The sequence below is a fragment of the Nelumbo lutea genome, chromosome 5 (assembly GCF_056320005.1).
Source record: "Nelumbo lutea isolate HS-2025 chromosome 5, American lotus-T2T, whole genome shotgun sequence".
In the NCBI taxonomy this organism is placed as follows: Eukaryota; Viridiplantae; Streptophyta; class Magnoliopsida; order Proteales; family Nelumbonaceae; genus Nelumbo; species Nelumbo lutea.
The window spans coordinates 9,815,444-9,887,331 of record NC_142688.1 but is presented as its reverse complement, the minus strand read 5'-3'; the positions used below and the strand labels follow the sequence as shown (position 1 = coordinate 9,887,331).

Sequence of the window (71,888 nt, the reverse complement as noted above, 5' to 3'; positions counted from 1 at the left end):
TGGAAAAGAGAATCTAAGTCTTGTATTAATTCTTGTGAAAACTGAGTCTTGACGACCATGTCGTCTACATAGCACTCTATCTTCGTACCAATCAGGGGCCGAAATAGCCTATTTACAAGTCTTTGGAAAGTCGTTCCGGCATTTTTTAGTCCAAAGGGCATGACTTTGTAGCAATACAGGCCGAACTCAGTTATGAAGCTGGTTTTTTCCTCATCGGATGGGTCCATCCTAACTTGGTTGTAGCCCGAATAGGCGTCCAGGAAACTTAGCAACTCGTTTCCCGAGGTCGCGTCCTCTAGGCGGTCAATTCTGGGGAGGGGGAAGCAATCTTTCGGGCAAGCTCGGTTCAGGTCGGTATATTCGACGCACATGCGCCACTTGCCACTTGCCTTTTTACCAACATTGGGTTGGCCACCCAGCTCGGGTAGTGGACTTCCCTTATGAAGTTTGTTGTGAGGAGCTTCTCGACCTCCTCGTCGACCGCTCTCCAGCGTTCTGGGGCTAAGTTGCGTTTCTTCTGTCTAACGGGTCTGACTACAGGGTCAGTATTAAGTTTGTGAGTTATCAGTCCGGGGCTAATGCCGGGCATGTCGGCCGCGGACCAGGCAAAAATATCTAAATTTTGAAGTAAAAAACTCACCAGTTCGGCTCGTAGGGGGTCTTCGGTGGAAGCTCCGATGCTTAGTGTGCGAGCTGGGTCCGTAGCTGAAGTCGGGATTGCGACTGTTTCCTCCGTGGGCGAAGCTCGCTCCTCACCTTGCTCCGCCGGCCGCTCCAGTTCGAGGTCGTCGGCTGCCTTGGTTTTTCCCTTCAGGGCGGCAACGTAGCACTTGCGGGACTCGAGCTGGTCGCCCCGCACTACCCCTATACCGAAGTCCGTAGGGAACTTCATGGCCAAATAGTAGGTGGAGACCGCCGCCCGTAGGATATGCGTGATCGGCCGCCCTATTATGGCATTGTATGGGGAGGGGGTCGCGACTACTAGGAAATCATGGTTGAGTCTGACCGCACAAGGCCATGTGCCGACTTCCACAGGGACAGTTACTTTTCCGAGGGGCCTGACTTCCTCTCCTCTGAAACCCACCAGGGGAGTGTTTGCGGGCTTCAGCTCGCTCCTCTATAACTGTAGCTGGTCAAATGCTGATTTGAAGAGGATGTCCGCTGAGCTGCCCAAATCTACGAGTACGCGCCTGACTTCGAAGTCGCTGATCCTTAGTTTAATGATAAGCGCGTCATCATGGGGGTAGTGGACTCCTCGCGCGTCGTTCTCCGTGAAAAAGATTGGTTCTTCGGTCTTTGGTCTCTTTGGGGGGTTCCGTTCTTCGAGGGCCGCTTCGCGAACTGAAGTCCGGGCTGCTGCCGAGGTACACCCCGCTACCACCGAACCTCCCACTATTACATGGATGGCTCCCCAAACTGGCCTCTCTTCCGGAGGCTGCTTCTGCAACGGTTCGGCAGGTCTGTTGCTAGACTCGGGGGCATCCTTTTCGTGCTCCCCTTGCCGACATGCTTTATTGTTATTATTGTTGTGTTGTACATAGTTTCTCAAGTATCCGCGACGGATGAGCCCCTCTATCTCGTCCCGGAGGTTATTACACTGTTCGGTGCTATGACCATGGTCTCCATGGAAACTACAATACAAAATCTTATTTCTCTCGTTCGGATTTCCCTTTAGGCGAGGTGGCCACTTAACGTACGAAGCGTCTTTGATCATCATTAAGATCTCTGTCCGCCTCGTGTTTAACGGCGTGTAGTCCGTCCGAACTGCTAGGGGGCCCGGAATGACTGGTTCGGCTTCGGCTCCCGGGTCGGGTTTTTTCTATTCACCGGGTTGGAGAGCTCGCCTTCTCTCTTTCTTTTCTCATTCCCGCCTTCGGTTCGTTGGTTGATTTCTTCCTCTGTCCACATGAACTTATCCGCGAGTTTGAGGAATTCGGCCACGGTTGCGGGTTGGTTGGCCACCATGTGCCATTTGAATTCTTTGTGCGTCACCCCTCTTTTGGCCGCCGCGAGCTGCACTGTGGGGTCCAACCGCGGTATCTGCAAGCATGCTTCGTTGAATCGCTTGATGTAGCCCCGAATAGATTCTCCTTCTCTTTGGACTACTCCGAAGATGCTTTCCTCCGTTCTGGGGCACCGTCGGCTGGTGACGAAGTGTGTGGTGAAGACTTGCACGAACTGGGGCTAGCACTTTATCGACCCAGGGGCCAGGTTCCTGTACCAAGTGCGGGCTACCCCCCTGAGGGTGGTGGTAAAGGCCACGCACATGCACGATTCGCTGGCCCTGGCGAGGTGCATTTGCGATTGAAAGGCGTCAACGTGGTCGTTGGGGTCGAAGGACCTGTCGTACTTGTCCAGAAGTGGGAGCTTGAAGTCTCTGGGTAAGGGGACCGCCAAGAGTTCCGATGCGAGGGGGGAAGGAACGGAGAGAGCCGGGGCAGCCCCTACCTTGTCCGAGCTCATGTCTTTGCCTCTGAATTCCGACAAGGCACGGGTGGTGGTTCGACAACTTTGCCGGCGCCTTCGCCGTTAGCGGGCCTTGTACTGGCGTTGCTGGCCTCCGTGTTACCGAGCTCGATGGGTCCGAAATACTGGTAGTCTGCCGCCAGGGCGCTGAATCAGTTTTCAGTGAGCGGGAGCTCGGGCTCGGAGCGCCGGGGTGCCGACCTCGCGGGCGAGGTTCCTGACCCGCCCGCAGGTTGCGAGGCGGGGATGACATTTTTCTCTCTTCGGCCTGGGGACGAGGCCTGGCTGTTGGGGTGGTTCTAGGGCCGGGAGGCCTTCACCTGGTGGGGGCGCCCATCCTGCGGGGAGGCCTTGACCGGCCTCGGAGCGGGGTGGCGAGGCGGAAGTAGTGGTTGGTTCACTGGCAGTTGGGGGAACTGCTGTTGATAGTGATACTGGGAGATGTTGTGCAGTACTTGGTGCTGGTGAACCTGGTGCTGTTGGAACTATTGCATTTGGGCTTGCATTGCCCGCATGCACTGCATCAGGTCCTCCAACCGGTTTTGGCTAGCTGCCAGGGGGACGGCAGTCGGTTCAGTGAAGGTTGTCTCAATGGGGAGAGTAAAGGGGATGCTTGTGGTAGGAGGGTTTACGGGTGCCACTGCTTGTGGCACGTTCAGGCTGGGGATCCCATCCGTCGAAAGGGGGATGGTGAACTGTCCAACTCACACTACGGGGACTTGAAGTTGCTCCCCGGTGGCGTTTGTCTCCGTGCCACGTCCGGTGTTGCTGGAGGAGGCCATGAGTGTTGGGTTTTTTTTTTTTTGAAGAAAAGGGGGTTATCGAAGTTTGGAGGGAGGCTTTTTGAAGCGTTTCCCACAGACGGCGCCAATTGATGGAGCGCGATCCGGCCAGTCTTAGCTGTCCGCTGCCTTGCTTCCGAACGGGGTAGCCGGGAACCTGAAACGGAGGAGATGGGGAAACTCCGGGGGAAACCCGGTGTAGAGGCTCCGAAGCTCAAGTTAGAATCCTTCAAAAGCAAGGTAATACCAGATAGCGCAAAGTTTGCATACCTCCGTTGTCGGGGGACAGGGGGCTCTTATAGTCACTTCGTGCACTCGCCCCAGGGCCCTTGTCAGGTCAAGCATGATTACCCTTGTGCTTGTCAATTCGGCCGTCATCCTTTCTGCTGAGACAAAACCATCACTGCCTAACCGTCATCTAACTAGAGATGGCGGTGGCAGGTGGCCGTTTAGGGTGCTGCCGCCAAACGTCAGATCCCAAGTCAGTCAGGCGCGGCGCCCTTGGGCACGAACTTCCTTAGTGTCAGGCGTGGTACGACTTGTTTGGTTTTGGTGCCAAGTGATGCGAAGTGCTGAGCGAGGCGGTCTTGAGCTCGGAGGTATCTATAGGGCAGGTCAGTTCGGCGAAGTGTATCTCGAGCTGTTACAAGGTGGGTCAGTTCGGCGAAGTGTATCCCGAGCTGTTACAAGGTGGGTCAGTTCGGCGAAGTGTATCCCGAGCTGTTACAAGGTGGGTCAATTCGGCGAAGTGTATCCCGAGCTGTTACAAGGTGGATCAGTTCGGCGAAGTGTATCCCGAGCTGTTACAAGGTGGATCAGTTCGACGAAGTGTATCCCGAGCTGTTACAAGGTGGGTCAGTTTAGGCCCCCGGTAGAGAGCTCAGTCCGCTAGTGTCCCCTTGTTCCCACGCCATGTGTCACGTAATAGAGAGGTCGGGCCAAATCTTCCTTCATCAAGGTCCAAGGAGATTATAATAAAGCAAACTTGGGGTTGGAAATATCATACATTCTCAATAGAATGACATGTTGGGAGAAAACACCTTGGAGTAGAATCTTCAACGTGTCATAGGAAGACAAAGGGATTTATACTCATGTCTAAGGGAGGATAGGAAGATGGAATATTTACCTGCATGCCAAAATTTAGCATTGCAATGGTGAAATTGATTAATTTTTGTAGTTTTTTATTAAATTTGTACAAATTTATTGAGTTTGAAATTGATTCAAATATTCAGGTTTGTTTTCAACAGAAGGGAACGACGAAACAAAATTTGTGTAGCTGACCATATAGTTAAGATAAGGCTTTGAATGATGATGATGAAATTGAATCAGATTTGGATGAGATTAATCACCAAGACAACCTTAACAGCTGTACATCTTTGGCCACTGTTACAGATGAAAACACAACAATCAAGAGATGTTTGTCAGATGTATTTACAATAGTGAAGAGCCAAATAATATATAGAGTACAAATCCTATTTTGTATTATTTTGTGATGTATGGACTTTGTTAAGGGATAGTTAGATAATAGAAATATATAAGAATATTTGAATATATAACTTTTTTATATTTTAACTTTTTAATAAACAATCCAATCGAACTCAATCCAAATTGGTCGGTTTTCTAGTATTTTCCGATCAGCTTTATTTTAGCAATTTTCCGACCCGACCAAGTTAAGTCAATTTTGGTTAGGTCATTTGTAAACCGACTAAAACTGAACCAACCCAACCATAAATATATACTAATACTTTGTATTTTAAATTTAATTTTTTAATACATGAAAGTGGGAAAATTCTCATATTTCTCAGCCCAAAATATTTTTATATTATAAATTTATTTTTTAATTTCTTTTTAATAATATCACTATAATTATTTAAATTTAAATTTTTTTAATTTTATATCCTTTGAACAAACAAACCAAACTGAAAATAAACCCAAATCGATACAACCCAAGTTGGCAGGTTTTTACTAATGGTCAATCAGTCTCAGGTGACAAACTCCAAACTTGACCAAGTCAATTTGGTTGGCAAAACAACTTGCAATTGTACTGAACCAATACTTGAACACTCTAAATTTCAGCTAAATTAATAGTCTAATCTCTAATAAATAGCAATAGTTTAATCTCCAATAATGATTAAAAATTTATAGCAAAAGTACACAATCATTGAAAATAAGATGCTATTTGGATAGACTTCTACTTTTTATACTTTTAAAAATATCGAAGTATAAAGTACATAAAATATTCTTATTCTGGTATTTTTTTCTCTAAAAACCGTTTGAGTAAAAATTTGAAAAGTATGATTTTTCAAAACAAAAGTACCATTTTCTGTTTGACAAAAGCACATTTATTTTTACTTATAGTGATGATTTTTGGAGGTTTCGGGGCCTGAGACCGGTGATGACAGTTTGATTCTAGCAATAGCAAGTAGAGGTAAGGTCAACAATTTATTGAAGGGTGGTCACGCATGACCACCCGTTCACACGAAAACGAAAGCACAATTTCGCCAAAAGCATGAAGTTCAAAAGTATGAAAACAAAATGTATAAAGTACATAATACAAAAAAACTATGTCATTTTTTTTTTTTGTACTTTTATACATTCAAAAGTATGAAAGTGCTTTATATAAGCCTATCCAAGTAGGGCCTAAATTTATAATGAAAGTAGTCAGTAAATAGTGTAATCTCAAAAAATAGTTTAATCTTTAATAAATATTAATATATAAATTACAAAATATATATAATTACTAAAAATAAATTTATAACAAAAATACAATAAATTAAATTTCAAAAGTTAAATAGTAGCTTTTTAATATCCAATAATTATTGATAATTTTCTATTAAATAACAAAGAAAAAATAGATTTATAAAAAATTATTGAAAACATATTTAAAAAAAAATACAATAAATAATTACTAAGAATAAAATAAATATAAATTTTAGTATATATAAATATATAATGAATACACATTATTAATATTTTGAAAGTTATTTTCTATAATTATTAATTTATACAGGTGAAATTAGTTATTTAAAATATTATTTAGTTATTTAAAAAATATTTTATTTCAATTTTTAAAATATTAATTATTTATTGAATTTAATAATCCATAAAATTATAATTAGTACTATTATTACATAATTTGTTATTAATTTTATAAAATATTTAATTATTATTAATATGAATATTATGAAATCTATTATAATTATTTTTCTTATTTTAAGAAATTTCTTAAATTTATTACATAATTTCGTTACTTTAGCTATTTAATATTTAATCACATTAAATATTTTGTTATAAAATATTTAAATAATATGTAAATTATTTAAAATTTTTCATTATTTGAATTTTATTTATTTTAATGTTATTACATAATATTAAATATTTTAAATGATTATTTAGATATTTTTAATGTTTTGTTATTTAAGATGTTTAGTTATTGAAATATTTAAATCATGTTTTATTTTTTAATGTTAAATTTTTAATATTATTTGAATAACATTTAAATTGAATAATTCATAAAATTATAATTTATATTGTTACTACATAATTTCATGATGAATATTTTATATTGAGTCTATTATAATTAACTTTTGTATTTTGAATAAATATTTTAAATTTAGAGTATAATTTTGCTATAATACTTAAATAATTCTGAACATTTTTTAATTGAAACTTTCTTTGGATAGATATAGATAAAAAGTGGAGGAGAGAATAAATAAGAATTAGAGATAGTTTAAGAGAGAATCTCTCTACTAAATTAGAGATAATTTAATAGAAAAATTGGAGTTAGAGATAATTTAGGAGATAAATATGAATTAGAGACAATTTAAGAGAAAGTGGTGCCACTTGGATAAACATTAGAAAACCAAATCCCTCTTTCTTTATGGTTGTTAGAAATAATTAAGCCTATGTGATTTTCTTATTGGTTTAATGGGTAATGTGTGGAATTAAAAAAATAAAAAATTCAAAAAAAAAAAACAAGAAATTAGGAAGGGGGATTTGGAGCAAGGAGAGGCATATATATCCTAGTGGGGACCTGCGCAATGCATGGGTTTTGTTAAGCGAAGCTAAACAATAGAAATACATAAGATTATATAATTGTTTTATATTTAAACTTTTTAATAATCAATCAAATCAAACTTGGCCTGTGTTGGTTTGATTTTCTACTATTTCCAATCAGCTTTGGTTCAGCAATTTTCCAACCCAACCAAGTTAGGTCAGTTTTTGTTTGGTCATTTGTAAACCGACCAAAATTGAATCAACCCAATCATATATATATATATATTAAATAAACTTTTTAATACAGGAAAGTGGGAAATTTCCCATATTTCTTAATCTAAAATATTTCATATCATAAATTTGGTTTTTTAGTTTATTTTTTAATTATGTCATTGTAATTTATTAAATTTAAATTTAATTTTTAAGTTTAAATCATTTGAACAAACAAAACAAACCGAAAATAGATCCAAATCAATACAAACCAAGTTGGCAGTTATCACTAATGGTTAGTCGGTTTTCGAGTGACAAACTCCCAACCTAACCAAGTCGATTTGGTTGGTGAAATAGCCTGCAATTGAACTGAACCAATCATTAAGCACTCCTAATTTCAGCTAAATTAATAGTATAGTCCCTAATAAATAACAATAACTTAATATCCAATAATTATTGAAAAATTATACAAAAAATATTCAATTATTGAAAACAAATTTATAATTAAAACACAATAGATTTCTAATAAAAATAAAATAAATTAAATTTATAAAAAAAGACAATAAATTAAATTTCAAAAGTTAAATAATAGTTGTTTAGTCTCCAATAATTATTGATAATTTTCTATTAAATAAAAAAAGATTTATAAATAATTATTGAAAAAATATTAAAAAAATGCAATAAGTAATTCCTGGAAATACAATAAATATTAATTTTAGTGTATATATATAAATATATAACGAATATACATTATTATTGTGAAGTTATTACTATTAAATATTAATTTTTTAAAGTTATTTTTCTATAATTATTAATTGATATAAGTGAAATTATTTATTTAAATAATATTATTATTTAGATTTTTAAAATGTGAACTATTTATTGAATTTAATAATCTGTAAATTTATATTTTGTACTATTATTACATAATTCGTTATTAATTTTGTAAAATACTAAATTATTATTAATATTAATATTATGAAATCTTTTATAATTATTTTTCTACTTCTAATATTTTTTTTAATTTATTACATAATTTTTTTATTTTAACTATTTAAAATTTAGTCATGTTAAATTTTTAAATAATATGTAAAATATTTAAAAGTTTTCATTATTTGAATTTTATTTTTTTAAAGTTATTACGTAATATTAAATATTTTATTATATAATTATTTAGCTACTTTTAATGTTCAGTTATTTAAGATATTTAGTTATTGAAATAATTGAAATATATATTTTTTTGAATGTTAAATTTTTATTATTTGAATAACATTTAAATTGAATAATTCATAAAATTATAATTTATATTTTTACTACATAATTTTACTACACACACACACACACACACACACACACACACACACACATATATATATATATATATATACACACACACACATATATATATATATATATATATTATTTTATGGGTTTTCAATACTTTGAACCTTGATTACTTTCAGTTTCACCTTTTTCATATGTGCATTTCACTTAATAAATAACAAGGTTTTAAAAAGAAACATAAAAATGAACTGCTTTGGCCAGTGTTTTCTGGGTTAGCAATTTGATCATTTGTCCTGACTAGATCAACCCATCACTTTTAAAAAAATTAAAATATAAATGACCAAAAAATCTTTCATCAGATTGAATGGTTTAGCAATTTAATTGACTGGATCATTAATTTATTGACCAAGTCAACACTCCCAGGTCCAATGGTTTAACAGCCCGAATCAACAACGATCGATTTTAAACGTGCTTAATAATAACAATTCGGGCTGTTAAAATATTCCAAATTCAAGTATTGGATTGGTTTATATTGTAGATTTCCTACTACAAGTGAGTGGAGAGGGTCAAAAACAGACTCGATTTGGTCCACATCCATTCTAGTTCATTCCTGCCTGACCTTGCCACCCATCAAATCATATATAGCTCATAATCTACATTTTTTCTTGTTGTTTTAGTTTCTGTAATTAATATAAATATTTTATATAATAGATAATAGATAGTGTAATAAGTGATTATTAGGTTATGTAAGGGTGTTAGTCAATCACTAAATCTAACCCCCAGTTAGGGGTGTCAATGGACCGGTTTTGGATTAGAGTTATCCAAAACCAAAATCAATTTTGTGCGAATTGGATGGACTAACAAAACATTGAATTGGATCAATTCAGACTTAATGGTCCAAAGTATTTATTGGATTGGATTGGACCTGGTCCATTCGTAATGAATTTATATTGGATTGGGTTGAATTGAGCCAATATCTAATCCATTGATAGAAGATAAGAATATAGGCGTCAATGGACCAGGTTTGATTTAGATTTGATGTAAATTAAAACAAATTTGAACATATTGGATGGTCCAGACAATGAATTTGACCGGTCCAAATGATCCAAAATATTCATTGGATTGGATTGGACCTGGTCCATTTGTAATGGGCACACATTTGACTAGATTGGATTGGACCAAATCCAGTCTAATTGACACCCCTACCTCCAACATTTCTTGGTCTTTTAGGGCTTTTGGGCCTGGCCAAAATCAAATAGTGTCATGGTATGAAATACCAAAAAAATCTAGGGGTTTTTACTGTTCAATCCACCCTAAAAAATCTTAGCTCCACATACAATTGGGGTAGGTGCTGGCTTGGAATTGATGCCAATTCATGGGTAGGGCTGGCAATCTTGATCCTAACCCATTTGACCCACCCAATCTATTGGTGGGTCAATATGGGTCAACTAACCCATTAGGGTCAATGGAAAAGGGTCAGGGTGGGTTGGGTCAAGGGTACCTATTAGGGTTAGGATGGGTTGGGTCGCACGGGTCAAGATGGGGTAGGTCAAAGTCAACTCTATCTATACTCGCCAAATCTCCAATATTATAAGTTGCAATGATTTGAATTCATGCCTCCTACTGTAGAGACATCTCATTAGACTTCCAAACCACCATGTCACATTACATTTTGAGATTAAACGTGAAATAAAATAGATTTTATTAACTTTCGTGTTCACATGCAATTTTATACAAAAGCAATTTTATGAAAAGGACATTTATGAAAGCATTTTCACAAAAGTACTTTTATACGAAAGCACTTTTATGAAAGTACTTTTATACGAAAACACTTTTATAAAAATACTTTTATAAAAGCACTTTTATATGAAAGTACTTTTTCGAAAAACACTTTTATGAAAGCACAAAAGCACTTTTGTAAAAGTGCTTTTATGAAAGCACTTTTACACGAAAGCATTTTTATTAAAGTACTTTTACGAAAAATACTTTTAAAAAAGCATAAAATGACTTTTATAAAAGTACTTTTACACAAAAGCACTTTTATAGATGTACTTTTGTATAAGTATTTTCATAAAAGTACTTTTGCGAAAGAACTTTTATAAAATTTTTGCATTTCTACAATTTTTTTGCTATTTTTTGTTGTTTATGTATTTTCTAGTATTTTCCTGCATTTTTTGTGCTTTTCTACATATTTTTTTTGCATATTTTCTTATTTTTCTCTACAAAATTTCTGAAATTTCTATAATTTTTTAGTTTTTTGTATTTTTCATATTTTTTGTATTTTTCTACAATTTTTTGGTACTTTTTTGCATTTTCTACATTTATCTACAATTTTTGCATTCTCGGGTATGCAGGTTGACATGACTCATTTTTGTCATGTCTCAATCTTAAGAGATTATTCTTTTAAAGTTTATTACTTTGGATATATGGGCCAGTCCAACCTATTTTTGTATTTATAAGTGAGGGTAGATAGGTTAGTATGGGTGAGGTAATTAAGGGTCAATATGGATGAATCAAGTGGGTTAATATGGGTGGATCAGGGTGAGTTAGGGTTAGGGTGGGTTGTAACCCTTTTAATAAGGACTAATGATGCATCATGGTGGGTTGATGGGTCAATATGGGTGGGTTGGTATTCAACCGTTACCCAACCCACCCATTTGCCACCCCTACTCACGAGCAAGTATGGGTATTATAGATGAATGCATTTATAATTTTGAATTGTTATAGGTCCTCACTTGAATTTAGAATTCTGAGGTGAAGTACAATCAACTTATCCCAAAAATTCTAATGGTATGGGCATTAAAAAATCTACTAAAGGCTATGTTTTTTTTTTTTTTTTTTTTTTTTTTTATGTTAAATGAGGAGGAATTACACAAGGTGGGAGATATCAATTGAAAATCTATGCTTGTTTACAATGCAATTTTATATATATTAGGACAAGTGCATGAGAGTGTAAACGAAAAAATTGCAAATTTAGTTGATTTTTGCCTCGGGGGATGTACCTTATTTTATTCTGGTTTTATTTTAACTTGTCTGCAATATAAATAAACAAAAAAAAATGTATATAAAATCTGTAGTAAAATTAAACCAAAGAATTGGACACTTCATTTGCACCAGTGATACAAACAAACAAAGACTTAGCCTTGACAAGGAAAATACCACGACAAGTCACATTTAGCCCATACGAACAAATGACAAAAAATGATACTTAGCAAAATACAAGCAGAGGGCTCAAGGATATATTTGAAAAGCTCGAGTGGGGTTCACTCACGTGCGCTTTGCTTATTCTTACTGCCAATTTAGTTCAGGAATTCGGATACATTTTTTTGGTGAACCCACAAGGCCACAACACTTGTGATATTGTGCACTATACAACATTTGTATCGCATCTATTGCAGTGGGTCAATTTGCTAACAACTCCCATATTTCATCCGCCCAAAGGTTGTTGATCCGAATCAGGTGGTCAGGATCGTTCAAGCATCCTATGCTGTGGGCCCATTGAAAAAAGTTTGAAAAATGAAAACAAACCGTGCTATCTATCTCCTGGGAGCGTCACTGGTGATGGGGATTGAACCTTGAAAATAATTTTGGAAGGCGTCAGCCAACATCTCCCCAAGCGTTAATTGAGCAGGTGTTGTGAGGTGCAAGTTATCTACTTCAAGTGGCAGTCCCTTGGCGTCAACGCACCTAACGTTTGGTAGGTCGGTTCCCAGCTGAGCTTCCCTTACCGTCTCTACGAACGGCCCTTGTCCTGATGCCAGAGCCATCTACACATACACCAAAAACTTTTAGATGGGTTGTGGGTCTTGACCCTAGGGGTGATCATGGGACAGGCCCAGGCCGGACCTTGCACCTGTGACACGCCCACTAGCCTGGGCCCGGCTCGGGTTCTGGGCTTTCCAGGCAGAAGGGTTGAAATAGAAAGCCCAAGATCCTTGGTCCCACTTCTCCACTCCACAGCTTTAGGTCTTCAGCTGTGCTTTCCCTTTTATACGTTCAGATTCAAATAACTACCACCGCTAGAGCCAAAAGAATTCTCGGGAAAAAAAGAAACAAATGTTGATTGGATGTATTGTAGCCACACTGGAAAAGATACCCAAATGTTAGTACTGGTCTGATGGGGCCCAAAATGGCATAAGGTTGGTTAAAGTTAGGTGATGGACCATGTGGACGTTTGGATTGTAATATATTAATTTATATAAAGATAAAATGCTATCCAATGTCATATATATTAGGTATCCAACTGAAAATTACTCTATGGACTACGGATCGGCCTGGGTTGTTGTACTCATCTCAACCAATCCCCGACTCCTGAGACATTTGATCCAAGCCCAATGTAATTGTAATCCCAATCCATTGTGCCAATATCGCAACCCGTTGACTTCCTCCGCATGTCAAAACTGTTGGATTTGGACTTCTAATGTAAAGAGATGAGCGGAGGGTTTGAACTTTGAAGCCTCCATAGCAGCAGCCCGCAGCCAGCAGGAATGAGGTGTAGCTTCTTAATGTAGCAACAGATGGAACATTCTACTAGTCTAGAACAGGTTTTCCCAAATGCTCAAATCAAATGAGAGGCACATGCACCAACCAATTACTAGCTCATTCTATATAATAGCAACGTGGGATCATACCCATTTGTCTCAGATCAAACACTCGAGTCAACAGTCGAGAGAAAGAAAAAATATAATAAAAGTCGGCAGATAGATAGAGAATTAGAGATACCTGGATTATTGGGATCATAGGAGAGTTGAGATCAGAGCGTAGGCTTTGAATGAATTTCTCTAAGTTCTCCTTGTACGATTGGGCGTCGGATTTAGACAGGGTGTCGCTCTCACCCTGGTACCAGAGGATTGCTCGAATGGCTCCACCCTCATTGAGAGATGCCATAGCCCTCTTCACCAACTGATTGTACAGGTGAGTCCCCCGTGCCCACTCGAGGATATTCGTCCCTCCCACTGCGCAAGGCACCAAACCCACCACCCCAATGCTTGAATCCTTGTCCCTTATCACGTTTGCAAACGCCAAACCGGGTCCGACTCCGCACGTCTTATTCACATCGATGTCGGCGTGAAGAGGCTCCGCAGCTTCCTCCCATCTGAGCTTTGCACTGAACCGGAGAATCGACGGTTTTGGTTTGATTTCGGGAGGGATTAATCTGTCCCATTTCTCATCAACGACGCCTCCTCTGCCGGCCATGTTACTCTGCCCGGCAAGAAGGAAGATGTCCTTGTATAAAAACCCAGATCCATGAACCACTTGCGCCGGTTTCAATAACCAGGCATAAGCCAAGAGGATGAAAAGTATCAATGAGAGCATACCTTGCGTTCAATTCACGGCGTTGTATGTTCGTAGTTGAGAATCCTCCTCCCTCCCTCCCTCTCTCTCTCTATGTTTGGGGACGAGACGATCGAAGTCGTTTTCCTTATTGGCCAATAAATAATAATAATAATAATAATATAGAAAAGAGTCGAAGAGAATCCCAAGAGAGAAAGCCGGATAGGTGGATTCGGGAATTAGAGGATCGCTTTTCGCATAAACCAAGAAGCCATGGCTTAAGAAACAAGTCTGATCCGTGACAGATCTGAAGTGGACTAGGAGGTCTATTGTGTCTGAATTCACATTTTCTTCCTTTTTTTTTCAGAAGGGGTCTACACCGGATTATGCCTGTAAAGAGGTGCTTTTCGGTCTTCCATACAAAATCTGCCGCATGAGACTTCTCTCTTTCTTTCACTGTTTTCCACGTTTTCTTTATTTGGTTTCTTACTTTCCTCCATCTTCTTCCTGTCAAACAATTTCGATCCCTTCAATATGGAGTTCAGCGTCCGTCATGGGGAGATATTCCCAGTGGAAGGTTATAATGGCGTTGGAACGGTGTGGGCACGGGCTTGTCCTGTGGGAAGTCTTATCTCTTCTATATGCTACACAGATAGATAACGTGGCTTGCAATGAATGGAGGGCCAAAAATGTTCCTTTCTCGGTGCATATCATCAAATTTTCCTTATACTCATTTGGTAAAGATTACAAATACAAATATGTAGAGTGTAAATTCTTATATTTTATATGTATTTATATTCTTTTCAAACTAAGCCTTAAACTTAATTGGGAAAGAGAATAACTACAAATAAATAGAGTTTAAAGTTAAAACCTTGTATTTTGTATCCTTTGGGAGGTAAAATTTTCAATTAATATCCTGTATTTTGGGTTTAGTGTCAATTTAATTTTCAAACTTTAAAACGTGCTATTAATAATCCATCAGGTATCTATATCAAGTGATATTATATGCGATTTACAATGTCAAAACTATCTTTTAGAAAAACATAGTTCATCATCTTCTATCCTGAGACTAAAACAGTGCTCTATGATTCAAATCAGTTTTTGAAGAGAAACTGCTTGAGAGAGAGAAAGAGAGAGAGAGCAACAATCTACTAAAATAAACTCCTCACAACACAAGTCTTCACAAATTAACAACTTGAAAAAGAGATCAAATCAATCCCCCACAACACATTCCTGCCATGTATTAAGAACATCTCCTAATGATAATATAAAAAATAATGATATCATCATTAAAAGATATTCCCAATACAAGGCCAAGATGTTCTATGTTGTGGGAGGCTGGTTTGAACTCCTTGAAGAAACGAGTTTATTAGTTCAGCATGAACTTCAATTAATAGAGTTTTTGTGAGATAAACAAAAATCCTTGACGGGAGGAGGAATTCTCTCGATGAACTCTACCGACAATGGTTGCTCATCTTCAAAGCCGCATTACAACATAACTATGTGAGGGGTTCAATGCCTGGTCCGCTCCTAATAAATACAACATGATGTCCATCATACAACTTCTCGACATACCCACCGTCTTAAAACAATAAGCTCGAGTTAGGGTCTAACCTTCCCTTCCACGTCACTTGCTATCCGAACCCAGGCTAACAAATACAACATGATGTCCATCATACAACTTCTCGACATACCCACCGTCTTAAAATAATAAGCTCGAGTTAGGGTCTAACCTTCCCTTCCACGTCACTTGCTATCCGAACCCAGGCACAGTCCATGCCAAGGACCAAGAGCAGAAGCATGGCAACCTTCCCTTCCACGTCACTTCCAAAGCCGTTGCATTCCCCCTTGTATTGAAAACATTTCTGAACGATGACATCATCATTTTTTATATTATCATAGAAAGATGTTTCCCGGGATGTGCCATAGGATGTTGTGAGGGGCAATTTATTTATTTATTTTGGGATGGTAGGTAAAACTCTTGTTAGAGGCTAATTCTCAATCTCTTCAGAGCATCTTCATGCTCATTGAAAATTTCAAGATTATCCTTTCACACAATCTATAATCAACCAACCCATAAAGTCAAGATATGCACTTACCTGTTCTTTTGCTTGGACTTGGTCCACTTCCCATGATTTTTTAAGTTCTATCCTATACTCTTAGGGATGTCAATGGACTCTGGAAATTTGATGTCTGATTCAACTCCAAATTCGATTATTTTGGATTTAGATGTAAGAATTTGCATTCAGTTAATAATCGAATTGGATGCAAATTTAGGGGGCATTCTTATTTTTAGATTTTGAGAAGGGGAAAAGTTGGTTAATAGGATTTTGGTTCTTATTGACCACAAAAGCCTATATTCTTTATTCAAATTTTTGTAGGGATCAAAGAAAGTTTATTTTTCAATGTATCACTTACCCCCATCTCCTAGGTGGACAAATAACTTTCCCATCTGGATGAAAAATTGCAAACACTTGAATAGGACAAAAATGCCCCTTTTAATAATGGATTTTTATGGCTAAAATGGTCATTGCCCTATTTACTTAGAAAATAAAAAAACATGGGTAAATGCACATACCCGGATAGATTCAAATTAGTGCATTTACCTAGGTAAGTAATTTAACGAAAAGCGAACAGAACCTTAATCCCATTCAATCCAAATAAAATCCAAGTCCCTACAAAAATTATTATTATTATTATTATTATTATTATTATTATTATTATTATATAAAATTTATAATTGATAAGTTTAGCATTTTATATTTATATACATATTATAAATATAAGTTAAAAATAATTAGGATTTTTTAAAATTTTTTTAATTGTATAGTCATTTTTAACAAGATGGTTTTGAATACAGATTTAAAGGTTTTATGATTGAATGCGGATGAAGATACAGCTAGATCTTTATGGACTCGATGTAACTGTGTTTTGATTATTGTTGAATGCATTGCCCTTAAGGTTATAGTAATAATTTTAAAACGAAAAAAAAGTTAAATGTTGGTCACTTTTCTATTTAAATCACATAAGCTAGCCAAAAATTTATACGCTTTAATTTAATCCTTATGAACAACTTATAGCTAGGGGTGAGCATTATTCGGTTAAAACAGAAAAATCAAACCAAAAACTTCAGTTTCAGTTTGTTCAGTTTTTGAGTAGGTCGATTTCGATTTTTAGAATTACAAATTTGGTTAACCGAATAAATCAGACTTTAATATTTATATATTAATATAATTAAATTTGCTTTCATAATATATTATATAGATATATTATTAAAATTTGGTTTCAAACAAAATAACCAAAATTTTTTTGTTTTGGTTATTTCGGTTTGAAAATTTGGTTTATTCGATTCGATTTTTAACCGAATAAACCCAAATGCTTACCCCTACTTATACCTTGATTACCATCTCATCCGTAGATTTTAAAATGTTTAATACATAAGAATGATATTGCCAAAGTATACATTTGCTCTTATGAATTATGATACTATTAGCAAACCTTAGCAAACAATGCCTTTTTCTCTCTTTTGCATAATAAGTTGGTGTTTTGCATTGATGCTGTTGCTTCAGAAAACGGCTCCACGTCTACACCACATCAGAAAAAAATAGTGCATCGAGAAATGCAGCCTTGTTTGGAACCGTTGTTCCAGAAAATATCCACGCCTTGAAATTCAGGAAATAGTTTGAAAAAACGTTGAATTTGATATTTTCTCATTTTCGTAATGCCAATGGTACCATGGCGTGCCATGCCAAACACAACCTCATATGCATTTAAACTTGTTCCGTGAAGTATTTAGCCAAGAAATATTTGTTATCACTTCATTCTGAGCTTAAATATGCGGTTTTGGCTCCGATTCTCACAAATTGTTGCCTTTTTCCAAATAATACGTTTGTAACATCTGCCACCTTCACACAATGAAACTCTGCGTTCATACCCTGATTCTTGTTTTGTCGTTGGGTTTGAAAATTTGAAGGGATTCGGGTAATTACAACTTTTTTGCCAGAAAATTACATTAATACCTTGTACACACCATCAACAAATAAATTGAGATCTCTTGCCAATAAAACATATTCCAACCCTTTAATAATATGATCTGACACATCGTAAGGTAAGATTGGGACTCATCATAAAAGTGGGATCCATCATGTCATGCAGTGTCAGATTGTGTTGGTATAGGATATTTGAATGTATTTCATTGGCAAGTGATCCAGATTCAACAAACTTACCTCTCACCTTTTTTTGGCGTAAAAGAAAATCACCTCTACAATCTACTGCATGGTTTTTAAAATCGATCCGGTGATCGAATTGGTCAGGAGTCCAGTTATCGGTTCAAATGGTTCGATTATTTGACTCGAATAGTCGGTCAATTCTAACAAAAAAAATTAAAAAATCTTGAAAAATGACCAAAATCATTCAAATGGTTCAAATGGTTAACTGACCGATTCAGCGATTTGCTTACTAAAATCAATAGTTTTGAAGAAAAAACGATTTAAAAAAAAAACGAAACTAATCAGGTGACCGGTCCAACCGTGTGATTCGATTTTAAAAAATATAGTCTAATGAGAGCTGTAAATGATAACGATAATAATTGACCATCAAATACAATGGAGATAGGATTAACTGAGAGCAATAGCTGTTGAGTGAGCTGTGAAACGGAAAATAACACTCCACACGAGTTATAAATATATGAGGCTCACAATCATTTAACCTCTTATTGTGAGCCTATTGTAAAATTGTTGTGGGGAGTGATCATTGATTTAACGGCCTGATACAAGACTATCTCATTCAGTTAATCCCAATTGAATATGAGATTGAATTAACTGAATGCAACGGCTTTGGAATCAATGATATAATTTGGATCAGTTGATCCGGTGGATGAATTAGGGTTTCATATATTTTAGGGTAAATTTCTTAAACTATCATTATAAATTTAGTGAACTGATTAAATGTTGAAAATTGATTAATTCTATTTTTACTGTTTTTAACAATTTACTAATACTTTCCTTATTGTCAAAAGGATTAAAAAAAAACTATTTTGCTCATCATTCTTTTCTAAATTTTCAAAATAAAAATTTTGACACATTTCTCAGCTTTCAGAGGCTCAACTCCACTGCCCTCTCTCAACCTGTATTCTCTGATCTCTCTCTCCCCTCTTGATCTCCACTCTCCCCTCTCTCAACCTGTACTCTCTCTCTCTCTCGCTCCCTACCTCCGCGCTCTCCCCAGTTCTACCGCCCAAGCTACCTCTGAGCGCATTCAGAGGTAGTGGATGAAATTTTGATTCCATCCATACTCCCCTCTCACTCTCTCTTCTTTCTCCCTCATCTCTCCCATGAATAGAGGAATCGATGAACCAGGTCCAAAACCCAAAATGTTGATTGTGGGTTTGAACAGAGGTTGACTTCAACGTTTTAGGACCAATTGTAAGTTGCAGACGAACAATGCCCGTCATTGTTCTGTTCGGAACCGCTGTAAGTCAATTTCCAAACTGTCGGTTTCTAACCTTGCAAATCATGACCTGGCTCCCAACTCTCTTCGATCCAAAAGAAGAACCCATTAATACGTAAGCAGCGCATCTCTGTCACCGTCTCTGTCACCGACTCCAAATCTAACTCCGACCCCATCTCCATCTCATCATCATCTTAGATTCCGTGTCCATCTCGGACTCCGGTTCCGTGTCTGTCTTCGTCTCCGACACCTACGCTATCTTTGTCTCATTTGAAATAGTGCCTTAAGAGGTGTTCTCTGAAACAATAGTTTCTAGTTCAAGAAGAAGAGAGGTTTCAACGGCTTCTTTCTGTTAATTTTAAGTTTTTAATATCGTGAGCTTGGGTTGCAATGGCTTCTTCACCGATTTTGAATGATTACAGCTCGGGTTTTGCGTTGTCTGCTTAAAACATTAGAAAAAATGAACACTTCAGTTCAGAATTAGCGTCTCCAATCACTCCTTTTCTATGAATTAGCGTCTCCAAATTTCTGCTCCGCAGGAAAATTCACGAGCAAGGGTTGTGGTTGTGAAATTGTGATGTGGCGTCGGAGGAAAATTCACAGCCCAACAAATCCGCTTCTGAAAAGTCTGTCATTGCTTACAAAAAAAAAAATGAAAAATGAAAATCCATGATATGATCAGAAGTTCTGATGCACAAGAGCAAATAGAACAGACTTTAGACGAGCCCAGTTGTTGCTTCTACAATCTGCAAACAGAGAAGACAATTTCTTTTTCTTCTTCCACTTGTTGCTTCTGCAATGTTGAAAAGTAAAAAAGGTGGGCCAGTGGGTGGCCCACCGAGCTGAGCTCACCAATTCACAGCCCAGTTGTTTCTTTCTTCCAGTTGTTGCTTAATTATGAAGAAAATTTTTAAAAATCCCATTATACCCGTAAGCTCAAGTATAAATAGGGGTTCCTTCTTATGTTAGTTCAAAATATACTTTATTTCATTTTAGTGTATGCAATGTGTTGAGAAGCGTATTGTGTTTGGGTGTACTGAGTATCGGGTACGAGTGTAATTTCGGTGATGTCATCTTTGTATTTTCTTCTGTTTATAGTAAGAAAAAAGCTCCGAACTGCTGTTTGTGGATGTAGGCATTTTGGTCGAACCATATAAATCTGGTATTCTCTCTTTCTTTTTCTTTCTCTATTGCTATCTGCTTTTTATTTTCTTTTTGTGCACGTACAGATTACATTATTTCCGTTGTGCAATTCCAACAATTGGTATTAGAGTCACACGGTTCTATTTCGGAATTCTGTCGAAATCTGTATTTGCTGTTCTAGTATTGCACGTGTTGAATATGGCGAGTTCGAGCTCTACCCGGTTCGACATACCGAAATTCGACGGATCCAACTATGCAATTTGGAAGCTGAAGATGCATACTATGTTGGTGAAAGAAGATTGCGCAATTGCCATAGAAGGAAAAGAGAAGAAGCCTGCTAATATGAAAGACGAAGATTTTGAGAAGAAAAACCAGATAGCCATGCCTGATATTCTTCTTGCTTTAGAAGATTCGGTTTTATTCAACGTGTTCGAGGAAACCACTGCCAAAGGTTTATGGGACAAGTTGCAGAATCTCTACGAGGGGAAATCAATGTCCAATAAAATCTCTCCGACGATAACTTTACAATCTGAGGATGAAGGACAGAGCCTCTTTGCAAGTACACTTGAATGAGTTCAACACTCTAATAAGCAAATTAGCAACTGTAGAGGTACGTATTGATGACGAAGAAAATATTGCTCTTTTGCTTTGTTCTATGCCAGACTCTTGGGATAGTTTGATAATGAATTTGAGCAATACTAAAGATCTGTCATTAGAATCTATTATTTCTATGTTGCTTACAGAAGAATCTCGTAGAAAAGTTGGTGAGAATTCTTCAAGTGATGCAATGATGGTACGAGGTAGATCGAATGAGATAAACGACTCTATAAAAAATCAAACGAGATCCAAGTCGAGAGGCAACAAGAAATGACTCAAGTGTTGGAATTGTGGTAAGAAGGGGCACCTTCGAAAAGATTGTTGGCAACCCAAAGCAGAGCAAAATTGGCCCAACTCTAGCAAAAATCCGGTTTCAAATAATTCCCAAGGAAACATCGCAAAAGGAAGTGATTCATTAGAAGATGGGGAAGTACTGTCTATTGATTATTGTGAAAATTTAAAGCATAACTAGATATTAGATTCTTGTGCTTCTTTCCATATGACGCCATGCAGAGATTGGTTCTATACATACCAATCATGCAATGGTGGGACTATTTACATGGGCGATAATAGCACATGCAACATAGTGGGAATTGGAGACATTAGAATTACTATGTTTGACGACATCACTCGTACAATCTCTAGTATACGGTATGTTCTTAAACTGTGAAAGAATCTCCTATCACTGGGAAAGTTTGATGAAGACAATTACAAGTTTTTTTGAGAAAATGGCCAATTGAAGATCAGTAAAGGAGCTATGGTAATTGCAAAAGGCAAATTACAAGAGAAGTTATACCACTTGATCGGGGATACCATGGTCGGCGATGCCATCGTTGCAAATGTTGTGACCGATTCTGTCATGATTTGGCACAGAAGTTTGGGTCATATGAGCAAACAAGGACTTAAGGTAATTCTTGATCAAAATCTACTTCCTGGTTTAAAATCTACTGATTTGAATTTTTGTGAAAATTGTTTATTTGGAAAACACCATATAGCTAGTTTTCACAAGTCTAAAGCTAGGAGTAGAGAGGTATTAGATCTAATACACTCTGATACGTGGGAAGCTACTACGGAATCTCTTGAAGGTTCATTATACTTTGTCTCTTTTATTAATGAGACAATGGGAATTAAGTGTCTTTTATACTATCTCTTTTATTAATTCAAAAGGGGAAAAGAATTAAGTGTCTAAGAACCGACAATGGGAAAGAATATACCTCAAAAGAATTTGAAGGATTTTGCAATGAGCATGGCATTCTGAGACAGTATACGGTTCCACGAACTCCACAACAAAACGGACTTGCTAAACGGATGAATCGTACACTTATGGATCGAGCTAGAAGCATGTTGAGTGCAGCTAGGCTGGAGCAGTACTTTTGGGCAGAAATAGTCAATACGGCATGTTACCTAGTAAATCGCTCTCCCACTACGGCACTTGATTGCAAAATTCTATAAGAGGTATGGTTAGGAAACCCTGTTGATTATTCTTTCCTACGTACATTTGGTTGTGATGCTTATGTTTGGATTCCTAAGGAGAAAAGGACCAAACTAGACGCAATGTCTAAAAAGTGTATTTTTCTTGGCTATCCAGAAGGTACAAAGGAATACAGATTATGAAATCCTACTGCCCACAAGATAGTTGTTAGCTGAGATGTTGTTTTCAATGAAGATTCGATGCAAAAAGAATCAAGCTCTAAGACAACAGAGAAAGTTGAAGTAGAATCTTTTCAAAAGATTCAAAAGCAACAAATTGATACAACTGTTGATGTACCTGAAGAGCACATTGAAAATTTTGAAGAAGAGACTCACGATGATCAAGGTCGATCAATGAGAGCTACAAAACCTTCTGTCTGGCTTCAGGATTATGTAACAACTTATGCTTGCATTACAGAAGAGCATGAGCCTTGTTCATACCAGGAAGCATGGAAATGTCCAAATACTCGTCATTGACAAATATCAATGGAGGAAGAAATGAAAGCTTTGAAGAAAAATAAAACTTGGGACTTAGTCAAACTACCTAAGAATCGAAAGGGCATTGGTTGTAGATGGGTGTACAAACTCAAAAAGGATACTAGCGGGAATATCGAAAGATACAAAGCTCGATTAGTTGTAAAAGGATATGCTCAGAGATCAAGTATCGACTTCAACGAAATATTTTCTCCTGTTGTTCGGCTAAGTACTATTCGTATTCTATTGAGTATGGTTGCAGTACTTGACTTGGAGCTGGAGCAGTTAGATGTTAAAATTGCATTCTTGCATGGTAATCTTGAAGAAGAGATTTATATGACTCCACCTGAAGGTTTTGTCGAGAACGACAAAGGATCTGGTTTGTCAACTGACCAAATCACTTTACGGTCTAAAACATGCGCCAAGGTGTTGGTATAAGCAATTTGATTCCTTCATTGTGAGCTTGGGCTTTAGCAAATGCGAAGCATATCATTGTGCCTACACATACTTTGGTAATGATCACTTCATCATTTTGTTGTTATATGTTGATGACATGCTAGTTGCAGGTACTGATAAAGGAAGTATCTCAACACTAAAAGCTCGTTTAGCTAGGGAGTTTGACATGAAGGATCTAGGGGTGGTTAATCAGATTCTTGGGATGACGGTATATAGGGACAGAAAGAACAAAAAAGTCTGGATAACTCAAAAGAGTTATGTTCAAAGGGTATTGCGGCGCTTCAACATGCAAGATTCCAAACCAGTCAGTATCCCATTTTCTGTTGGTTGCAAGTTGTCTTCGGAACAATCACCTAGCATTGAAACTGAGAAGACATAGATGTCCCACATACCATATTCATCAGCAGTAGGGAGATTTATGTTTTCCATGGTATGCACCAGACCAGACATTGCACAAGCAGTGGGAGCAGTCAGTAAGTTTATGGCAAATCCAAGAAGAGATCATTGGATTGTGGTGAAGAGAGTCCTTTGGTATTTGAAGGGTACTTCTGAAATCTCTATTTGTTATAGTGGCCAAAGCTTAAAACTAGTTGGTTATGTGGATGCAAACTATGCAGGAGATCGCGATAATAGAAAATCAACTACTGATTATGTGTTTTTTTTAGCTAATGGTGTAGTGAGCTGGGTATCAAAATTACAATCTATAGTAGCCTTATCTACAACAAAAACAAAATATATGTCAGCTATACAAGCATGCAAAGAAAATATTTGGCTAAAGAGGTTGTTTGATGAATTCAACATCAAGAAAGAAGTGGTGATTGTTCATTGTGATAGTCAAAGCGCATTACACTTAGCAAGAAATCCAGTCTTTCATGCACGGACTAAACACATTGATGTACAGTACCACTTTGTTCGTGAGATAGTTAAAGATGGACATATCTCGTTACAAAAGATCCACACTAACAATAACGTTGCTGATATATTGACAAAGCCGATGATGAGAGAGAAGTTCATCTGGTGCAGAACTTTTCTGGGACTTGAAGCCACATAGCAAGAAATGATCGACAACTATTCTCGAACATGTTTTTTCACTATGAAAATTGTCTTCAAGTGGGAGAATGTTAAAAAGTAAAAAAGGTGGGCTAGTCGATGGCTCACCGAATTTACAATCGATAGCCCACCAAGCTGAACCCACCATATTGAACGGTGGCACACCATTTTATTGTTTGCTTAATTATGAAGAAAATTTTTAAAAACCCCATTATACCCTAAGCTCAAGTATAAATAGGGGTCCCTCCTATGTTAGTTCAAAACATATTCTATTTTATTTCAATGTATAGTGTATACAATGTGTCTAGAGGAATATTGTGTTTGGGTGTATTGAATATCGGGTACGGTTGTGATTTTGATGAAGTCATATTTGTATTTTCTCATGCTCCGAGGTGCTGCCCGTGGATGTAGGCATTCTGGCCGAAACACATAAATCTGATGTTCTATCTTTTTTTTTTTTTTTCTTTCTCTATTATTATCTGTTTTTTAATTTCTTTCCGCGAACGTACAGATTACATTATTTCCGATGTACAATTCCAACACGTATCTATCTCCCAAATGTCAACTTCACGGGCGGAGCAGAAAGAGAGAGTCGGAACCGCTGCAAGGCTTCGTTGCCACCGCCGCTCTGTTCGGAACCGCTGCTCACGAATGTCCGTCGACTCCACCGCCGCCCCTCGTCCACCTCTGCTCACGAATGTCCGTCAGGGTCTGACGCCACGCCATCGGAACTGCTTGAAATACTATGCCGACCTCGCCTCAAAGCTCGCTGATGATTGTCGAGACCGTTTTGATTTCCGAAACACCACATTGTCAGTTTGTTGCTTCACTAAATGTGAAACTTGTAAACAGGTATGGTGAGGCTTCGTCCGCAAGATTCGACCAGGAAGGAGAGAGAGAGGGGGGAAGAGATGGGAGAGCAGAACAACATCCGTTATTGTTCTATTCGGAACCGCTGCAAGGCTTCGTTGTCACCGCCGCTCTGTTCGGAACTGCTGCTCACGAATGTCCGTCAAGATCTGACGCCACGCCATCGTAACCGCTTGAAATACCATGCCGACCTCACCTCGAAGCTCACCGATGATCACCGAGACCATTTTGGTTTCCGGCACATTGGCAGTTTGTTGCTTCACTGAATGTGAAACTTGTATCTGTGGGGGTTTCAGTTTTTATTTTTTTTCGTGATGGCAAGATATAGACTGTCATTGATTTTTCGGGAAGGAAGCTTCTTGCACGAGAATGTCGCCGACTTGTAGATTATAGGCGATTTGAATGGTTATAAGAAGGGTAAATTAGATATTTTTGAAAATAATAACAGTCGCGTGATGCATATTTGAATGATTTATGAAAGTATTAAAACAGTAGAAGTAGAATTAATCAATTTTAAAATAAAGATATAATTAGTCAATTAACTAAATTACAAGTTTAAAAAATTTATCCTATATTTTATTACCAATATAAACATTATAATTGATTTCAGAATGAACAGAGATTGTCCTCAGCTAGTAATTGCTCCTAATAATAATAATGTCCAATACCAGCCATCAACTAATCCTATTTAAATGTAAAACGCATTATTGCTTTGATATTGAGAAACCATATGGAAGACCCAAATCATATGAAAGATACGTTTCAAACGGCTGTGATATACGTGACGTGAGTAAAGATTAAGCCCACATTGCAAATTATACAGCTAAATTGGCTAATTAATGTCCACACAAGACACATAAGAAACTAACAACAACTTGCATCCTTCGTGGAAGGAGGGATTGACACAAAGGCCTCACTGGCCAAATTCTTCAAGTGAAGTAGTGGACCCCAATGCCATTGTCCTTTGTCCATTCTTGCATAAAGAGTAAAGACGACGACGACTACTACTACCACTCCAGAATCAATAATCTGTAGTTATTTGGAAATCTTCAGTGAACCAGTAAAACCCCAAAAGCCTAATGTGAAAGGTCTAACTCTAATGATCTAATCTAATCAGCAGTAGTGCTGGGTGCGAAGTGGGTGAGATAAGTATCAGCCAACATGTTTCCCAGCAGGACCTGGGCCTCCGTCGTTAGGTGGAGATTATCTTCCTTCAGCGTCAATCCCTTCGCATCAACGCAGTAAACATTGGGTAGTTTGATTCCCAGTTGCGCTTCTCTTACCTTCTCTATGAATCGACCGTCTCCAGATGCAATCGCTACCTGCATAATGATTCACTCTGTTCATCCAAGGGCATCCCGGACTAATATACATTCACACATAACATACCGAGTCGCTACTGGTTTTTTTTTAACTTAAATGGATCGATTCAAAATTTCGAGCCAGCATCTTAATGCAGTGGGATTCGAGTACCGAATCGAATAGTTGACTCAGATCAAAGTGTTCCGAGTCACGAGTTAGAGGTAGGTGACTGTGAGACTAAAAGATATCGAGTTACGAACCTGGATGACCGGAAGCGACGGGGATTGGAGATCGGCACGAACATCGAGGATGAATTTCTCCATGTTGGATTTGTAAGAATCGGCATCGTGTTGGGAGGAGGTATCGCTCTCCCCTTGGTACCAAAGCAGAGCCTTCAGCTGGCCGCCCCCTTTGACGGACTCTCTGGCCCTTCTCACCATGTTATCGTAGAGGTGCTTCCCTCTCTCCCACTCCTTTATCGCCGTTCCTCCCACCGCACACGGTACCAGACCCACCACTCCTACCCTCGAATTACGCGCCCGGATGCCATTGGCGAAGGACATCCCAGGTCCGACCCCGCACGTCTTCTTGGCGTCAATATCGGAGTGAAGGGGCTCATGGGCCTCCTCCCAATGCAGCTTGGCGTTGAATCGGAGGAGACAAGGATCAGGGCGGCACTCAGGTGGAACAATCCCGTCCCATTTCTTTCCTTGGGTTACGCCTCCTCGTCCAGCCATATTGCTCTGACCGGATAAGATAAAAATTTGTTTGTTGCCACCGGAGACTACATTCTGCTTCGAGCTACTGCTTCCCATCTTCTCCCCCAAACTGTGTTTAGTCTGGTTCGATGAATTCTCAAAGTAACGGGAGGGAGTGAACGAGTTGGAAACCGAGGGATTGAAGACAAAAGCCTACATCGAAAATGTGCCTCTCTATTTTGGGAAAATGTAAGACCAGTACTATTTATTTTGAGGCTAGTCTCACTTTCATCCCTCAACTTCAAAACGTACAAATTTATTACCTAAACTCCAAAGCATGCCAGTTTAATCCCTGCCTTTAGCACTCCGTCAGATATCTCCATCATATTTGTGATATGTACAACTTAGAGTTTTTTGAAATATCAAAATTATCCTTCAACACTATTATTTCTTTCTCAACAATCAAGATTGAACCAAAGCAATATATCGGTTTTTGACTAATTGCTTTTCTTTACTAGCTTCTAAAAGATTTGTGCATTTGATGGTTGATAAAGAAAATTAGATGACAGGTAAAGGCCATTTGTATCCTTTCACATGTCACTTAATGGTTTATATTAAATTGCCACATTTTAGGACTTTATGTATTTGATTGGCACATTTTGAAGTTTGGAGGCCAAAGAGACTAGGCCCAAAATACAGGGTACTAATCTATAATTTTCTCTTTTTTTATTGGATAAATTGGTTTAATAATTGTAATTACGTCTTCTGAATTTTCTAACACAGTTGCAAGTAAATTCCTCTGATAGAATCTTAGCAGGGTCACGATAATGTCCAAAATACCCATACAGTTTATGTCTGACTAAAATGTTTCATTTTCCATTTTTTTTCTTCAAGTTAATAGCTACTTCAAACTAGGGCTGTTCATAAGAAGGCCCAACCTGACCAAACCGACCAAACTAGACTGACCCAACCCGAGTCTACTGGGTTTTCATCAGTACGGGTCGCTTTCGGGTTGTGCAAATTCTTAAACCGGTGATTCGGGTCGGTTTCGGTTTTCACACAAAAAAACCGAAACCGACCCGAACTGAACTGACTTAGTTCCTAGTTCAAACATGAAGTTCTAAAGCCCATTAGGCCACCTAGTTTTTGAATGGTTGCAAGAAACTTTGGATTAGTGAATAGTGATTAATGAACAACTTTTGTGATTAACTTATCATTTAAATTTTATCATAGGAGATGGCTGAAATGATGTTCAATCTATGACTGTTTTTAAAATTAGCAAGATTTTATCACAGGGATGAACTTAGAACCGAAACCGACCCAACCCAACTCAAACCGACTAGGTCGGTTTTTCTTAACACTGGGTCGGTTTCGGTTTCTATGTCAGATAACCCGATCAAGTCGGGTCGGTTAGAAAAACCACAGTAAACCGACCCAACCCGACCCATGAACAGCCCTACTTCAAACCCTTTTAATCTACTTTTCCAATTAATTCATTTTCCAAATTTTCTCTTCATATCAATTGTTCATATATTAAACCACAACTTTAGTTTTAGAGAGTGTTTGGGACCAATGCATTCCACAAGCATTTTCATTCTGCTGGCATGGATTTAGTGCCATAGCAAGAAAAAAACGGAATTAGAAAAATAACAGCTTTTTGATCATCTGCTTCTAAAAAAACGTTTTTGCAATGATAGATTGGGGATTCGGGAAAAGAGAGGTTTTTTGAAACATCAAATTGAAGTTTCTTAAATTGCCTTGGTGGTCTTTAATCGCTAAGGGGATCCCGCATATTGAAATTTGAAAAAGTTGACTCTTTTTGCAATGTCATATAGTTGCCATTATAAATAAATTATAATAATAACCCAAATCACTTCAAACGCCTCGTCATCCTACATCCCATTTTTTTGTATTTTTAGAAAAATCATATGAAACAGAACGCTTGTGAAATAGGGTTCACTTGTGAAAAGGAACGGTTATGAAATGCTTCAGTGTCAAGCATTCCCTTAAACTCCTTTTTTGTTCATAAAGTTTGTTATGTTTTACTCTCTTTTTTTTTCTGAAAGAAGTCTCAATAATAAATACGTGGGTATTTTGGACTTTTTCACGAAAATTTTTTAGAGGACTCTGGATATCTACTTTTGTCAAAGAAGTTCAGGATTAGTTGTAAAAACAAACTTAAAAGGAAGGTCACAAAATTCATAAGAGGTTTAAGGAATTTATTTCACTTTCTACTAATTCCTTTGAAGCATTGTCCCCGGACCAGCGCCAGCAATTTATTTCAGCTCAGTTTGGAAGAGGTACAAATGCAAATATGTAGAGTATAAAACTTATATTTTGTATTATTTAGTATAGATTTGCACTGTATATATTTGCATTTATACTCTTTTCAAACTGAGCCTTCATTTCCTAAACCATCGGGACACCAACCAGCACCAGCAGATTTGGTCTTTGAGGAAGGGGTAGTGCATTCAAGGCTGGTCCGAAAGACATTGCCCATTTAACCTGCAAATCTTTGGTTTTTTGTTCTCACGAGTCACGTCAACCATGCATATAACACAGGACAGGAGAGGGTTAAAACCTCGGGCCTCCATTAGGAGGGATGCAGATTGCCTAGTGACCATCTCAGGCTTAGCAACCGGGATCATCAACTGTGTTGAAGATTTAAGGCTTCATTTGGTTTGTGGGAAGATTTTGGTGGAATGGGATGGGATGGGAAAGTGTAAAAATTTACACTTCCATTGTTTGGTTTTATATATGGGAAAAGCATTGTTCATCATCTCCTACCATTGGACTGTGCCGCCAAAGACAGTAGTTCGAACTAACCGATAACAACAGACCATTCAAATTAAAGAGAAACCTATTTTTCCTATTTGGAAGAAGAAGAAAAAGGAGGAAGGGGAGTGACTATTCATCATCTCCTACCTTTGGACTAACAGGAAGCAGCAGACCAAACCCCCATCTCTCTCCATTTCTAAATGTTACTCGCATATTCCTCTCCTTCTCCCTCCATCCTCTTCTCCATTCGTTAGTCCTATGTTGAACATCTCTTTCGACGGCAAGGGAAGAAGTACACCAGAGTACCAGAGCCATTGGTGAAATCTCATCGAACTAGCTCCTGCTTTTGGGTTCAAACGGGGAAGGGGAGGTAGAAAATTGTCGATGGCTTTTGTGCGACCCCTCCAGCTCCTACTTCTTGGTTTGAACGTCTGTCACCGAACCAGCTCCTACTTTTGGGTTCGAATGGGGAAGGGGAGGTAGCAGATCACCGATGGTTTTGGTGCAACCCCTCCAACTCCTGCTTCTAGGTTCGAACATCTCTATCGCTGAACCAGCTCCTACTTCTAGGTTCAAACGGGGAAGGAGAGGTAGCATATTGCCAAAGGTTTTGGTGTGACCCCTCCAGCTCCTACTTTTGGGTTCAAACGTCTCTACCACCGAACTAGCTCCTGCTTCTGTATTCTCCACACAAGCCATTCCTCACTCCCTTGTGTTTCTCAAATTTTTCCACCGGGGTCACACGATTTTGGTGTAACCCCAAATCCACGACTTTCGGATTTGACATCCCACATTTTTCTCATCTCATCCCTCTCTTTCCCTCAAAACAAATGAGAAAAAAAAAAGGAATATTTTTAAAATATTCCCTTTTTCTCATCCCCATCCCACAAACCAAACGGAGCCTAAGCATTGGTCTGAGCATAATATTATTGATATACACTATAATTGCATGTTTAACATTTCAAAGGAGAAATTAGACCTAGCAAAAAGCTGAACCAACCAGCGAACCTGATCCAACTTAATCCAAAAAACAGGGTTAGGGTTTCATATTTAGCTATCCAAATTTGAGAATGATACAACCCAATTCAACTTGGAAAAAACTGGGTTGGGTAATGGGTCAACTTGCTAACCCAAATTGTCAAGTCTAATTGAGATTATTTATGCATTGTTAGAAGTTTACATTCTTTAATTTTTACTATTTAATCTTTACTCTTTATTGTTTATTCTTTGAATTGTTAAATATTCAAGTTTTTCAATATATTTTTGGAATTTGAAGATTAATTCTTTCAATTTTGGCATTTTCATGTATTTTTTCTTAAAATTTCATTTTTTTTTCAAATAACTTGAATTGACCCATGAGCCAACTCTGACCCAAACATTTAAAGTTAGGGTTTTAAAAACCCAACCCAAAATTCAACCCTAAGTGTCTTAACCCAACCCAATTGCCAGGTCTAAGAGCAATTCATAATTATACTTGGTTTCAGGTTTCAAGATTTGAAACTAAGAATACTTGGGAAAGGTTACTATGGATTAAAAACAGGGTTTTCTTCAAACTCTTAATATTTGTTGTACCATTAAATTAATCCAATACGCATTAGTCAATACACATCAAAACATTGCGATATTTATAAGTAAAACTTCAACCAATTAGAAAATCCACTTGAATTTGAATAAAATACCAGCTGATTGGTAATCCGCTTTTAGGCATGATACTTTCCAGTATCATAGTCGGAATGAAGATTTTGATGCTACCAAAAAGATTTAAGAATGCATATAAGACTTGTATGAAAATGTCAACAACTGATATTAGGACTTCCGACGGATGCAATGTCAAAGTACGGTCACCACATCCATTAATTCATAGCAATTTCCGCCTCTTTGAATTACTTCAAAACCCACCGATCAAAAAATCTACAACATCCATTTGGATGGAGTCAGGTAAAATAAACATTTCATAAAATTAGGTTTTCCAGAATCCTATACCAAATCTACTTTTGAAACTCAATGCAGAAAACCAATGCAATGAACCAAGACACCGAAGAAAATTCCCTGCATTTGATCTTGTAAAACAAGACCAGATAGTAGTTCTTGACCCAATCCTATTGTTTTGAACAATCGACAAAAGAAAGACCACATCATGTCCTGAAAAAGACACAAAATAGTCTCTGAACAGCAACGATTTCTCAGAGATCGGCTCAGTGCTACCAACGCCACCTAAGTAGCAAAATTGGTTGTTTAATCAGAACTGCAAACCCAAGGGTTTGTTGTTATGGTAATGCTTCAATTTGTTTTTCTAAATGCAGATGTTTATAATGAAGTATTTAGTAACATTATATATTGGACCTCATTATTCAATTTCACCTTCATATTGAGTTGCTAGGGCGTCCAACGGATAACTGAACTTTTATCATCACAAACAATAGCCCCTTGACAAAGACTCTCAGCACCATTACAAATTAAACAACCACTTTTGACTCCAAAAAATTAAGACTTCAAATCTGTCCATAAATTGAAAAAAAGAATAGAAGTTTCTTCTATTCCATACTTCACCTGTGGAAGCATAAGAACCAGGCTATTTGCTGACTACTGTAACAATGAAAAGTTCATTATGCTACCAAAGAAAAATCATTATGGAAAAAAAAAGGCATCATATCGAACATGTTCCAACTTCCAACAGGAGAATAAAAGTGCATTTAATAGTGGTGAAAAATGAAAGATTCAAGACTTGAGAAATAAAGAAAACCAATCAAGTTACTAATAAGGAATTTCAACTGTTTGCAGATGGGGCAATTCCTATGATCAACAAGTTGATGTTCAAAGAAACCCATTTCTTCCAAGGCTGTCAAGTAAAAGTAATAAATTGCTGCAACAGCAATACTTTTCAATTGTATATGACTAGGCAACCGATCGGATCATCCCAAAATATTCTATCAACAATTTATCACTGAGCCTCCAACAAAGTAACATCTAATTGGTAGTTAGGTACTCCTGAAAACAGAAAAAAAAAAAGGAAAAAAGAAAGAGATGAGTTTATTATCCAAATAAGGAAATAATAGAAAAAAATGACAACATCTCAGGACAACAATCCTGCACAATATGAACTTTTGCAGCACAGTTACAACAGTTAGCATTGGGGTAGCCAGCTTGTTAACCTGAAAGAATCAAAATCCTCCAGGCAGCAAGAACTATCAGCAACTCACAAGTGGAGAACCACTACAATGAACATCAGAGGCATCAGATATCCTTTGCCTTGGAGACAATGTTGAATTGGCAACTGCATCAACCTCAAGAGTCAATATGTTTTTTCTCTTCTGACTTTCAATCTTGGGCATGTCCTCTGCTCCCTCATGAATGGGACTCAAGGGCTCTGGTCGTTTCTGCTGCTGGGCTATCATGGCTTGAGCTTCTGCCACCACTGAGGCACTATCAACAGTAGCATATAGTATCCTCTGTATTGCACCAACAATCTGCAATAGAATAATATATATTAATTAATGACAAGCTTACAAATACCATCACTAGTATTACTCATCAAGAAAATACTATTATTAGTATTAGTAGAAAACTAGAAATCCATTTCAAAAGGACTCCACATGAACAAGGATCATAAGACATTACAGGTAAGTGCTCAATCTCGGGACACTGACACAACATCTCAATATCCCTCAATTTTTCAAAGTAGAAGTCTCTTTCCTTCTCCAGACTATCTACTGACAGCTTCAGCTCAGTGATCTGCATGACATTTAACGTAAGATCATCAGGTTCAATCTTAGATTAACATTCCATCTCTTCTGCATCAAAAGCATTTCACCTGTTTATCATAATCCGGCCCCCCACTAGAAACAGGTCTACCGGTCTTGACTGGTTGATTTGTTGAGTGGACAGAAGATTGGTCATTCCTTCTTGTGTTGTGAGAGGACTGAGTTTTGGGAGCAGCAGTTGATGTCTTGGTAGAAGCTTGCATGGGTGCAGTTCTCTTGCTTGCATCTTTTCCTCCTTTACAAGCTTCCCTTCTTTCTAAAGCGTTGTAACTGAAATATAAAATCACTAATCAAACATACAGAAGGCTAGAATGTTTTATCCTAGTTAGAGAAACCAAAAATGGTTGGTACAAGGAAATCCAAAGGTACAAAAACAAAGCAACCAAGAATTTCTTTCTAAACTTCCAGTCTTCTGAAATGCAAAAAGCACAGTAAATAAAATGAACAAAGATACTTTATCATTAAAAGCGAAACTAGGATACCAGAAACATAAAGCTGTTGCCGTTTACCATTTCTCAAGGTTGCAATTATCTTTCCAGTTGATTTAGGACAACTTATATCTATAAATATCATCTTTTCAATCACAGTTCACAACAGAGAACTAATATTATAAAAATGCAGTGAACACATATAATAATTGAAGTAATCTATATCGCACTAGTGAAGTAAAATGTTTAAGCACTATTATAATTTGCAATTCAATTCTTTTTGGTAATTCCAACTTAGCAACTAGGAAATAATAAAAATAGGTTGCTGGAAATGATTATATAAATTAAATGAAAATAGTAAAATTTCAAACCAGAAATTGAATGGAAACAATAAAGAAGGGTTACTTGTTCAAGAGTCCACCATTGACAGAATCACAGTATCTCTTCATCCACTGCATGAACTCCAGATTATCAAGAGGCCTTCCTTTCACAAGCTTGTTAACCTCAATGTGCTAATACCCAGGAACATAAAAATATAAATCAGGAAGGAGACTAGAACGTCGAACAAACCATAAAAGAAGAGATAAAACTTCCAATAAAAGACTAAAATATCAGATAAGACTCAAGAGTAATTAGAATACAAGAGAAAGAGAGACGTACCTTTGTAATCTTAAGTTTATTGAAAACATCCTGAAGGACCTTGTAATTCTGGATCATCTCGTACTCGGTCTTGGCGTCGAAGTTGACCTTGTGCATCGGCACAATCCCTGGATGGACGGCGTCCATTAGTTGACACTGAATCGCACCAGAGGCAGCCTGTGTGGATAAATCCCAGTGGATCAGAAACAGTTTCATCGAAACGGAAAATGTTTGAATTTTTTTACATGCAATTTCAGTTAAAATAAAAACAAATAACTAATACATATCACATATTTAAAATTCTACATGGTTTTTTAATAGTTAGGGTTTAAAACCAGAGGGCCTTAAGTAGAAGTCAAACCTCTTCAACTTTTGAAAGATTGAGTTGGAGGGTGGAGTTAATCCAGGCAAGGATCTCTGATCTACCAACGAAGTATGCAGAGTCCATCATCCCGATATTGGTCGCCATTATTCTACCTGTACAAGTATCTTCTTCTCTCTGCTCTCTCGTCTTTTTTCTGGGAAGTGATTGGAGAAAGAAACGGATGATTGGAGAAGGGAAGAATAAGAGAGATAGGGTTCCTGCTGTTTAAAATGAGAGGGGCGAGTGGGCGAGTGGGCGAGCGGGATTCTGGATCCCTGTTTCAATTCAAATTGAGCGGATGGGAGACCAGACTAGAAGCAGACCTAACCGGGTCTATTTTGTAATGGAAAATAAAGGGATTGGTTCGCTTAATAAACCGCGCGTGTCGTGGCTGGGTCGAAGCAGGGGAGAATTGTTGAGTCCGGATCTCTTTTACACACAAACTCTGCCACGTCCATTCACGTATAGAGATAATTTCATCCTCTTGTAGGGGAGATATTCCCAATTCACGGAGTAGTATGTCGTCCGTAGGCGTAGGCAGAATTCTCGCGGGCAGATAATCCGAAGTCAGAATTGTTTCAGACAAAAGGTAAGGCCTTTGTTAGGGCAAAGGCGCAAAGCCAATCCGCCGCGCCTTCAGTTATTTTTGACCCAAAGCCAAAATTATCATTTCCACAGACACAGCTGGCATCCATGTGATGGGATGATACATTCTTCAGCTACATGGTCGCTTCTGGTAGAAGGTTTTAAAAAGGAAACTGGGAGCGTCCTCGCGGGTAGAATCACTAGTGGACTGAAACAGGGCTGTGAACGGATCGGATCGAATTCGATATTGCCTATATCCGAATTTGATTTGTTAACATTCAAAATTACTTGTATAACATATGACAATTTAGTGAAAATTCAACATTAAGATCAACTTCAATTATATAAATAATATACTTTTAAGTATATATATATATATATATATATATATATATATATATATATATATCAGATCGGATAGGGGTACATCCATATTTGATCCAATTATAAATAAATTGAATTCGGATCATACTTAATAGGATCAAATTCAAATTTAGGATCAAATAATTAGATATTGTTTGCAACCCTAGATTGAAGTGCCCAAAAATAAAAGCCACGTGGCACATTAGAATCTTTCGCTTTGTGAATAAAAATTTGAACATCACAAATTAATCACAGGATGCACCTCACAGGTCTATTTTGCCGTGTATTAGTAACATCTCCCATGAATAACAAAATAAAGGACAAAAGATGCTCCCAATTTTATAGTCAGATGGGGATGTAAGGTCCGTGTGAGGCACTCTATGAGGAATAGATCCAAACTTACAACACACAAAGTACAGAAGATGTTCCGAGCATAGGGAAGAGATTCGTACTCGATTAATGGACACAAGCTCCATTTAGCATAAGTGTTGTATGTATAGTTGGATGAACATATGTGTCACGCTTGAAGAGCCCTATTCACAGCCTAAACTATGAAATATGGGCACCCAAAATTTTCTACAAAGTTTGACTAATAATGTCTAGAATTTGAGTCAAATTTGCTCCTCACATCGACCTCACACACATGTCCCAGTCGCACATCAAGAACATCTCTCATACTTTCTATTGTTATTCATGGGGAGATGTTCCCAATACATGGTGGGGTGGGGCTATAAAGTTGGTGTGAGGTGTTGTCTAAGGAGAAAATCCCGATTTCTAGACTTCCCAACTCCATTATCAAGAATAAAAAGGAACCTTGAGTTGCCAATACTTCAAGTTTGGATTTGCTCTTCACAGAGCATGCCTCATACCAACCTCACAACCACTTGGAACCATATATACAGAGTGTAGGTACATGATGGTCACTTACACACTCAGAACCTACATAGACGTGCAATGAGCTTATGACCCAAAATTAGTTGCAATGAGCTCAAGACCCTTGCAGACCTGCGATGAGCTTAAGTTCATTGCACAACCACAACAAGTGCAAGTTCATCGCAAACCATAAATAAGTAAAAGAAACACATGCGTCACTAACAACACACATGATGGGATGCCTCATAGTAGTGGCGTCGTCATCCCCGCCACGTCGATTTAAGAGGGACACGAAAGGAAGTAGCACACATGCATTATGAGAATCGTCAAACGAAAGGAAAGCTCATCTTTGAGATCTCTCATAAGATACGTAGCGAAACCTTTGTAGTGTTCCCTAACAACTAACATTGAATCCAATATTCTCGTTCCTAACTGGAATCAAATCCTTTTGTCTCATTCCTTTCAGGATCTCGGAATCTCTCCCTATAAATAAAGATCCAACTCATAACGAGATAATCATTTAATCACCTCATTCGCCCTGACCTTTAACCTACCTCCTATTCCTGAATTTCCTTTGTCCTTCAAGGAGACCCTCACACGTAGCTTTACCTCCCTACTCATACAGAGATATTCCAAATGTATAGTTCCAAATGCTTGTAAGATTGGTGTGAGACGCACTCTATGAGGAGCAAATCCGAACTCCAATACATCATGTTTAGTCAAGCAAGTACAGAAATGTTGATAAAAGGCTCTGGCTTCAATGGTGCTTACACATACCATGTCTCATTTTGGTTTCCTAAAGCTATATGTTTTGAGGAGAGAAGCTAGATAGGATGCATGCAAAGTTATGTTTTTATTTATTTTTTCTTATTTGGCGTTACAAGGAGAGAAGCCAGATAGGATGCATGCAACCATACATCCAGCAACTTGCCATCCTCCTACGCCATTGGGACGACTAGGGAGCCCCATGTAGAAGAAAATTTGGAAGATCAAAGCCCTTGGAAATTCTATCTGGCATATTTGAGTTGGAGCTATAGTAGTGAAGAAGTCTTAGGGTGATGAGGATGAAAGTTGGGCTCTAGATGACTGCCACATGGACGTATGGGAGGGTTGCACATGACCAAGCTGAGGACTGACAGCTGTCCCACACCTAGAGAACTAGGTTCCACCGGCATGGCAGACTCCCATTTGATCAGCCAACTAGACTCGGTGAGCACTACAAACCTCAGATAAAGGGATCGATGTGTGGTGAATTTCAAGAGACCAGATCTTCTCCTCACACATGGCACCTCACATCGACCTCGCAGGCACATCCCATTGTGCATTGAGGACATTTCTTGTAGTTATGTGTTATTATTTATACGAGATTTTTTCAATGCACGATAGGATGTGCCTGTGATGTGGTTGTAAGGCGCCTTGTGTGAGGAGCAGATCCCACCTTGAATGTCAAGCAGATCTGCACCCTGACAAGATCTGCACGACTGGCCTCCAAACTCCTTGTCTTGTGATGTGTGACTCACACGTCTAATGGCTCGATTGCAGAATAACCCATATGCTAACATGCATCCTTAGTAGTGAGGAGCAAGACACTCCCTAACAAGCAAGGTTTTAAAAGGCTAAAGGCGGAGGTGAAGCAGCTATGTTTCATAGGGGCGAGGCATAAGCATTAAGGCGTTTTGAGGCATAAGCCTTGAGAAAAAAAAGAAAAAGAAAAAGAATATAGTTCATAAACAATAAAGACATGAAAACATGAAATTAGGATCTTATGGCTTATATGATATATTAGACATGGATTCATGGTTCAAAGTATCCATACACCCAATATGCTGAAAGGGATGTATTGATTATCGACACTTTGAACCATGCATTTTTTTTTTTCAGTTTTTCTTTTTTTAATTTCACAAGGTTAGTTTTATATTATCTAATTTTTAAAAAGATTAAAAAAAATACCTTAAAAAGGGATATTGGTACCCTAAATATACAATACAACACTATTTTAAGAACAAAGAATTCCTATTTCGTTTCTTGCACTAATATGCATTAGTGAAGAGTGACCATTTATATGATGCATGTGCTTTAGAAATAGAATACAAAATATGAGATAAATGAAAAAATGGGAGTTATCAAATAATAATAATAATAAATGGGCAAATGGATAAGATTGAAGCATGAAAAACAAAGCAATCTATTTTCTTACACATTTTATATGCATTTTTGTGTTATTTGTAATGTTTATTTATTTTCTCATTATACCAATACATACAGAAGAAGGCTTTTTTTTGTCTTAAATTTATGTTTGCCCTTATGTAAACATTCATATTCCATATTAGCAAATTGAATAGTTGAGGCCTAAGCCTTGAACATTTTGAAGCCAAAGGCCCAAAGGCGAATGAAGGCTTGCTGATGGGGTCTAAGGCTAGCTTTTTTTTCATAGCCTTGCCTCAAGAGGCTTTTAAAATAATGCTAACTAGTATTTAAATACAGAGAACGCCTTAGGTACAACTTCTTCGGTTCTTCCTTTTTTCTAAAGTAATAAGAATAATTCTCTACACAGCTCAGCCTACCCAACCACTTCACCACTTACTACTTGAGAGTTGAAGTGCTCTTCCTCGAAAATTGCCTTGGGGCCTCTGACCTTTTTTGCTCGTAGGTAGTTGGATCGTCTCAGCTTGTCCAACTCACAAGGACAACTTATTCGCTGCTTATCTACTTGAATTCGGATAGCATCACTGGCCAACAAATAGATCATAGACTCCTCAATCTACACAACATGTGAAGTGGATGAATAAGGCATTGATCACATGCTTTTGAGATGAGACTCTGCTCAGGTAGCTTAATTAGCTATCATATCCTTCAACTCATGCTCATTAAGATAAGGACTTCACTATTGTAGCCCTGGCTTGCAGTACCACATGCATGGTTCATTTGGAAAGCTCAAAACAATTTGGTTTATAAATCAAGGAACTCCTCCAAATCCTTTTTTTTAATCCTTCTGCACAATGTGTCTTAGACCAGATTAGCCCAAAAGGATCTATTGTTGTTTCACTCAACAAAGCAATTTTCTGTTCCTCTTCTATGCGATGGGCCTTTTATTCACATGCTGAACCGGCGGGTCTTGTGTGTGTCATGTTGATAGCCCCTAGTCTCTTATTTCGAACTTATGGGAGTCTAGAATTATGTAGTTCTACTCATGCATAAGTCATGATGCAAAATTAAGGGCTATTTGCTTGGCCATGTTTGAGGTGAACAGTCAGTGGGCTTACTTTGTGAGACTGCTAGCTTGTTTGATTCCATGGGAGCGAGCTGTGGAAGGAGAGATGTAGGCAGAAGATGGAGGGAGTGTTCACTTGTTTACAACACTTGATTAAAATTCTGATTAGCTGGTTGCATGAACTATCTCCTCTTATATTAAAATTACTTCTCAATCTGAACCATGGCAGGTTCAAGCTTTATCTTACTGTGGATTTCAGATCTGTCATACCACAAGGAGACACCCAATGGTGATTTTTGTTCATCCGATCCCTTCTGAATTCTTCAAACTAAATGTTGATGGCTCGGCAAGGATCAATCCAGGTACTTGTGGTGGAGGAGGAATCATAAAAAATGAGAGAATTAATTTTGTCTCAGCCTTTTACAAAGCTTACGTCCACAACGCAAATCTTATGGCAGAAGCAAGGTTCAAAAAATCAATACAATACGCTTTATATCGGGCGTATTGTATCGTATTTTTTGGGTTCCGATATGCCTGTTTATAGGTGTTTCGGAACCCCACTATTTTCTAATGAAAAATATAGGTATTAAATTCCCCAGAAACCAAATTTTGAAAAAAAAAATAAAAAATAAAAAAGTTCATGTTTCTACGTGGTTCAAAGTACCAATATGCCTCTACCGATATGCAGAGACGTATCGATACTTTGAACCATGGGCAGAAGCTAAATATTTGTTAGATGTGCTAGAGTTAGCAAGATCATTGGGAATTTTGAAGGTGATTGTGGAAGCGGATTCTCAAATTCTAGCAAAAATTGTACAGGGTGCTTTCTCTCTCCACTCTGGAACTAACAAACAAAGCTACAATCATATTACCAAACTATGGATGTTCAGGTTGTTCATATCTTCAGGGAGGCTAATAGGGTGGCGGATTGGCTTTCTAAGAAAGCTAGTGAATCTCAATCTCATGGTATTTATAACAGTTTTGAGGACCTCCTAGTGGAGGTCCAGAGACTTATTAGAGATGATGGATCAGGTATAACTTTTCTGCGTTTTTGGTTTTAGACAAGATCCGTTTTTGCCCCCTTCTTAGGCTTCGTATTTTAGTACATAATTAATTAAAATTTTCGGTGGTCACCCTTCCATGGGGAGTAAATTTAAGGGCTTAAAAAAACCATCTAATTCAGTCAATTGATTCCAACACAGCATGTGCGGATGAGCGCCTTATCCATCCTTGGGTTGGGCCTAAGGGTGTCAATATACTGGTTTTGGGTTGGAACCCATCCAAATCAAAAGTGATTTAGATGGATTGGACGGACCAACAAGACATATTGAATTGGGTCAATCTAGACTTAATGATCCAAAGTATTTATTGGATTGGATTAGACCTGATCCATCCATAATGAATTTATATTGGATTAGGTCAGATTGAGCCAATATCTGATCCATTGATATAAGATAAGAATATATGTATTAATGGCCCAGATTTGGGTTGAAACCAATCTATATTAAAATGAATTTGAACAAATTGGACAATCGAGACTTTCAATTGGACCAAAGACCAATCCAAAATAGTCAAAATGTTGTTGCTTGTAATATTTGTACTAGGTGTGTAAATGGGATCTAATCCTATTTGGTCGAATCCGGATCACCCCTGTTTGGATCTTCAGATCGGATTAGATTCAGATCAACCCCTATCCGATTCAATGTGTTAAATATTTATAAATATAAATATATAATACATATATATATATATATATATGTTATTTGTTTATTTATAAATATATTATTTATATTGTATTTTTATAAATTTGTTATATTACTTATTTGTTTATAAAAACATGTATATATGATGAAAATAATTAAATAATACTTGTATTTTTTTGTTTTTTATTTATTTAAATCGGTATATTTTATTTTTTTCTTTTAATAATTTATTATTTTTTATAAGAAAATAAATCAGATTAAATCAGATCCGATAAAATTCGAATTCAGATCGAGTCCTATCAAATTCGATCAGATATTCGGATTGAATCGAATCCAACATAAGTAATGTCAGATCAGATTCGAAAATACTCTGTTTCATATCTGATCCAATCCGTTTGCATTCCTAATTTATACCCAGTGATCTTTCTCTTTTTCCCATTAATGTTTGAAAAGAATAATGAAAATTTTATTTGGTTTGTATCGAATTAAGTTTAGCCTTCGAACTAAATTTGGTTTGTATTCAATGAAATATATGGATAGGTAAATCTAGCTTTATAACTATAATGCCGGAAAGGTATGATAGAAGAACTTTGACCAATCAAATCCCCCATACCAACTGATTGGTTAGCACTTTGCACTTTCATGGTACCAGTTCTCACTATTTCCAGACAAATTCATCCCTCCTCTTATCCATTTAAATTTGTAAAAGTAGACTTTGTAAGCTTGTTTGTAGCTTTGTACAGATCTCTGATTTGGCCCAAATTAGGGTTGTGATTGGTATTGCTATTTTAGACTAGGCGTTGAGCAAGGTTTCAAGCAATATGACACCACCCTATATACTATACTGGTTCTCAACTTCTCATCAACCGACAAATTTAAAAATTTCACATTTATTAAAAAAAAAGACAAATATAAAAATATGTATTTTCTGATGGTTGCTCATTAATACACATAGATTAACATTAAACTCAGACCTAATGGTTCTAGAATCATATAACAAAAATAGAAGATATATTTGGGAAGTAGGATTCCTGGGTATCGAATGTTGGATGCCAACTGTGACCATTGGACTATTTCTTCAAATGGATAGCCGATGGAAGAAACCTCTCCCAACACCTCTGGGTTTATCTTTCTATTAGGAACATTTTATGACTGCTAGCTCAAAACAGCCTCACCCAAAAAGAAATTTGATGTTTAAAATCAAATGCCTAGGTGGTGCTAGTGTGGCAGTGTTTCAAGTGGAAACAATCATGGGACCAAACATCACCTAAGGCTACAAATTGGTCAAAATTTCAGTGTATCTAGTCCATGGACCCGAGCCCAACACTGTGTAAATTGTTCAAATCCATATGCCCAACTTGCACCCTAACCCAGATTTTCTGTATGATGCATAATTCATAGTAATAGGCTTGATCCACCACTAGACCATTCAGGATTAAGGATGCCTCAGCTTAGAATAACCAATTATTGTTCTTTTTCCTACCCAGAAAAAAAAATAATAATTTGTTGTTCCATGTTCAAAAGCAAACTTTGCACATTTTAGACCAAAGTGGGAGTGCTACTGGATCTTAGACACGGCATGGCAGACTATTTGAAGCTAAAACCAGATATGGTTCAAATAGGTATTTTGGGAAGAGCCACACTTAGATATGCATAGCTAGTTCTTTTTCTTTTTTCATTCAATACATATAAAAAGGGATTGTGAGTTACTCTCATTCTTTATGTTGGTGCGGCTTCGGCGGGCTGGGGTTGAGTTTTTATCAAAATTTTGAATGGGCCCAACCCGAAATACCTAACTACAAAACAGTGTAAACTGTAAAATGCTAATTCAGGCCAATTATTTTGCTTTTTTTTTTTTTTTGCATTTTTTATGGTACTAGAAAAGTATAGCACTTGACTTCATGATCCAATAGCTTAGATGCTTAGTCTCCACCCCTTTGGGTACCAGTAATCAATTCCATAAGTTCACATCTCCGCCCCACAATGCCCCACAGCATATCTCTGTCGTGTTTTGGGAACATCTTCTGATGATAACATCATGGAGACTGGTACTATCATTGGGAGATGTTCCTAATACACGACAGGGATGTACTGTGGAGCATTGTGGGGCGGAAATGTGATCTCCAATTTCATGCCATTGCATGTTGACCACCGAAATCACATCAGCATCGCACAGGTGCCCCGCATACACATCTCAACATGCATTGGGATAGGGAAATGTTCTAAACAAACGGTTGGGATGTGCTGTGGTGTTACGGTCTGACACAGGCTTAGCCTTGCCTATGCTTGCCAAGCTTACGTTGAGGGGCACCACCGTTATTTTTGCCTGTAAGATTTTTGGAAGAATTGATGCCATCTTCAACTAGACCACCAAAAGCTTAACGTACTCTTTGAAGAGGGGTGGTCGACCTCCTTGGGTGCCTAACCTTGGCACTCCTAGACCATCATCCCCTTGTAGGGCGGCCCTGGTTAATGGCTAGCATGGCTACCAGGGTTCCTTATGGGCACACACATGCTCATGGGGACAATGTTGGGTCGACACTGCACTGCCGACACTCAAGGGAGGCTTGGCATATGGGCCTGGCTCAAGCATGACCCTTCACCATGCCAACCCCTTGCCCAAGCTGAGTGAGCTACCCCGTTGCCTCTAGCGCACAAGTGTGTTTAAGCCCAAGCGGTTGCCTATCAACATGGCACACAGGTGCCCATTATCATCGACATATAGGAGACCTTTCACATCGGTGCCATGTCACCTCTTCGGCGCACAATCGCCTTGCATTATGGTTGTCCCCCTTTAGCACGTAAGTGGCGCCTCCCATGGACCGGTCTGAGCCAGCCAAGTGCCCCGGCCATTGGACTTGAGGTCATGATCTGGTGCTACTGACCTTGGTGGAGCCATCTCATCGGGCAACTCCTAGCCTCTAAGCACGTAAAGGCTTGTCCTGGCCTACCTTGGCCTGGACGCCGCACGGGTTTCTTCCATTATAGAACTACCCCCGTGACAGTGGGGCACCGATGTGAACTCATGTTCTCCATGGTAAAGGGCAATGGACCTATGTGCACTACGTTCAGGTTCTACCTCGTTGGTTACCACTTACCACTGACCTAATTTTTTTAGTTTTTTTTTTTTTTTATACCATATGCCTTTTTGTTACCAATGTGGGTAAACTTGTTCATCAGCCGGGCTTTAGGCTTAGCCCTTTTATATTGCTTCCAGCTTCAGGCTAGATTCATTCAAATTTTGGTAATAAATAAGCCCAAACCCGGTCACCAATCAATCTATAATTATGAAGCCCCTTTCTCCTAACATTTTATTTGTAGTATTTGACAAGAGGAATCAATTCATCAAAAAAATCCCTTCGTTGTGAATCACCAATTTTGGGGCATAAAAAATGATGAGGGTAATTTGGTCTTCCAATGATATGATGACGTGTGGCATTGTAGAACAGTAGAATGACACCTTAACACCATGTAAGCAGGCCCCATGAGCATTTTGAACACTTCACAACTGCATCAGCGACCTCGGCATCACCCTAGTCGGCCGAACTGTGAACAACTAGACAAGACCTTAGGTCGGCGTAAGAGACGACCTACTTGACATGCCGAATGACCTTCCCCTTAAGCGGGCTATTGCCTCCAAATTCCCTGATATCATAACGCCACGTAGGAAGAGCTGGTTATTACCCTACTCGCTTTGGGCAGGATCGGATAGACATTACCTACTTACACGGAGTCCACTTCTAGGCATGAAACCACCTTCGAACAAGACGGGCCGATTATCCTGAATGCATTTCGTGAGGCTCACGGCTGCTCCCTTATATAAGAGCCTCACCTTCAACCTCATAAAGCACATGCAATTTAACACTCAAGCTCTCTAGCTCTCTTGCTTTGTAGCTCTCAAAAAACTCTAGTTTGCTTACTTAAGTATCAAACTGCCCACACCAAATAGCTCGGATACTCTAATCCTCTCTCTTTCTTTACAACTTAACCAAATGACCTACATAATCCGACATCCAAACTGTCCTCCAATAGAGAATTTCCAAATTGTACACCATCAATTTTGGCAAGATAAATCCGGCGTTTGACCTACATCGTCCGGCCAAATTCATTCAAAATTTGGCAGAAATTAAGCCTAAACCCAGTCAACAGTAAGTATATAATTATGAACCCCTTTTATCCTAACATTTTATTTGTGTAGTATTTGGCAAGAGAAATCAATTCATCAAAAAAAATCCCTCCGTTGCGAATCATCGATTTTGGGGCATGAAAAACCCACTCAACGTTTACTATATTATTGATTTTTACGGCATGGGTGTCACTTCAGAAATCACACCCAGACCCTTGTGTTTTAAGAATTGCTTGATCCCAAAAACGAACTTATGCCAAGTGATAGACAATTGTAGTTCAAGTTCTTTTTGGTAAAGAAACATTTCATTAAACCAAACCAACATGAGATAAACAAAGCTACACCACAATAAACAGTCAACTAGCAACACAAAAACAAGAATCACAATTAGCAGCATGGTTTTTGAACCATCATTGAATCTGATGGTCGGACCGTTTGGCCTGGGATTCGATTAACTAATTTCGTTTTACTCTAAATTCAGTCTTTGCCCAAAAATTGTTGAATCGATCAACGATCTAATAATCCAGATAGTTGAACCGTCGATTTATTCAATGGTTTTTGGCCATTTTTATATTTTAATTATTTTATAGTTTTAATTTTTATTATCAAAATGGACCATTCACTTAAACCGAATAATCAAATCATTGACCTAAAAACTAGTGTTCAAAATTGTTCCATTTCTAAGTTGTTTTTTAAAATCATGATTAACAGCCATCGTATTTCGTGAGGACTAAACTCAAACTCTCTATCATTTTGGATGAATAAGAATTATGACTTGCAAAAACAACTATGGTTGGGATACAACAAAAGTTATAGGTGAATGCAATGTTTTCAAATGGTTGTTGACTCTGTTGGTCCGACCGTTCAACCTGCAACCAAGTCATGATTCTAGTCCGAATTAACTTCAAACCTGTGAATTGTTTAAAATTTGACTTAATTAGTGACTCATTTGCACATGCGTCCGAACAGCTGACCTATTTGACCCAGCACGTTAGAAATACAAAATTACATGAAAACTTAAACTTTGCATTCAATTAGGGTGTTTTATTTTTTATTTTTACCTCTTGGGTAACTTTTGTGATATATGTAATGCAAGGTGCTGAAAGGTACAGATTGAACCGTTGACTTAAAAAAGGCAAGTACAATCTTCAAACTCCAAAGTCCAAACATCAAGGTGGACAGGTAAGATCCACTTTACCACTTAGTAAAAAATAAAAAACACCTGGAAATTGGTTAGAAACAATTGACTTGGTAAAAAAAAAAAAAAAAGGCAATTCACCTATGAAGCTGAAGGGTTGATGCAGTCAACAGGCCACGGGTTAAAAATTAATATTACATTTAGTATATTAAAATTAAATCTAATATATATATATATATATTATTAAATCATTATTATTACTGGATCCCTCAAGTTAAAGGTAAAACGGTTGAATCAAACACGAGTCCCCTGTGGCCGAGACTAAGACGATGTTTGGCATCCATGCCATTGCCTCAGAAAATGATGTCACATTGACATAAGTGGTGTCCTAAAAAATGGATTCATCATGTTTGGCTCTGTTTTTCTGAAAAAAAAAAAAAAAACATTACCGCAAGCCATCCCTTGGGAATTGGGAAGGTATAGTATGAGGAAACATTGAACTAGCCCCTTGCTGCCAATAGTAAAATGATGTGGTGGCACTAATGTGGTATCATCCAAAGTATTATATAATATAGATCAATGTTGAAAACAGTTATAAGCGCGTGTGCATTCCTCATTCGTGTAAACAGGCGTTTAACATGAACCATCCCTCATTCAAAGTATTTTTGTGAGAAAAGTTTTCTTTCTCTTCTTTCTCGTGTTTCTCTATTCTCCATCCAAACCTTTCATTCTGCTATCCTCTCCAACCGGCAAAGGCAAAAGGCATCACCGGCAAAAGCAAGATTCTTACAGCGACAGAGATTTAGTGTTTCTATCCCTGCAGTGGTTCATCTACAATTGAAACCCCAAAAGGCAATGGCATCACCGGCAAAGGCAAGCTTCTTCCGACGACAGAGGTTTAGTGCTTTTCTCACTACGGTGGTTCATCTGCAACTGAAACCCCAAAAGGCAAAAGGCATCAATGGCTTCATCTGCAACTTTGTGCTTCTACGGCTTCTTCTGCAACGACTTTCTGGGTATATTTTAGAACAGAACAATAATAAAATCATTTCTGACTTATTTTTTTCTTCTCTTATTTGAAATCATTTATGGGTTAATTTGTTCCTGGGTTTCTTTTTTCTCTTATAAAATCATTTCTGGGTTAATTTGTTTCTGGGTTATTTTTTTTATCTTATGTAAAATCATTTCTGGGTTAATTATTTTTTCTTTTCTCATGCAAAACCATTTGTGAGTTTGTTGAATTGATTCATTTGTTTGTGGTTTTATTATTGCTTAGTGCTTATTGCTTATTGCTTAATTTGCCATCTATCAGCCAATGTGTTACGGTGTGCCAAATAGGAACTTTGGCTCTGGTTGACAGCCATATGCCAAGCATGTTACCAACTTCCTTTGGGAAAGTTAAAGCCAATCAAGTATTGTGAACAGCGATCTGAATTCTGGGTGGTATAATAGTATAATGACAGAGGACGAGCTCCAATGCCATCATATTCATTGTTACTCGATCATTTCGATATCGATGCAAATTTTTATACCCATGATAATGAAAGTAACTGACGGATGCAATAAGATCATAAATTCTAAGAGGTGGATGTCCAGGCAGCAACATACTGAAATCTGTCTCTGAGATGGTCTGATCTGGTCGTGTGTGCAGATATCAATGAGCTACACGATAAAGCGAAGCAAAATCAAGTTGATGGAAGGGGTGAGCAAGTGCAGAGAGGATATGGGTTCATATGACAAGAAAATGGAAAATTTGCACTATGATGGACTGAAATTCTAGAACTTATCTGAATTATCTAACTAATGAGTAATAAATAGGGTAGTGCGCTCATGAATTTTGACTTAATGAGAGAGCAGATGATTGTATCATCGTTCTTTTTTCCCCTCATTTTTTCTCTAATAAATTTCATGGTCCCTAAAATTCTGAAACGGAAGATAATCACCCTGTTTCAGGCTTTCAGCACACGTTGTTTAGAGTGTCTCCATATTTTCAGTAATTCAAAGCAAACGTTGTTTAGAGTTAAGGCGCTACATGAAACGAAATGGTTTTCATTCCTATACCATAGATTAACTATCGAAGATGGATCCTCTGATGATTGATAACAGAACCGTGCGATGAAATTAGTTCAGATTTTAGATTTGTTTGAAACTGAAGAACATTACGATTTTCCTCTACTCATTTATATCTAATGCCCTGCGATTCCACTCCTTCAGTGGGGATCTCGTTGATCCACATTAACGCATTATCCAGACACTTGTTTTGTCCAAAACCCAGAACTATTGAATAATGTCCATCAGCCAGCTACTAAACCAATCATTCTCTTTCAATCAATCCATCAGAACCTTTGAAGGAGTGCAATTCATAAAAAGTTTTTGAACCTATGAGATCCAATCAATCTCTATAGGCGAAGGATTCAGGCCAGCTATGCTTTACCCAAGTTCTCAAAATCAAATTATCCAGTTACAACTTACAAGGAACAACTTGTAACAGTAATATATAATAATAAGTGGTAAAACAGATTCAGATTTGGCTCTTCTTCTCAATAATCTATACAACATCTATGAGGAAAACTAAGCATAAAAACAGCACCCAACTCTGTATTTGTGGTTTGAGCCCAAATGAAGCACGAAGTACCACGTTGTCGATCACAGGACCACAAAACACAAAATCTCTTGTCTGACTCGTGGTTAGGCTAACGAAGCTGATGTTTTTGTTAGAGCTGAATCTGCCTTGAAAGTCGTGAGGAAGCTTTGGGCCAAGCCGGTTCCGTTGGTCTGCATCGTGAAGTTCATTGACGTAGATCCTGCTTGCGTCCTCACAATGAAATCTCCCACACAAAAGTCCTCATCTCCAAGTACAAGTTCCAGGTTATAGGTCATACCCTTATTGAGCTCTGTTGCTGTTTGTATCCCAGCTGAAGCTCCCCAAACAAGCACAACTGCAACTTTGCCTTGTGGAACTTGGTAGTTTTTGGAGTTTATGTATTTCACAAGCCGTTGATGCCTTAAAACCACCCCAGATGAAAGCTGTTGCAGATGAAGCCCTTGATGTCTTTTGTCTTTTGTCTTTTGCCTTTTGGGGTTTCAGTTGCAGATGAACCATCGCAGGGAGAGAAACACTAAATCTTTGTCGTCGGTCACTAGAAGAAATTTGCTTTCACCGGTTAGAGAGGATAGTAGAACAAAGATTTGGGTGAAGAATGGAGAGACGTGGGAAAGAAGAGAACTAATGGCGTTCAAGTTAAACGCTCGTTTACCATCCCCGCACGAATGAGGAATGCACATGTGCTTATGGACGAATGTCATCCTCTCACTTTGATTGAAACCAAACCCATGTTGTTTCCTCATAAAATATCCTACCTGCCAGCATTGATGCCAAACGAAAAAAAGGGATAAAAAATGATACAACAAATACAACACCATTTTCTCAAAAGATGACTATGAAATAACAGCATCGATGCCAAACACGTATTAATTAAGGGAGTGAATGAGACTAGATTACTTCTCACATAATGGTCCAACACTATGCTTTCTGTACATTGAAATCATACATTAACAATATTTCCCGTACTTGCATGTTCATTACATATGCTTTGTCTTGTTTTAAAGAAATTAAAATTATTTTCAATTGATTTTTGAAAAGACACGTCTCAAAGCATTCTCCTTTTGGATGATAAGATGTTTTCTTAGAAACAATAAAAACAAAAACTTGCATGTTGGGTGTTCCCACTCTATTCCATTCACATTTCAATAATACAAGTGGAAATTGTCAAAAAGTCTTTTCTATCAATATCCAAATAATGAAAATGCAAGCCCCATAATGATGCTTAGGCATATTGATACCACCATCTGTCTTCTTACTAGGACTGCTTACCAAAGCCATGGATATTTTTGATAGATTCTTCTGTCTTGAGTCTTGACCGATAATCCCAGATACATCCGGCTAACACATTTCCCACAGGGTCTGTTTGTTCACATATGGATTGATGATTTCATTTCTTCGTTAAATAAATTCAGGAATTTTTAAAAGGGCAAATTTCTTAAATTGCCCTTAGGGTTTAAGAAATTAAATAACTATACCTTTTCTGTTTCAGCATTATTGCTGTCAGTGTCCGTGAATGAAAAGTTAAAATGATTATTTTGCCCATTATTTTTCTTTAAATTTTCAAAATAACTGTACATCGTCCTCAACCTTCAAATGAGGACAGACCCTGAATATAAGGCCTAAAATGCCGAAGACGACGGCGATGATCACTTGGTTCTTGAATCCCTCTCCTCACCTCTTTTCTAGACTGTCAACAAAGCATTGCGGCGACCAACAGGTTCCAGCTCTAATACGGAGACTGAAACTCTTGAAAAGATTTAACTGGCGTAACTCTGCAAGGGGAAACAAAAAAAAAAAAAAAAAAGAGAGAGAGGATTGCATATTGCAGTGTCAACTTGAGAATCTAGAGAGAGATTCAAGAACCAATAACGGGCCCTGAGTTTTGTACGTTCTTTATCAACCATCGTTACATAAACTATGCAAAGGATGGACCCTCCTCCTAACTAAGACAAAGGGATTAGAGAATTGATGAGGGCAGATTTGGCTCTCCAGTGAAATTGCAACACGTGGCATTTCATCACAACTAGGCAAATACCCAAGCAACAACTTACGAAGTTGGTGACCCACCCGGGCACCGGTCTGGCCGGCCTGGCGTGGCCTGGCACGACCTACACGCGGCCTGCGTGACCTGCGTGCGGCTTAAGAGGCTTGGCGCGACCTGTGTGACCTGTGCACGACCTAGTGCGACCTACGCGCGACCTGCGCGCGGCCTGCACGGCCTAGTAGGGAGCTCGCCACCAGGTAACTCTCCACCAGGAAGTTCGCCACCAGGGAGTTCGCCACCAAGCAGCTCGCCACCAGGCAGTTCGCCACCAGGCAGTTTGCCACCAGGGAGCTTGCCACCAGGCAGTTCGCCACTAGGCAGTTCGCCACCAAGGAGCTCGCCACCAGGGAGTTCGCCACCAGGCAGTTCGCCACCAAGCAATTCACCACCAGGGAGATCGCCACCAGGGAGCTCGCCACCAAGTAGCTCATCACCAAGGCACGTCACTGCCGGGTCAAATAACGAGGTGCTTAGCCAAAAAAATTTATACATCACAAAAAATTGGTACGTGACCAGAAACGGTTACATCAATTGGCACTGTCTGTGGGAACACACTACAAAAAGCTAAGTTCTCATCCTACAAAAGCTAAGTTCTCATCTTACCAAAGCTAAGTCATCACTTCTTAGAAATTGAAGCTATCGCTTTATATTTTACATTTTTTATGAACTCAAAAACTATGCAGGGAACTAACAGACTAAGTAGCTCTACCAACCTTACTTTCAATTCAAATAATGCCTCATCAGTCCTCTTCGCAAGGTCCCCCCTACAAAGATGAGTTCTTCGTGGCTTCCGTTGGAGTTGGTGGCCAACAGACTACATAGGCGCCCTTATCGGTCGAGCCTTCCAAGGCTCCCGTGTGAACTGGCGACCTAAAGTTAAGAGTGCTGCCCCCGAATGTCGAGCTCCTAGTAGCTTCTTGTAGGAGTGGGTGACTGGCATTACGAAGCTGATGCAACACAATCCTAGTTTGACACTCCACAGGCAAAGCCTACGAGCCACATTACTGCTTAAGACCTGGTCGCCTCTCCAGCACGGGCAAAGTCAAAAAAGAGTAGACTACAAGTCACTCTCAAAGCCTACGGACCACATTACTACTTAAGATCCAGTCACCTCTCCGGCACGGGCAAAAGTCAAAGAACAGTAGACTACGAGTCACTCCCAAAGCCTGCAGGCCACACTATTGCTAAATATCCAGTCTCTTCCTCAGCAGAAGCAAAATCAGCAAAAGTGAACTATAAGTTGCCCCAGAGCCTAAGGGCTACACTACTGAACTGGCGGAGACCTCCTCACCTTATTGGCAGCTCGCCACATACAGGTGGCTCCCAAAGCCTAAGGAATGGGATCAGCACTTACTAGCTCATCGACTTGCGGGCTAAAAGAAGAAATCTACTCCCTTCGTTGAGTTACTCTCAGCTCGGAAGTGGGGGGCAATTGATGAGGGCGGATTTGGCCCTCCAGTGAAATTGCAACACATGGCACCTCGTGACAACTAGGCAAACACCCAGGCAACAACTTACGAAGTTGGTGACCCACCCGAGCATCGGTCTGGCGCGGCTTGGCGCGACCTGCACGCGGCCTACAAGCGGCCTGCACGCGACCTGCGCAACCTGCGGGCGGCTTGCACGGCCTGGTGCGCGGCCTGTGCGACCTGGCCGACCTGGATCATCCTAGCACATGATCCGACCTAGCCGCCCATAAGACGCCCACCGATAAACTCGGCATGCATACCCCACGACTCGATAGCTCACCGAGGAGCTCAGTAGCTCACCAAAGAGCCGGGCAGCTCGACAGAGCTCGCCACAAGCAGCTCGGCATAGCTCCCCCGGGCAACTCGCCACTTGTAGGGTAGCTTGGTACAGGAGTAGTTTGGTGTATCGCAAGAAGATCTCTTGCCTGACAACCTAGCCTAGACACCAACCCGTCGACTGACACAGGCGCCGACCTACCAACCTGGCCCAAACACCGACTTGCCGACTGACACTGGCACCAACCTGACAACCTGGCCCAGACACCGACCCGTCGACTGACACAGGTGCCGACCTGACAACCTAGCCCAGGCACCGACCTGGCCACCTGACACAAATGCCAGCCTGACGACCTCGAGGAGTTCACCACCGTACCCTGGTTCTGACGGGATGTGACGAGTCTTACCATTTGGAGGCTTTTCACCCACCTAACTTGCAAGGACTCCGGTATATAAAGACCTCACCCCCCAAAGGGGAGGAGGATGGAAAAAATGGAGGTAATCCCTGCTCTCTAGCTCTCTCGTTTCTCCAATATCATCTTCAAAGCTCTCTACAATCAGAGTGCTAACTTAAGCGTCAGAGAGCCCCCGCCGGGAAAATACCCCCAGGTCCTCTGATTCGGTTCTCGCAGGCCCCTCAGGTCCCGCTGCCTACAAAGAGGAGGAAAAGATGGAGTTCTCACAAGTCCCTCAACTCCCACTACCTACAAAGAGGAGGAAAAGATGGAGTTCTCGCAAGTCCCTCAACTCCCACTACCTACAAAGGAAAGAAGACCACCTCATGCAAAGGGTAGTCGGGTTGCGCTGTACCAGGGAACTCCACCATTCTCTAAGTCACAGGCCGCCTGGTAGGGAGCTCGCCACCAAGTAGCTCTCCACCAAGGAGTTCGCCACCAGGCAATTCACCACCAGGGAGTTCGCCACCAGGCAATTCACCACCAGGGAGCTCGCCACCAGGCAATTCACCACCAGGGAGCTCGCCACCAGGCAGTTTCACCACCAGGGAACTCGCCACCAGGCAGTTCTCTACCAAGTGGTTCGCCACCAGGCAGTTTGCCACCAAGTAACTCATCACCAAGGCACGTCACCGCCGGGTCAAATAACGAGGTACTTAGCCAAAAAATTTATACATCACAAAAATTTGGTAGACAGGGACAAAGGAATAAGAATGAGAGAGAGCCTTACTGCCTGAGGATTCAGAATGAGAGAGAGAGAGAGAGAGAGAGAGAGAGAGAGAGAGAGGGGCATGCAGGGACAAAGGAATAAGAATCGAATGGCAATTACTCAATTAATTGCCCGAATCGAGAGAGAGAGAGACGAGAAAGGGATAGAGAGAATAAAACCAGCGGCAGTTCTTCTCCATTTGAACCAGCGGCGGCACAGCAGCGGTTCCCCTCCACTGATTATCTCTTCGATGATCTCCTCTCTCCACCAATTGAAATCTGGTTAGTTTAACAAACAAAACAGAGTTCTGTGTAGACCATCCACAAGTGTTTGTGCAACATTTACGATTAACTGTATGACTCCAACATGAGTCAATATATAACTTAGCATTGGAGGCCGAGTAGGCCGAACACTTGTTGGTCACTACAGCAACGGACCCCCTCCAGCCCGTTGCAGGCCGAGCAAGCTCAGGCTGTGCCTCAACAACCGTCGCAGTAAAATTTACTCAGCCTGTTGTGCAGCCAATTTCGGGACCCGCTATTGCAGCAGCACCGGTGTCTGAGTTTTCTGAGTGATATCCGACGAATATCCATCGGTGTCTTCCGTTGAACAAGAGCTTAAAGATCAGGGAATTAAAGCTCAACACTATCTGCGAAGAAGCTCGCTGTCCTAATCTGGGTGAGTGTTGGTCCGGTGGAGAGACAAGAACGACGACCGCCATTATCATGATCCTCGGCAGAACTTGCACTCAGGGTAACAAGTGAGTTTGTTAAGAACTACCGCTGGTGGACGGTGGTGTATACCAGCAGCGGTGCCAGTGGACAATGGAACAGGGGAGAGCGGATGTTGGGAGTGAGAGAACGGGCGAGTGTGCTATTGCCGGTGTTTCAACGATAGGGAGAGAGACGGTGTACCAGGTTTGTCCCCAACGTGGCATCTCTGAAAAACGGAGATTTTCGAAGGTTTGTCTCTTTGGAGAGAGAGAGATCTTGCAATCGTGTGATGACCGGGAGAAGTAGCTCTTGACCCAGATGACCGGTGATCGTGCGATGACCGCGTCTGAGGACATGGTGGCCCTCCGGTGTGACATTTTCTTTTCTCCGTTGTCTTGTTATAAAGGGTATTTTAGATATAATTTAAAATTAAATCAAACACACGAAATCATGTATAAACGGTTTGTGATGGAGGCTCAACGGGAAGGGAATTTTTCTGACAATGATCAGAAATAATAGGAGTATAATTAGTCAATTTCTTAAATCTTAAGGATAATTTAAGAAATTTGCCCTATAGAATTTTTCTTTATTTCTTTCCTTTTATTATTAAAACATAGCGGATTATATACTCCATTAAGGGATTATCTGACATCTTGAGATTGGTCAAATCCCACTCCCTCTCTAGTCTCTATTAGCTAAGATATCAGTAGACCCCACGTCCAGTGTTGCTTGAAATAATTGATCCACTGTTAGGACATTTCCATTTTCCAAGACTTAAAACCTCTATATAGGATAAGGAATCAGATTCCACCACCATTAGCAATTGAAGGATCCAGATCTATTAATTACAATACATTATTGGCTACATTATAAGCACAAAAGCATTAGTGATATAAAGTAGAAGAGAGATTCTTAACGTTAGTCCGAAACATGGCTTGTGTTATGATGAATAGATCTGGATTCCCAACAATTCAGTACACCCATTATTGCTGAACATTGTTGGGCTCTTTGATAGATGGCCCAACAATTAATCCAATTAAGCAATCCCAATATGAGGGCTGAAACCGTCCTGCCAACAACCATCGTTGTCTCGAAATATGCCTCCGGCAGCTGCCACTCCGGGACAACCCTTATCTGCCCCATCGATAAAAAAGTTTATGTACCTATTTCACAGAACTTTCTATGAAGGAGCAACAGACAAAAATCCATTTATTAGCCGTTGCATTCAAGTAACTTTCCACGTCAGTATTTAAGCATTAACAGGCAAAAACCATGTCTCTTGCGATTGTTGGTGCGTAAATGCCATACACAACGGTGACAATTATCAAAAACATAACTATGACATGGTACAGTGGAAAATAGGAAAAAAAAAAAAAAAAGCAAACCACTTTTCTAATTTGTCTTATTTTGACATTAAAAAAATTTAATAAAAAAAAGGTATTAACGATTTAAACGCCAAACAGCACAACCCACAGGTCCTACTCCTTAGCAAACACATTTATGGCAGAACATAAACATTGCATAATTGGAGGGATTTGCCTTGTTATGCTTAAATGGAGTAGGTACATAAGACAGGTTTGTACCACCTGTTACTAGCAGATTCTCTCCCGCTCAAATGCAGGTATGCAACCCCAAATAAACATCACGTTGCTGGGTCTGCAACTTGGGCCATGTTAAGCCAGAAGACGTTAGATTGGGTTGGATTGAGGCTTCAGGCAACCCAACCTAACCCAAATCCAGCATGTCTTCATATTTTTCATGTATAATATCATCTACCAACAAGTTGGATTTCAGTTGTTGAATTGTGGGTAGAATTTAAAACAATTGTAAACTTAATTTATTAGGTATTGGGCTGTATCTGTTAATTTGTACCCAAGTCTCTTAAACAAATGCTGAACCAAGAATTGAGGTCTGTTATGCTTGGCTAGGTTGGAAAATGAAAAATCCAACTCAATTAATGCATTGAATTTGGCTCCGCTGTTGAGTTTACAAAACTTAAGGGAGTAACTAATCACCCCCTTAAATTTATATAAAAAAAGTTGGTACTGCTTTCAATTTCCAACCACTCATTAACCCGTTTAGTTGGATTAATTAATGAACTGGACCCAAATCCTGATTCATGTCAGCCTCTACCCTGTAATATTACAGAAACCGTAGAAGTCTTGATCAATGTCCTGCAGATCCATATGGTTGGTCCACCGTCCGCTGATCCGTAAGATGGGTACCCGTTTTTTATATTTGAAAGTTTTCATAATTATGACATCACAAATTCACCAGTTGGCTGAACTATTGTCCTGGAGCTGGAGCTGGAGGGAAAAATGGTTCCACCACTTGACAAGACTTTAAAAGCACTGAAGTTAGGCAAAAAGAATCTGAAATTCTCGAGTGTAACATTCGTGTAGAAACGGCAGCATTAGATAAATTTCTTCTAGCGGGCTAGTATATCTGGTTTTATGGGGAATTCAATTCTGGTCTTTAATGCAAAGAGACGAAGATGAGCGTTCATGGGCCCTTGTTTTTTGTGCTGGTTCATGACATGTCATTTTGAGCCCATTTGCTATGTATAAAGTTCGAGAGTATTCACTCGCAGTCGCAGAGCAGAGACAATGTGAAGGGGGAATTGCAGGCTCTCTATTCTGGTCTGGTAGGGTTAGTGGGCCTTCCTTGCATGGACGGTGAACAACTCTATCACTCCATGCCCACCAACTCTGATGACCGACTAACCCGATTATTGAGAATACTAGAAGGATAAGAACAGGGAGACGGTGGTTTAGCTGTCAATCCTGTTGGGTGTTGCAGAATTACGTCATGATCGTTCTTCGTTCCGTTCCGATGTAGCCTCCTGATGTCTGTCCGTCACGTAAAGGACCAGGTCCCATGGATTCCCAGACGCTATCATATCAAACTGATGCTGTGTTGGGTTCATGTTTGACTTATGTCTCCCAGGCCCAACCTGCCAAATAATTGCTACCAATCGGGTATTAAGATCGATTACACTGTTTGTCTGGACTCTGGAGGAAAAAATTTTAATTATAGCCTTTAACGGGTCTGGAGTCTGGAATTATTTCGACTATGAACGGGTCTACCCGAATTATAGATGAAACCGGTATAGATGAATGCTGATCAGGAGGAGATCTCTGACTCGATTGCAAAGAACAGGCCCTTGGTTAATTTAACTGAATTTTGGTGATCAATGCCAAATTTGTTTTTCTTTTAAGGGAAAGAACAACAAATGATGGTACTTTTTTACGTTTGGGGTTGATTTGGGGACTAGTCTAGGCACATTCCGCTTTAACAAAGTGAGCAAAAAGGCAACGAAACAACTGATTGTAATGATAAAAACCCCAAAGTTAAAAACATGAGTGCGTTTTTATCGGTGCAAACGTTGTACCTTTTCTGGGTTGGGCTAATAAGGGAGTCTTCCTCGGTCCTCACTTCAAAAATAGATATATAGATGGTACGCGACTAATAAATCGTATACCCACATCCAAATCTCATGTCAACTCAGAGTCGGATTTGGTACCTAAAAGCTTTTTTGTTCACTCAACACTGAGCTCTAGTAATACCAGACTGCCTTTGGAGATGCCACTCTATGCAAATTGCCAAGAGGTTCTTGAACTCCGCAAACGTAAATACTTGTGATGGTATGATTTCGTTGCAGAGCATTTACCGTCCACTTTTTTCTTTAAGCTGCACTAGCTCTTATTAAGACAACTTTGGATCCTGATATGCCTTGGATTTGCATTTGCCTGCTTTATGGCTTTCTTCTTTCAACTGAGACCCATGCCAAGAGATGCCTTTTTAACTTTTCTGGTAACGACACAATAAGAATTTTGCTTTCATTAATTAGACCCAAACACTCAAAACACTTTGTTTTCTTTATTGTCACTCATTTGATTTTATATATAATGCAAGATGAAGCTAGAGCCTAGATACTGCATTAACGATGAAGATTTTATGTATAAAGGTTTTTTTTTTTTTTTTTTTGGGGGGGGGGGGGGGTATTTACGTATAACGTTGATTTTGAGCTGGAACTTGGAACTGAGCAGGTAGCCTCTCCGTCCGTTTGGGTTTTAACTGTTCTCTCCCTTGTCGTGAAGCTCTGTTTCTTGCTTATATAGTACTGGTTGGGGAAAGAATTTAACAAGAGCCAAGAGGGTACGTACATCCGTATATATTTGTACTATGGCAATGGCAAGGAAGATGGACCAAACACCACCTTTAATTTTGTATCTGTTCTCTTTAATTGTTTGTTATTATTTTTTTATTTCCATTCAGAGTACTTTAATAGTTCCTTATTTATTGTACCTGTTATTACCATAAATTGGGAGAATTTATTGGACAAGCTTCACCAAAAGAACATGTCAACATATCACAATACATTAGCTTACTCATAGAAAACCATGCACCCGAAGAAAAAAAAATTAAAAACAAATTAGATTTAACTCTTTAAGCAATGACGGCATATCTAGGGCAGGGCAGGGCAGGGCTTATACCTAAATCCAAATCCGAAGTTAGTGGGACCAAATCATAGCCGCACAAACACTCCCCAATCTCTTTCTCTAGTAGTCTAGTGTGTATTAAGTATGGCTCGGATAATCGAACAAAAACCCAACCATCATCAATCACCATCTAAGGTATCTCACTTGCATTTAATTAACAATCAATTAGTCAATCATACATACATACAAGATACAACACACACACTCCATTTCGGCCCCTCCACCCACTCTCTAATTTTAACTTTTACATGGATTGGTCGCCATGCCTTGTATCTTTCGTGGGCCTCCGTGGATCATCATCATCGATCATAGTAATGGGCGGTGGATGGTATCTTCTCAAGGGATTGAACCACTTCTTTCATGGAGGGTCTTTTTTGTGGGACAATGGATGTGCAACTCAATCCTAACTTAAAGCATGCCATCAAGGCGTCCTCCTTGCCTTCCAGTTCAGCTCGAATAGCCACGTCAGCCATTCTCAACACCCTGCTCTTCTCTTCCACGATGTTCCACTGGCACATATCCTTATCCGAGAAAATCTTCCCCGTCAGGAGCTCCAGCAGCAGCACTCCGTACGAATAGACGTCCCACTTGGGGTTGGGCTTGAGGTTCTTGAGCGCCTCGGGTGCCTGATAGGGAGATGGGCACCCCAAAGAACTGGCGCAAGGACTGGGGCTAGGGCTGGGGCTGGGGCTCACTCCTGCTGGCAGATCTTGCAAACTCTCCCGAGAAAGGGTGGACCTCTTGCTTCCGAAATGCCGGAACGAACCGCTGGCTTTGTAGCTGCTTTCCCCGCCCCAAACCAACCTCTCTAGTCCGAAATCTCCTACTCTCGGCTCCATGTCGTGACCTAGCAGGATGTTGCTTGGTTTGAGATTTCCGTGCACGTGTTTCTTGTCGTGCAGATACGCTAGCCCCCGTGCCACTCCTCTTGCTATCTTGAGTCGCACTTCCCAGGGTAGTTGGCATGGCGATGACCCTGTTTTCTCTGCATGCATGGATGAAGGTAGTAGAATTATCAATTATGGGATTGGCCGGGATACATTCCTTATTTTATTACTAATTATTTATTTAACTTGCGCCGGTACGGTAGCAACGGCTCAGCTGATCTAGAAATGAAACTTACGATACGGCCGGTACCGGTATGGCGGTCCAGACCAGGACCAGGAGAAAGAGCAATGCGTTTCCAATGAAAACAGAACAGATTACCAATCAGCCCAGATTATCTGTAATGGGCGGCATGGCATTTCATTTTCAAACTTTTCCTAAAAACGGAAAGGGAAAGCGTAGCGTTTCGTTTTAATATGTAATGGATAATATTGGATAGAGGGTTTTCTCTATCGTTAGCCGCAGCGCAGAGGGCCTTGCAAAGCCTAGCCAACGGCCTACCACGGACAGTTGACTTTCCGGCCATTGAGAATAACTTCTCGCGCCTTTACACAGTGAACCAGCATTACCGTGCATTTTAGTACAACTTTACTAGTTTTTGCTACTATGCACCAAACAGACTGAGAGAAACAATCAGACAACGAGGAGAGGAGAGAGAAAAAGAACTTACTGTAACTGAAGTTGGCGAGGCTGCCACAAGGAACGTAATCGTAGATGACGAGTTTCTCCTCGGAACCCCAGTAGAACCCTCGTATGCGCACCAGATTGGGATGGCGCAATTTAGCTATAAGCTTGACCTGATTCTCGAAATCTCTGTATCTCTCTATACCACTCTCACCGATCCTTCGTACCGCCAGCGTCGTCCCGTCCTCCAGCACGGCCTTGTATACTATGCTCGAACTAGTCGCTCCCAATATATAAGCCGATGCTTTCAGCAGAGTCTCCAGCTCCAACTCCGTTTCTCCGTCTACAGTTACAAGAGACCCTCCCTTCTGTTCTTGTTGCCTTTTTTGCTGTTCATCACCCACCTTTTCCTTTTCGTCTTCGTCACTATCAGTGCTCGTCGTCTCGGACGTCTCTTCGCCGTCGTCATTTTTCTTTCCCAGGCACCAGCACGCCGGCCCTTTCGGTTCCGTTGATGACAAAGGCCAGATATCTTTCCCGTCCATTTCGTCTTTCTTCTCTGCGCTTCCTGTACTACTGACCACCTTCTTCCTTCTCTTCCTTATTTGGTAAACATAAAAGAATATCATAGCCAGAACTCCGATACCAGCCAAATCCCCAAAGATGATGCCTGCAATTGTTCCAGGTCTGAGACCCCTCTCCCTTTCCTGTTGAGTCCCATTCAACGTTCCAGATGAACCAGTTACAGGTGTCGAGTCTATAGTGTTCGGAATAGCTGCAAATGCAGGAGGAGAAGTAATTTCAGAGACATTGGACGGAGCAGAAAGAACGGAAGTCACGGCACACAGGTTCTTCAGTGGCTTCCCGCATAGATCCGGGTTGCCAGCAAACGATTCCGTTTTCTGATTGAGAAAAGCTACGTTTTCCGGGATTTCTCCTGTGAGATTATTGAACGAGAGGTCAAGAGTGACATTCCCCGGGATTTGCTTCCCAAATTCTGGTGGAATCCTTCCGACGAGCCTATTGTACGAGAGGTTCAAGTAACGGAGGCTAACTCCACCGAAATCTGATGGAAACGACCCGTTAATCAGATTGGAAGACAGATCTAGAACTTGAACGGCTTCGAACACACTTGGAACACCGCCAGAGAAGTAATTGTTGCTCAGGGAAACGACAGTAAGATTTCGAAGAGCAGTGAGGTTCTGAGGAATCTTTCCCGCCAAGGCATTAGCAGAAAGGTTAAGAAACTCAAGGTTCTTCAACCCTCCGATTGTCTCCGGCAATGCGCCTGATATTACGTTGTTGGAAAGAGACAGTGTCCGGAGCTCAGAGGCATTGAACAGCGAGGCGGGGAGGGATCCATTGAGTAAATTATTCGAAAGATCGAGATATTGGAGGTGTTCAAGCATACCCAGCTCGGGTGGAATCGTACCCAGTATCTGACAATTTGGGAGAGCCAAGCTGGTAACGCGTAACATATCGCCGGTGCCAGGCATTGCGAATCTGGTACACGTAACCCCGTTCCATGAGCACGGCGCTTGGTCTTCGTAATTCCAGCTCTGTAAAGCAGATAAAGGGTCGCTGAGAACAGAGTACTTGAAAGAAAGCAAGAGAACTCCATCTGCGTTTAGCCCAAGGGATCGAACAGCCAGAAGAAGGAGAACAAGTGCAGTAAGGCTCCACCGCAAATGGAGCCTAATGCTTCTGGAACTCATGCTTTCCCGAACTGAAACCGAAACACCATCTCTACTTCAAGCCCGGGGAAGAAAAAGAGGGAAAGAGAAGAGGAGAATGGTACCTACTACTCTGGTTTTAATGTTTGGTGACTGAATCAATAAGGGATTTACAAGAAACAAACAATAGGTTAAGAGCTGAGACTAATGATCTGGAAGACCATGTGATGAGAGAGTATTACAAAAGCAAAAAGGAGGGGAAGAAAACTGAACGAAATGCTCGCATACACAAACAGCTCACCAGACTAGACTTTCTGATCTGCTCCACTCATATTATTTAAAAAAAAATAAAAAGATTTTGACTACAGAAATGATTAATGCCCACCGTCGTTGTTACACTTTCAACCTCTCCTCTGTCTCTGGTAGCGATATCATGATCGGCGGTTCTATTTTTATAATAAGGGAAGAATTCTCATCCTTGCAAGAGAAATGCGCGGTGTAGGAAGTTGAGCGCTCCGAATCCGAATCCGAATAATAAATTTTTATCTCCCCCCCCCCCCCCTCAATTTTAACATCAACAGTGGTTATGAAATGGTTAAAACCTAGCAGAAATAAAGTTCGGAAGAAACCCAACACAACATGATGTCAAGTCAGACTGTAGGAGAAAAGAATGGAAACCTAAGTGTGTACCGTAGGGGAGGAAGAAGTAAAGGAAAAAGGGGAACTCTGTGAATCTGTGTCTGTGTGATCATTATAACTACAGTGTACAGACGGCCGACATGTTCCACGCTTCCAGAATTCGTTATGGGCCATTTTTATTCATCTTTAATTTTTAGATTAACTGCTGCCGCTTCCTTGCTTATCACGTAAAGAATGAACTTAATTCCACAACGCCACTACTCCGTGTAAGGAGCCAACTTGCTTGATCCTGAACATGCAGCTGGACAACTTTCATCCGGCATGGACCACAATCACCCTTAGTCCACTTCCGGAATTTGGCATAACCTATCAACATCTACATCCCGATACCTAGAAGTGATCTGTTGATTGGATGATGATTTGGTATTCTCTGCTACGTCAATGAGTTAGGTCAGCTCAGGTGCTTCGGGCATCTCGGAAAAGACTGAGGTCCGAGCATTTCATGATGGCCCAATTTTTTGAGGCGATACATAGCCAATTTTTAGAAACTAGCCAACTATTTTTGAGCTTTTTAGGATTATACCACACGTCTTCAAGCCTTATCCTTATCTCGTCCAGATTGGACAGACTTGATAAGGCCTATAACAGCTTAGTTATATAAGGGCACTAACCCCAATGACATAAGATACGTGCGATTATTTGCTCACTAAACCTTCTAGCATACAAATTTTCAGCTCTCACACAGAGAAAAACCTGGAAAAAAAAGTGAATCAAAACTAATAACTTTAACTGAAAATTTTAGTTAATATAATTTGGTTTTGGTTTATTGTTTTTTCAATTTGATTTAATTAAATTATTAAAAAATTATAATTAATCAAACCGGACAATATATATGTATATATAATATTATATTTATAATATTTATATTATACATTATAAAAAAAATCGAACAACCAAACCAATCAACTGCTTAACTGATTGATTTGGTTCGATTTTCTGCTAGAGAGGAAAAGAAAACAATGGCATCGGTCCGGTTTTGTGCTTAAAACTGATATGGGTATAGGGGTCATGTCGCCGGGTAATATCTGGTACCATCCTTGAATGTTGATGCGGAATTACGTTGATAGCACAATTAGTTAGTTGAATTGAAATTTGGTGCGAGTTTTGCAATGAGATGGGAGGAGTCATGGGTAGGGATGCAAATGGATTGAATAATAATCTGATTTGACTAAATTCGATTATATCTTTTCGGTTAGATTCAGATAGCCTCTGTCGGGTTTTATTTATAAATATATTTATATTGTATTTTTTGGTTAATTTTTTATAAAAAGGCATGTATATATTAATATATATGTTGAAAATAGTGAAAAATATTTATATTTTTTGTTTTTATATAAATTTTATACTTTTTCCTTTTAATAAGTTATTAATTTTTCATAATTTAAATCAAATTGAATCAGATTTGGATATCCACATCTTTAACAAATTTGAATTCAAATCACTATTTCTGAGATTCAGATTTTTTTTAATTAAATTTATTATCAAATATCAACCATTAAATCAAATTAGAATATATCCTGATTCCAACCCAATTCGATCAATTTGCATCCCTACACATATTACTCTTTTTCCATGACCAAATCTTAAACCCACCCAACTTTAAGTTCGAGCTCCAAGAACTAGATCTTGTACACACTTGGAATATCTGGCCATGTCCATCTCGTCTCTCATAATTGTGCCGCCTTAATTTGCTTTTGTGTAGCTAAACATTGGGTAAAGGGTAAATTACAAAGACCTCCGTAATATGGGGTGTATGACAAAGACCCCAATATACTTTGTTTTGCGATAAAGACCCCTCTTGTACTATGACTGTGAGACAAAGACCCCCTTCCTTTTGCCTTCCGTCCAAAAAGGTCGTTACAATATTTTTTAATCCCCATATTACCCCCAGACGAGAAAAATACTATTCATCTTCCCCGACCTCACAATACACTAACTGTAGCAATGATAATCTCCTCTACCTCAGATTTCTTCACATTTCTCTCTTCTTCCCTAACTCCCGCGAAAACTTTAATCTATGATAACGTCAGCCCCATCTATGCAAGATTACTAGAGAGGTAACACCCATCTTCTAGACTTTATTTTTTGCATTTTTGGCACTATAACTCATTTGACTTCATCGAATCCCAACTTGTTTATTTTGTTTGTTCAGTTTGTCATCGAAACAATGAAAAAAGTTGGGATTTTTACTCAGTTTTTTGGAACAACTTCGAAAAGAGTCACTTGATCTTCCATAAAAAAAAACTCCAAGGAGAAACAATAGATAGGAAGATTAGTCGCATAGATGGGGAGTGGGAGGCACAAAGTGTTTCTCCATCCACCAGTCTCCTTTAGGTGCCTTGAAGCCCGAAGCAAAGCAACCCCCAAAGAAATTCGTGTGTCCAATTTATGGGTCTTTAATGGCAGATCTAGTAATTGTTGCTTCCGGTCAAACATTCAAGCGGAGCTACGATAATTCCCAACATTGCCTTCAAATCGACTATTCTCAACTAGAAGAAGGAGGGGGAAGAAAGAGTAAACGACTTGAGGTGTAGATGGTTGGTCGAGAATGTCGACTACGGTGAAGTCGGCACTTGTGTGAATGAATTCTGCTCTCGCACCGTTGTAGTTGATGAAGACAGACATGGTGTCATCGTCGTGCAATGTAGTTTCCAAGCAGCCAGCCAATGGAACAAAGAAATCGAGTGTGAGAGAGAGAAGTTTTAAGTAGATTGATCACTTTGTTTTCCTCTTCTTTTCCTGGTTAGAACGTGGGTTTTAGATAAAGAAGACCCTTTTGGATGTAATGGATGGGAAGAAATTGGAAATCCCACCATTGTCGCTTTTCATCGAGGAAATCGGAGACCCTTTGAGTTGATTCGTGGGGATTCGTTGGTTGAACCGTGCATTTGGAGATGAAGCGAATTCGTTTTTAAGCTCAAGAGGTTAAACTCCAATTCGTCCTCATTTGAGATTACCATAAATGACGAAAATCTAAACCCCCATTCGTCTGAAGAGGATGAATTCATTTTTAAGCTCAAGAGATCTCAAGTATTCAAGCAGAGGAAACCGTGATCTCTCTGAGGAAGGTAACAAGAACCCAAGAAGAAATTAGGCTACCCTCTGTATGCCTCAATTGCTGTCAACCCTGCGACCTCTCTTGGTATCATGGTATTCTACTATTCAAATAAACACGGTGGCAACATTGGTGAATCTATCATTGGAGAAGATCAACAAGGTGAAAATCGTAAGGTCATGCAGGGGGTGTACCACCATTGATCGATGTACTAAAAGGTGGATTCGCTAAGGCATGGGAACATGCAGCCGGTGCCCTCTTCAACCTGGTGCTTGACGATGACAACAAAACAACAATAGGGGTTTCTACGGCGTTGTCGCCGCTTCTATACCTACTCCGTCTGAGAGCGAGCGGGCTCATCATGACTCGACACTAGCTTTGTATCACCTCTCACCCTCTCACTCGTTCAGAGCAACCACACCAAACTCATGAAAATGGGTTCAATCTCGACGCTGTCAAGGGGAAGGGGAAGAAGAGAGATCGGGAGAGAGAGAGAGAGAGAGAGAGAGAGAGAGAGAGAGAGAGAGAGAGAGAGAGAGAGAGAGAGAGAGAGAGAGAGAGAGAGAAATGTGAAGGAATATAAGGTAGGGGAGATTACCGTTGTTGCTATTAGTGTATCATGAGGTTAGGGAAGATGAATAGTGCTTTTCTTGTCTGAGGGTAATATGGGGATTAAAACATATTGCAACGGCCTTTTTGGATTGAAAGCTAACAGAAGGGGGTATTTGTCTCATGGTCGTAGTACAGGGGTCTTTGTCGCAAAACAAAATATAGGAGTCTTTGTCACAGACTCCATAGTTGGGGGGGGGGGTGGTTGTAATTTACCCTTAGGTAAACATAAACCACAATTAGGGGTGACAACAAGTCGAGCTTTTATAAAAGAATACATATAATAAAAATATTATAACTATTAATTATTATAATTCTTAAATTTTTAATATATCAAATAAAAATAATTTTATATATAATTTTTTATTTTATAAAATATTTTTTTTTTAAATCGAGCTCGAACTTATGATTTTTAACTCAAACCGAGCTCAAACTCAAACCTTATAGAACAGTCTTGAGCCGAGATCGAACCTCATACTATTCGGCGCTCGAATCCATCCCTACAATTAACACATAAGTTAAAAAAAAGGGGTATTTGGTAATATTGCTTCCTTTCTCCTTTTCAGGTGGGCCAATGACCTTTGGATGCAATACATCGGGATTAGAGACCGAAAAGCTCATCCGCCGTGTAAATGGATGAAATCAATAGCACATAATTTGAATTTGACCTTGTTATTTTCTCTTTATTATTGTATTTATTTATTTATACACTTAAATAGTTGTTTTCCAAACATTCATTCCATTCTCTCGATTAAATTATCTCTAAAATAAGCAGAAGTTTCCTATAATTTGAATTTGACCTTGTTATTTTCTCTTTATTATTGTATTTATTTATTTATACACTTAAATAGTTGCTTTCCAAACATTCATTCCATTCTCTCGATTAAATTATCTCTAAAATAAGCAGAAGTTTCCTATTCGCGTAACTCTACTTTTTTTCCTTTTGTTCTTTTCTTAGTTTTTCCCATTGAAAATTCTCTCTTGTAATCATAGCTTTCCTGACCTAAGATTGGAATCTAATGGTGGTGACAGTCGCCCCTAGTCGACTTATTACTTAACACGACCACAAGAGGGACCCCCCATTGTGTTGCCAACTTGCGATTCCTGGAAGCTTTCGTTTGTGATATTGTGATGCAGCGTTTTGGAAAACAAACATAAGTAGTCACCTCAACCAATGGTTGGGATTTTGGTTTTATGTTATTTATAATTACGATGGTATTAGTATCAGAAGAGACTGACATCAGCGGCTAATCAAAACGACAGTAGAATGGTAGTCTGATAGAAAAAACGAAAAGAAGCAAACAGGGCTAACTGCGATCTAATCTGTTAACTTCGTACTTCGCATGTAAGTACGAAGAACATAACCAGCTGGAACCGTACGGGAAAACAACTGTTCCTTTTGAAGAAATCGGATCTGCTCACTGACCTCTCAGGCACATCCCACCGTGCAGGGCAACATCGATGTGCCTCATGTGCCTGTAAATAACAATAGCAATCGGGCGAGACCAGATCAGCTCCCAACAAGATTGTCCCCTATAACGTCCCACAGCATATCGTCGCCGTGTATTGAAGCATCTCTTAATGATAATCTCAGAAATGATGATGTCATCATCGAGAGATGTTATTTATACACGGCGGGGATGTGCTGTGCGATTTTGTGAGGGACAATCTTGTAGGGGCTGATTTGAACTCCAAAGTCCAATCGAGCGGGATCGAATGAAGATTATATTTCTGGTCCCCTCCCCTGATTCTAAAATTAACCCTATTTTCCATCCTCTTTGAGGATAAACCATCCTTGATCCCCAATGGGAAAATTGCCATTCCCACGTGTGAGGTCGATGTGCGGTGTGCTGCGTGAGTTCTCAAACGATGAGGCCACTTTTCACATCTTCCGACCAAAATATCCGACCACGTGGTTGTAATATCCACCGTTAAATCCAGCACTTCCTCCTTAATAAAGTGTATTCCAACTCCAAGCACACGAATTGGTCTTCTCAGTCTTGACTCTTGAATACAAATGTTGCCTTTTATTTTTATTTTTTATTTAGACGCCTTGTACATCGTTTAGATTCACAAAGATCTACGGTATACAGTACGCTGTATTCAGTACATCGTTGATCAAGCCGTGTGCTTGGAATTGTTATACCATGATGATGAATGATAGTAGTAGGTTAGTATCTAGTTACTCGCCTACCCGTAGAACTTATGAACATTTCAGCGTGTATTGGGAATATCTCCCCAAGTTGTGAGTGGAAGATGTTTTCAATATACGGTTGGGATATCCTATGGGGCGCGGATATGAATTCTCTAGGCCATTTTCGTCAGTCGTGACTCGAGACTCTCGTAGAGTCGTATCCCATATTCCGTAGTTTTCATTGCTGTGAGGGTCTGCAACGAACCAGCAACCTAGCTGAACCGGACGGAGGTGGTTCGGATCCCCAACCACGAAACTGCCCAATTGGAGAGGACGAGGCCACGAGGGTACCGACAACGGACAAAACACAAGATCGTATTCGTATGCAGTCGCCTAGTCGGTACCATCCACTGGACCACTCCCCAGTCCCCCAGCAGAAGCCCAAAGAAAGAGCAACGAACCCCGGCCGAACCAAATCCTGTCCAGCTTATTTGGACCGCAGATTGATAATATCTTGCCCAACCTTCCATCATTCTATTTACGTCTGATATGCTAGTAGTCTGTGAAGAGTGAAGAACTCATGATGGCATCCAACAAGCACATAACTACGCCTTACGCGCTTGCAGAAGTCAAGTTCCGACCAACATTCGTATCCTAGAACAAAATCAAAACCATCAGATTATTCCGGCCGGCTCGCTTGGTACATTTAAGCTACCAGGTGACCAGGGTCGGTCGGACTGCAGAATTCCCAGAGTTGCACATGACGGATCATCATAATTCAGAATTCAGAACCGTTTAAAAGTACCTGCATTGTTGCGCAAAGTCAAAGAAACCCCTTCTTTTTGTTGCTAAAAATAATTAAATCTGAAATTGGAAACCATCAGTCAGCGAGCTCGAAACGTTAGAAAGACAACAGATCTCCATGAAATATGAATCGGGTCCAAGAAGATTCCTACTTCCAAAACGGGGCTACTCGAGGTTAATGGAATGGAACTGTGCTACTGGATTTTTTTTTTTCAAAAAGAAAAAAAAACTTGGGGAATACTACTTTAGGTCAATGAATGAACTGTTGGACTCGGTGGATTTTTCAATATTAATTAGGGTTTTAGAATATTAATACTCACTCAAAAGTCCATACTGTTGTGTTTTGGATCAGTAACTCAGCTGTAATACACGTGCATCGCCGCGTTTGTGGTTAATAAACAATGCATCAAAAAAAAGGATGGTGGATATTCCTTGGGAGTTGGCAGGAGAAAAAAGATAGGAAAGAAACAACAGTACTAATGTTAACTCGATTAAAGGAGTTGGCCCCGTGACTCTCACAACGACAACGTACTCCTCCTCCGTCTCCGTGGACGACATTCAAATACTCCATCTGATTTTCTAATAAATACTGTAATGACATTGCAACGATATCGTGGAGATGGATTAATTCTCCCCCTTCTGTAGGAGCATTTCGTCCGCTCTTGCGGTGTTTTTGTCTCCACGATCGTCCTGTATTTTGTCGTGGTGAGAGAGAAACCGGAGAGAAGAAGGTGTCTCTGTAATTAATTTTGTTATTAACGGACGAGCTCAGTAAGGAGCAAAGCTGTTTCACACCTCCTCTACGTTTGCAAACCTGGGAATTCGTTCATGGATGCTGCATTTCTAAATTTATTATTTAAACTACGTGACACTTCTCCCACGGCATCCAATGGAACTCACTAAATTAAGTTCACCTTTTTCATTTCTACGCTTTCTCCTTTTTCTTTATTAACTCGGCAGCATTGATCGATGTTCTTGTTCGGTCAACTTGGTCATGGATGCACCTTACCCAGTAACTGTAAGTAGTACGCAGTACAGCACCAAATGTTCTCATGATAATAAATAACTAGAGATGGATTACTCAGTGGACCCCCCCCCCCTAGCTCTGTGCAACATAATGAATCTCACCATTCAATTTCACCA

At 39.4% G+C, this 71,888-nt stretch overlaps 4 protein-coding genes and 2 long non-coding RNA genes across 8 annotated transcripts; 2 read left to right on the top strand and 4 right to left on the bottom strand.

The window, feature by feature from the left end:
- Window positions 1-11,799: 11,799 nt before the first annotated feature.
- Window positions 11,800-14,458, bottom strand: LOC148850250 (putative carbohydrate esterase At4g34215). 3 transcript variants are annotated; one of them, XM_088943417.1, is made up of 3 exons: window positions 14,057-14,178; window positions 13,461-13,940; window positions 11,800-12,505 (listed from the first exon to the last, which is right to left on the bottom strand). In XM_088943417.1, the coding sequence occupies exons 2-3, from the start codon at window positions 13,932-13,934 to the stop codon at window positions 12,275-12,277; spliced, it is 705 nt and encodes a 234-aa protein (XP_088799543.1). In that variant the 5' UTR covers window positions 13,935-13,940; window positions 14,057-14,178; the 3' UTR covers window positions 11,800-12,274. The 3 variants fall into 3 exon arrangements, with proteins under 3 accessions (XP_088799543.1, XP_088799542.1, XP_088799541.1); XM_088943416.1 differs by having other exon boundaries at window positions 13,461-13,964; window positions 14,057-14,161; XM_088943415.1 differs by having other exon boundaries at window positions 13,461-14,458.
- Window positions 14,459-24,910: 10,452 nt separating this feature from the next.
- On the top strand, window positions 24,911-25,965 carry LOC148850249 (uncharacterized). Its single transcript, XR_016099978.1, has 2 exons — window positions 24,911-25,057; window positions 25,162-25,965. It is a non-coding gene; the product is annotated as an uncharacterized LOC148850249 (long non-coding RNA).
- A 342-nt stretch (window positions 25,966-26,307) lies between these two features.
- LOC148850248 (putative carbohydrate esterase At4g34215) lies at window positions 26,308-28,023 on the bottom strand. The gene is made up of 2 exons (XM_088947868.1): window positions 27,083-28,023; window positions 26,308-26,842 (listed from the first exon to the last, which is right to left on the bottom strand). Exons 1-2 carry the CDS (start codon window positions 27,635-27,637, stop codon window positions 26,630-26,632), a joined length of 768 nt encoding a protein of 255 aa, XP_088803994.1. The 5' UTR covers window positions 27,638-28,023; the 3' UTR covers window positions 26,308-26,629.
- Window positions 28,024-32,957: 4,934 nt separating this feature from the next.
- On the bottom strand, window positions 32,958-36,053 carry LOC148850247 (microtubule-associated protein RP/EB family member 1C-like). Its single transcript, XM_088947851.1, has 7 exons — window positions 35,488-36,053; window positions 35,148-35,303; window positions 34,893-34,999; window positions 34,110-34,329; window positions 33,917-34,030; window positions 33,451-33,765; window positions 32,958-33,286 (listed from the first exon to the last, which is right to left on the bottom strand). Exons 1-6 carry the CDS (start codon window positions 35,593-35,595, stop codon window positions 33,487-33,489), a joined length of 984 nt encoding a protein of 327 aa, XP_088803977.1. The 5' UTR covers window positions 35,596-36,053; the 3' UTR covers window positions 32,958-33,286; window positions 33,451-33,486.
- Window positions 36,054-47,957: 11,904 nt separating this feature from the next.
- On the top strand, window positions 47,958-49,454 carry LOC148850246 (uncharacterized). The gene is made up of 2 exons (XR_016099491.1): window positions 47,958-48,505; window positions 48,802-49,454. It is a non-coding gene; the product is annotated as an uncharacterized LOC148850246 (long non-coding RNA).
- Window positions 49,455-60,378: 10,924 nt separating this feature from the next.
- On the bottom strand, window positions 60,379-63,880 carry LOC148850245 (putative LRR receptor-like serine/threonine-protein kinase At4g37250). Its single transcript, XM_088947752.1, has 2 exons — window positions 61,818-63,880; window positions 60,379-61,247 (listed from the first exon to the last, which is right to left on the bottom strand). The coding sequence occupies exons 1-2, from the start codon at window positions 63,484-63,486 to the stop codon at window positions 60,562-60,564; spliced, it is 2,355 nt and encodes a 784-aa protein (XP_088803878.1). The 5' UTR covers window positions 63,487-63,880; the 3' UTR covers window positions 60,379-60,561.
- Between the last annotated feature and the right edge of the window lie 8,008 nt (window positions 63,881-71,888).

Excerpts from the sequence above, each read along its gene's own strand:
- LOC148850250 (XM_088943415.1), bottom strand. The coding sequence starts at position 14,054 with ATGCTCTCATTGATACTTTTCATCCTCTTGGCTTATGCCTGGTTATTG. Across the intron at positions 12,506-13,460 it reads CTATGATCCCAATAATCCAG|ATGGCTCTGGCATCAGGACA; the intron begins GTATCTCTAATT and ends GTGTATGTGTAG.
- LOC148850248 (XM_088947868.1), bottom strand. The coding sequence starts at position 27,637 with ATGGGAAGCAGTAGCTCGAAGCAGAATGTAGTCTCCGGTGGCAACAAA. Across the intron at positions 26,843-27,082 it reads CGTCGCTTCCGGTCATCCAG|GTAGCGATTGCATCTGGAGA; the intron begins GTTCGTAACTCG and ends ATCATTATGCAG.
- LOC148850247 (XM_088947851.1), bottom strand. The coding sequence starts at position 35,595 with ATGGCGACCAATATCGGGATGATGGACTCTGCATACTTCGTTGGTAGA. Across the intron at positions 35,000-35,147 it reads ATAAACTTAAGATTACAAAG|CACATTGAGGTTAACAAGCT; the intron begins GTACGTCTCTCT and ends CCTGGGTATTAG. Across the intron at positions 33,766-33,916 it reads CCGAGATTGAGCACTTACCT|ATTGTTGGTGCAATACAGAG; the intron begins GTAATGTCTTAT and ends ATTCTATTGCAG.
- LOC148850245 (XM_088947752.1), bottom strand. The coding sequence starts at position 63,486 with ATGAGTTCCAGAAGCATTAGGCTCCATTTGCGGTGGAGCCTTACTGCA. Across the intron at positions 61,248-61,817 it reads CCTCGCCAACTTCAGTTACA|AGAAAACAGGGTCATCGCCA; the intron begins GTAAGTTCTTTT and ends CCATGCATGCAG.